At 44.2% G+C, this 72,089-nt stretch overlaps 1 protein-coding gene and 1 long non-coding RNA gene across 2 annotated transcripts; one reads left to right on the top strand and one right to left on the bottom strand.

Moving 5' to 3' along the window:
- Window positions 1-27,781: 27,781 nt before the first annotated feature.
- LOC149464682 (uncharacterized) lies at window positions 27,782-58,820 on the bottom strand. The gene is made up of 2 exons (XR_016312340.1): window positions 58,648-58,820; window positions 27,782-28,032 (listed from the first exon to the last, which is right to left on the bottom strand). It is a non-coding gene; the product is annotated as an uncharacterized LOC149464682 (long non-coding RNA).
- Window positions 58,821-58,891: 71 nt separating this feature from the next.
- On the top strand, window positions 58,892-67,734 carry MIURF (mitochondrial elongation factor 1 upstream open reading frame). Its single transcript, XM_089674284.1, has 2 exons — window positions 58,892-58,968; window positions 67,486-67,734. The coding sequence occupies exon 2, from the start codon at window positions 67,522-67,524 to the stop codon at window positions 67,732-67,734; it is 213 nt and encodes a 70-aa protein (XP_089530410.1). The 5' UTR covers window positions 58,892-58,968; window positions 67,486-67,521.
- Window positions 67,735-72,089: the final 4,355 nt, after the last annotated feature.

Raw genomic sequence — 72,089 nt, 5'->3', positions numbered from 1 at the left:
ACCTAATCACAGAGGCATCCCCCAACGGCTCATTAACACCACCCCCCCCATAAAGGAGGAGAAAGCCTGGTTGTGGAATTAAATACTACTAACAGTAAAATGGAAGGTCAAACGTAATGTATTCATCCTGTCTTCAATTCACCCAAACACGACGGTCCAAATTCACATAGCATCTGGTGTCGTTGAAAAGCCTCTCTGCGTCTACAACTGTAATCTAAAAATGGGAGGTGTACACTTCAAAGACCAAATGATGAAACCGTAGAGGTAGACACTGATTTAAGTGTCTATATGCAGTCATGGCCAAAAATATTGGCACACCTGCATTTCTGTCAGATAATGCACCACTTCGCCCAGAAAATTATTGCATTTACAAATGTTTAGGCATTCTCATGTTTATTTCTTATATTTGTTTATATTGGTATGACATAAAAAAGTGGAGAATCAAAAAGCCATGTTTGACACATTCCATGCAAAACCCCAAAAATGGACTGGACAGAATTATTAGCACCCTCAATGTAATATTTGGTAGCACACCCCTTGAAAAAAATAACTGAAATTAATTGCTTACTGTAACCATCAATGAGTTTGTTACACCTCTCTACTGGAATTTTGGACCACTCTTCTTTCGCCAACTGCTTCGGGTCTCTCAGATTGGAAGGGTTCCTTTTCCCAACTGCTCTTCTGCGATTTCTCCACAGGTGCTCTTTGGGATTGAGATCTGGACTCATTGCTGGCCAGTTTAGTTTTCTGACACTGGGCCCTACATTACACCCCAGAATTCTTTGGTAGTCTTCAGATTTCATAATGCCGTGCACACTGTCAAGACATCCAGTGCCTGAAGCAGCAAAGCAACCCCAAAACATCAGTGAACCTCCGCAATGTTTGATTATAGGCACTGTATTCTTTTCTTTACCACTTGCCCACCAGAGGATTTACCCCCCCTTCCTGACCAGACCATTTTTTGCTATTCGGCGCTGCTCTATATCAACTGGTAATTGCGTGGTCATACAATGCTGTACCCAAACAAAATGTATGTCCTTTTTTTCAAACAAATAGAGCTTTCTTTTGGTGGTATTTTATCATCTGTGAGCTTTTTAGACCGACCATTTTGAAAAAAAAAACAATATTTTTTACTTGACCCCTTTTTGGAAAGTAGACACCCCAAGGAATTTAATAATAGACATGGTGAGTATTTTTGCAGTTTCTCACTTGAACAATACAAAAAGAAAAGAAAAAATATGTTTTTGTTTTCTTTCTTCATTTTCAAAAACTTGTGGCAACAAACGAGATCTACAAAATACTCACTATGCTTCTTATCAAATTTCTTGGGGTGTCTACTTTCCAAAAGGTGGTCATTTGGGGGGATTGTACTATTCTAGCATTTCAGGCCCTCCGAAACTGTGATAGGTAGTCAGGAAGTGCAATGAGCAAATAAAGCCCTTTAAAAGCCTGAAGGTGCTTATTGGATTTTGGGGTACTGTACACGGCTACACTGCCAAAAGGTCTCTCTCATCTGGTATCACCATACTCGGGAAAAGTAACCGAATGTATTTTGGGAAGTAATTCCACATATACCCATGGCATGTGTGAGTAATAAATTATTTCAATGAAAATTTTGGGTTTTTTTTTGTCATTTTCCAAAAAGTTGTGGCAAAAAAATTAATTCTTTGGTTGCCTTCTTTCAAAAAAGTAGTCATTTGGGGGGGGGGGCATTTTATGGCCAGCATTAGAAGTTTATGCCACACATCACTCACTTTTCTAACCACCTGAAGACCAAGCCCTTCCTGACACTTTTTGTTCACATGAAAAAAATCTGTATTTTTTGCTAGAAAATTACTTTGAACCCTCAAACATTATATATTTTTTAAAGCCAATACCCTAGTGAAAAAAAATGTGGGTGCTGCAATTTTTTTTTGTCACATAGTACTCGCGCAGCGATTTTTCAAACGCAAATTTTTTGAAAAAAATACACTTTTTTTACTTTTAATGCACAAAAACACAATATATTGGCCAATTATTTGGTAAGATATGAAAAATGATGGTATGTCGAGTAAATAGATACCAAACATGACATGCTTTAACTTACGCAAGCTCCGTGCAATGGCGGCAAACTGCATACATTTGAAACATCCATAGGCAACAATTTTTAAAAACCTTTACAGGCTACCATTTTAGATTTACACAGGAGGTCTAGTGCTAGAATTACTGCCCTCGATCTGATGTTCATGGCGATACCTCACATGCATGATGCAACTGCTGTTTAAATACTGACATGGGGTCAACGCTTGCGAACGCAGGTGCACGCGCGCAGGGGGGCGAGTGTGCTTTTTTTTTTACTTATTTTGATTTTTTTTTATTATTTCTACATTGTCCCTTTCATTTTGTTTGTAATCACTTTTATTGCTATCACAGGGAATGTAAATATCCTATATGACTGCAATAGGCATTGACAGGTATTCTTTTTTGAGAAATCTGGAGTCTATTAGACTCTAGATATCTCCTCTGCCCTTACATCCTCTGATCTCACCAAAATTGGTGTGATCAAATGCATTCCCAATTTACAAATGGCTTATATCCTGAGAAACTGAAGTGATGAAATGCTCGTAGCTTCTGATTTCTTAAACTATAGAGATGATTGGCACCATTCTGGTCTCCAATCAGCTCTATGGTCAGCTGGCAGAAACACTGGCTGCATTCTCAGGTTCCCCCGATGGCACAGGACTGCCCTAGAAGGCCGTGGAAGGCAGCGGGGGGCATCTTCTCCCACTGCTTGTAAAAGCAATCCTGCAGCTAATTAGCCACTAGGATTGCATTTACATGAAAGCCGACTGCTGGCCAACAAAAACAATATCAGGATAATGCCTGCAGCATGATGTATCAGTATGTCGCTGGTCTTTGTTGGGTATACAGTTAAGTCCATATATCATTTTTTTTTTTTTTTCAGGTATTTACCAAAACATATTCAAGCTATAATTATTTATTGGATATGGGCTGAAATTTCACACTCTCAGGTTTAATTTGAGGGTATATACATCCAAATTGGAGGAATTATAGCTCATAGGAATAGCCATTCCCCCTTTTTCAAGGGACCAAAAGTAATTGGACAATTGAATCAAAAGCTGTTTCATGGCCAGGTGTGGACTACTACCTACATCATGCGTTCAAAAGAGCTGTCCATGTAAGTGAAACAGGCCATTGTAAGGCTTCAAAAATGAAACAAATCCATCAAAGAGATAGCAGCAACATTAGAAGTGGCCAAACCAACCGCTTGGTACATTCTGAGGAAAGAAGAATGCACTGGTGAGCTCAGCAACATAAAAAGGCATGGGCGCCCATGTAAGAAAACAGTGGTGAATGATCGCAGGATCCTCTCTATGGTAAAGAAAAAACAATTCTCAACATCCAGACAAGTGAAGGACACTCTCCAGAAGGTGGGTGTATCCTTGTCAAAGTCTACAATCGAGAAGACTTCACGAGAGCAAATACAGAGGGTTCACCACAAGGTGCAAACTATTCATAAGCCTGAAGAATAGAAAAGTTAGATTAGACTTTGCCAAAAAAAATCTAAAAAAGCCAGGCCAGTTGTAGAAAACTATTCTTTGGAAAGATGAAACTAAGATTAATCCTTACCAGAATGACAGGAAGAAAAAAGTCAGGAGAAAGCTTGGAACAGCTCATGATCCAAAGCACACAACGTCATCTGTAAAACATGGTGTAGGCAGTGTGATGGCATGGGCATGTATGGCTTCCAGTGGCACTGGGTCACTGGTGTTTATTGATGATGTGACAGAAGACAGAAGCAGCCGGATGAATTATGCAGTGTTTAGAGATTCAGACAGATTCAGCCAAATGCAGCAAAGTTGATTGGATGGCGCTTTACAGTACAGATGGACAATGATCCAAAACACACCACAACAGCAACCCAGGAGCTTTTGAAGGAAAAGAAGTAGAATATTCTGCAATGGCCAAGTCAGTCACCTGATCTCAACCCAATTGAGCATGCATTTCACTTGCTGAAGGCAAAACTAAAAGGCAGAAAGACCCACTGTAACGGAACTGACCCAGACTGCGCTTGAGTACTCCCGTTAGACTACCGCTTCCCCGTCCAAACACCGACAACAGACACCATAGCCGACTATGCAAGACTAGACGACACCAATCTTGAAGTAATCCAAAGGTAAACTACTTTATTTGAACCCAGATACAAGATATATACACTCAGGGGACAATCCCCCCTCCCTGCATAATGACACAGGGTGGGGCAATCTACATTCAGTAACAAGAGACATACAGGTATTCAAACTTCACACCAGCAGACAGTCCCATCAGGAGGGAGGGCTGCTGGAGACCCCCCCCCCACACACACTAAGCTAATACACATAAACACATACATCCCATAATAGTTTGCTCCCAAGCCAGACACACAATAAAACAATGGGATGCAACCACATGACATTAAACAATAAACAACCCCCACAAAATATTAGGACAGATCACCCTTTACCACTAACAGGCACAGGGTGATTTACACATAAGAGGGATATGGGGAGCGGAGACAGGGGTCTCCCCACCTCTCCAAAGTGAGCTGGGTTCCATGGGCCCCCCACTCAAAGTGACTCCCGTCACACCCACAAAGAACAACTGAAGACAGCTGCAGTTAGAGCCTGGCAAAGCATCAGGAAGGAGTAAACCCAGTCTTTGGTAATGTCCAAGGGTTCTAGACTTCAGGCAGTCATTGCCAGTAAAGGATTCTCAACAAAATATTAAAAATGAACATTTTATGTATGATTAAAAAGGAAAGGTGGTAGTTTCTGTCTCTATGTGAGAAGTGATCTCAGAGCGGGTGTGAAAGAGGACCTAGTTGATGTAGAGTGTGATGAGGCTGAAGCATTATGGGTGGAACTACACATGAAGGTGTGTACTACTACTAGTTAATCATTGGAGTTTGTTATAGGCCTCCCAGTGTTAATGAGGAGATGGAGACCCAGCTCCTTGCACAGATCGAAAAGGGCTGCAAGGGCTGGGACAGTGATAATATTGGGGGATTTTAACTATCCAGACATTGACTGGAGTAATGGTACTGCAAGAACAGTTAAAGGGCAAAAATGTATAACCTACTACAGGAAACTTTTACAATACAGTTCATAGAGGCCCCCAACTAGGAATGATGCTCTGTTGGACCTGTTAATCTCAAACCATGCAGAGGCTATTATGAATGTCCATATAAAAAACCATCTGGGTAGCAGTGACCATAACATGATTTCATTTATTGTTAAGGTAAACAACAAGTACAAGGAAAAATAAAAATGCTCAACTTTAAGAGAGCTAATTTTCCACAGCTGAGAGCTGCTCTCCAAGACATAGACTGGGAGGGAATATTGGCACAGAAATGGGAGTTCTTCAAAAAAGACTGTATGTGAACACACTGCAAAATATATTCCCATGGGCAACAAATTTAAAAGGCTAAAAATCAAACCAAAGTTAAAAAAGCTATAGATAATAAGTAAAGAGCTTTTATTAAATATAAAAATGAAGGAACGTCGTTTAAACATTACAAAGAATATAACAAAATTTGCAAAAAGGAAATAAAGACTGCAAAAATTTAAAACGAACGACAGATTGCAAAAGATAGCAGGACAAACCCCCAAAAATTCTTCAATAATATTAAGAGTAAAAAGGCAGGTCCGAGCGTGTAGGCCCTTTACAAAATAATCTAGAGTGGGTGACTGTGGACGAAGAGAAGGCAAATTTATTAAATATCTTCTTCAGCTCTGTGTATACAAAGGAGCATGGGGGAGCTCTTGTTCATAATGGGCATGGTATTGACACTGTTCCAGATGATCCACATTGGCTCACAACTGATATGATCCAGAAAAATTTAGACAGATTAAAGGTGAATAAAGCACCTGGACCAGAAGGCATACACACACGGGTCCTTACAGAATTGAGCTCTGTCATTTCAAAGCCATTGTTTCTCATTTTTAGGGACTGGCATGGTACACCTGGATTGGTGTAAGGCCAATGTGGTGCCTATATTTAAAAAGGGATCAAAATATTTACCTGTAATTATAGACCTGTTAGTTTAAAAATAGCAGACAGGTGGCGCACACACCTAGTGCATTATCGAAGATTTATTCAAAGATATCAAAGACAAAAACATACTCACAGACAAAGCATGTATAAAAAGCTATTGAGATGGCCACAACAGCGGGCAAGGTGTTCCACCAGGTTGGCCAGGACAGGAGGGACAAAAAAAGCGGGTGTCGCGTCTTATGCCGTGTCTGCTACAGACACGACATCTTTGGGGTGACCTTTGGGTTGGGGTTCTAGAGAGGACATCCAGAAAATGCCTCTCATGCAGCTAACTGCAGTTGGATTTGAGGATTGGGCCACAGCACCTTCTGGATACAAAAGGGCAGTGATGATCTCTCCTGAAATTTTCCTGATCTCTTCCTGAAATTTTAGGAAGGATGCACTTTGTCTAGTTGCTTTGTAAATTACAAAAGCGTTATATATAGCCAATTGAAATAAATAAATAGTCACCTTTTTGTACCAGTGTCAAGCTTTCCATGAAACTAAGTATGGATTCATCATTTGGTCGTTGAAGTCCGCCCCTCTCATGTTAAGGTTATAGTTGTGGGCACAGAGGGGTTTCTCATCAACACCAGATACTGTGCTAATTTGGACTGTTGCATCTGCGTGAATGGAAGACAGGACAAAAACATCCCGTTTGTCCTTCCACTTCACTGAGAGCAATTCATCATTCCTCAAGCAGGCTTTATCGACCTAAGTTGGGTATTTACAAGCTGTTGGGTGAAGCCGCGGCGAGTAGGTTGCACAGTGTCACATGAGCCAATTCCAAGATTGTACAAATGTCTAAATAGTTGCACGCAAGTATAGAAATTGTCCACGTATAAGTGGTACCCCTTACAAAGATGACACCAAGTCCCAAACTATCTTGCCACCGCTCCCCATGTAGTCTGGGCAGTAGAGAGGCTCTACTTCGCTGTGTTTTACCTTATAAACCCTAAATTTGTACGTATAGCCTGTGGCCCTGCCACAGAGCTTATACAATTTGACCCCATATCTGGCACGCTTGCTGGACATGTACTGTTTGAATGCAAGGAGGCAAGTAAAGTGAATGAGGGACTCATCCATGCAGATGTTTTGCTGGGGCGTATACACATCTGCAAATTTCTCAGTGAGGTAGTTTATGAGGGGCTGAAGTTTGTAGAGCTTGTCATGTTCAGGGTCACCCTGAGGACAACTGTTATCACTGAAATGCATGAAGCGCATTGTTGTCTCATATCTATGCCTGGCCATGGCAGCAGCGAACACAGGCATATGATGAATTGGGTCTGTGGACCAATACAACCGCAACTTAATCATTTTTGTAATGTTGAGGGTTAGGTCCAAAAAAGTTTTAAATTCGGAAACCGTAATAGGTTTCCATGCAAATGGTCTGGCAAGGTTTGAATTTGGGTTTGTGACGATATATTGTTGAGCATATTAATTGCTTTGGCCCACAATCAAATTGTACAAATCTTCTGTGAAAAACAGCTCCATAAAATCAAGGGGAGTAGTTAAATTGCTGTTTCCACCTGAATTCCGAGGTAGGCAGTGAATGGGGGAAGTAAACGTGCTGCAGAATCTGTGGGCTGCCAATCAGGATTTGCAAGCACATCCGGAAGGACACTAGGGGCTCTACAGGCCTGTGGGAGAATTCTTGGTGGCTGCGGGACACTACTTGTGCTTGCCACCGCACCAGCTTGTACTGTACTTATGGGATTCGCCATGTCACCAAGTGATAATGCAGTGCTTTCCTGACAATCCTCTCCAGGCTGCGGTCATCCTTGCTGCTTGTGCACCTTTTTCTTCCACACTTTTCCCTTCCACATAACTTTCTATTAATGTGCTTTAATACAGCACTTTGGGAACATCCAACTTCTTTTGCAATTACCTTTTGAGGCTTTCCCTCCTTATGGAGGGAGTCAATGATGGTTTTCTGCACAACTGTCAGGTCAGTAGTCTTTCCCATGATTGTGATTCCTACTGAACCAGACTGAGAGACCATTTAAAGGCTTAGGAACCCTTTGCAGATGTTATGGCTTAATTAGCTGATTAGAGTGGGACATTTTGAGCCTAGAATATTGCACCTTTTCTCAATATTCTAATTTTCTGAGCTTGTGGATTTGGGGTTTTCATGAGCTGTAAGCCATAATCATCACAATTATGACAAATCCCAGCTTGAACTTGCTTTGCATGTAATGAGTCTATCGCATATATTAGTTTCACCTTTTAAGTTGCATTGCTGAAATAAATGAACTTTTGCACAATATTCAAATTTTTTGAGTTTCACCTGTACTATGCCGCTGGTGCTCACCAGTTCACCAAAAGGTAGTGTGGCACTAGTACTGGCACTCTGCAGCATATGAGACAAGTCATGCGATCTTAGCACTTCACCTTCATAGGGTCGGGTACGCCTGATCTTAACAGGGACCTCTTCTCCATTGTCCGAGCTACCTGTCAGGGTGCCACTGTCTACAGGTTCGTATTCTGAGGCAGATTCTGTTAGAGAGGCTTCCCCTTCGCTCTCATCTAACATGCTCAGAATCCTGTATGCCTCTTCACTACTGTAGTGTACCTTTTGTTGGACATTTTGGACTCTAAATTTACTGGTACCTAGTGCGATTCGGGAAAAAGAGCGCCTGGCTATCAGGGACTGCTTGAACTGCTACCAATAAAATTCACCTGCTAGTGCTGGCAGAGATCAGACCTGATTCTGTGAACACTGCAGTTTTGTGTGCAATGTATTACAGGTGACAGTGATCAGAAATTATACTGACACTGCACTTCTTGTTAGGGGTGGGGGGGGGGGGCATTGGGGCTAAACGCTAGTGCTGGCAGCGAACGGGGCTGATCCTGCTAACACTGCTTTTTGTGGACACTGGTATAGTTTTGTTCGTGATCAATATATTGATCTGTACAAACACTATATTAGTAATGACGGTGATTAGTAATGACGGTGAGTGCCATAGTTTGCGGGCAGTCTAATGCTAGCTGATCCTAGCTGCTAGTGGTAGTGCTAGTGGCACTAATACAGTGATCAGTAAAAAATACTGTACATTGACACTGTACTAATGGCACTGGCAGAGTGGCAGGGGGCAATCAAAGGGTTAAATGTGGCAATCAAGGAGTTAAAATGTCTCTAACGTGTGTGGGTGCAGTATGCTGCTTTTACTCACATGTGATTTCTCTTTCTTCTCTCCCTGGAACAAAATGGTTCCAGGGAGAGAAGAACCAGCTAGATCCTGTGCTGTATTTACAAATGCAGGCACAGCTCTGCTTCTCTATTCGCTGTAGGAGATTGGCAGAGTCCTGCCGACATATACCTCCTACAATAAATGACAGCAGGGGCCAGCAAGGGGTGCGCGCCGGAAGAACAAAACAACGTACGGCTACATCGCTTTGTCTGCAGCTACCGCCCGTCCACAGTAAATTGCGGGTGGGCGGGCTGTCAGGAAACAGTTAAAGGCCTCATTTCTTTTCTGAAAACAGAATGATGGGCTTTACCAAAAAGCTGTAATTTAGCTTCGTCTGTCCACAGCACATTCTCCCAAAAGGAGTTTGTCTTCTTCAAGTAAGTTTTGGCAAACTCCAATCTGGCTTTTTTATGTTTCTGTGTCAGCAGTGGGGTTTTCCTGGGTCTCCTAGCGTCCCTTTTCACTCAGATGGCAACATATAGTGTGAGCTGACACAGCTGTACCCTATGCCTGAGGGTCTGCTTGAATTTGTCTGGAAGTTGATCAAGGTTCTTTATTCACCATTTGAACGATCCTTCATTGAAATCTTTGATCAAGGTTTTCTCTTTCGTCCACGTCCAGGGAGATTAGCTACAATGCCATGGATTGTAAACATCTTGACAATGTTGTGCACAGTGGACACAGGATCATTAAGTTCTGTTAATTGGGTGAGTTTAATGACAAATTACAGGAGCATCACAAACTTGGAATGCAATTATTTCTTACAATTTTGAGAAGGTGCTAATTATTTTGTCCAGTCCATTGTTGGGGTTTTGTGTGGAATGTGTCAGATTTGGTTGTTTGGTTCTCCACTTTTTTGTGTCATACCAATACAAACAAAATAAATAAACAAGATAATGCCTAAACCTTTGCAATTGCAACAGTTTTTTGGGTGAAGTGGTTCATTATCTGACAGACATGCAGGGGCGCCAATATTTTTGGCCATGACTGTATTAATTTCAATTGGCTCTGTACAATGCATTTGTTATTTACAGAGCTACTGGAAGAACTGGATCCTTCCTAAATTTCAGGAAGTGATCATCTCAGCCCTTTTGTATCCAGAAGGCACTGTGACCTAAAGCCCATATCCAGATGCAGTTAGCCGGCTACATGAGAGGCATTTTCCAGATGTCCTCCAACCTACCCCAGCACAAAAGATGTTGTGTCTGTGATAAACGCAGAATAAGGCGTGTCCCTCCTGTCCTGACCAACCTAGCCTCTGCATCAAGAACTACTTCCATCGCTACATCAGTGTCGGGTACAGCATGGCACAGTATAGGGGTCCACACAATTTTGCACAAGAAGGGTCTCTAAAGATGTTAGATAGTCAGGAAAGGGGTGTTTGGTGAGCCTGGAGTTGATCGGACTCTTTCACGCATGCGGTTACTGCTGGTGTCGGCTGACACTACTTTGTGAGTGCGGCTTATGCTTTTTAATGAATAAAAATGTTTTAATGGTTTTATGCTATGAAGCTTCCTCTTCCTTTCCTTTCATATAGTGTTACATACATATACGAAGTTTATCCACAGAATTGTAGAGGCTATCAGCATTCCTGCAGATCGTTGCTCCCAGAGCCACTGCTTATTAGCTGGTTTAAAACATTACCAGCATGGAGCTCTGCTAAGTTAATTCAATTTGTCCGGTGGTGGATTTGACACAGTGTGGTGGTGTTTAAAACCACGAATATTTATAAAGATAACAAGAAGGACTTATTTTTACACATTTATTTAAGGACGTTTAAACATAGTGATATTGCATGATGGACACATTGTCACTCATATATTATGGGTTATGGATATATGATATATATTTGATGAGATTTAAGATATAATTGTTGCACTTGCTATATATTTTATATTTTTTCACATATTAGTATTTTGGCACATTAAGATTATGTTTGGTAGATACGGTCTGCATTTTGGATGTGACATACTCGCATCCTGAAGAGCGCTTGTCTTAATATATTTGCAGTTCACTATTCTTGGTTTCCAAGTATTAGATAGCTGCTCCTCCCTTTCCTTTTATTTTTTAATAGTGTATATATGTCTATTGACACCGTCCAAAAGTAAGATACATATAGTCAGGAAATTGTCTTTCCCATTTTGAGATACCCTATAATCAAAGGCTGGAAAGGTTATTGTTCTGAAAAGTTACGTTACAAAGTTAAAGAGAAAAAGCTGTTGTTTTATTGCGTTAAAGTAGTAATACAGTCCGCATTTTAACTTGTACCTAAAGGTGAGCCTATAATAAGGCTTACCTGTAGGTACAGTGAATAGCCCCTAAACTTGCAGCGTTTAGGAGATATTCACACGGGATGCAGCTGGTGACTTCACTGGCGCTCTGAAGGAACAGCATACTCATACCATCCCTTCAGAGCTCTGTGCCCTGACCGGGAGTGACGTCATTGCAACTCAGCCATTCATAAAGACTGCGAACCTTGAAGGAAGACCAGGTGAAGATGGAAACCCTGTCAGAGCCCTGCTGGAGGGCTTCATTTTAAGTGTAAGTAGGACATAATGTGCTAGTATACGGTGTATACTAACACATTTTATCATTAACTTGCGGGTGGACTTTTGTTTTATTTTGTTTATGGACTTTACTACTGCTTTTATATTATATTGTTACTGTGTGTTATTTTTTACTGTTGTTTACTTTGCAGGAAAGCCAGTCAGCTGCAGTACTGATCTGTGTATTCTGACAGCAGCAGGGTGCTGCTCTCAGAATACAAACATCAGTGCCTGCAGCGCTGCAGGGGGAGATTTCTCCATCTGCAGTTAAAGAAATAGAACATGTATGCCCAGCATTAGGAGTGTGGGGTGGTCAGGGGGCAGTAGCTCCCATGCCCGGCATATACTTTTTTCCGGCAGAAATTTCTTCATCTACACTGACCCACAGACTGAATAAAAAAAAAGAACATTACACATATGCCCAATATTGAAAGCATGGGGTGTATGTGTGGCAGAAGCTTGCGCTGATGAGGCTGCACTGATGGGCGCTAATGAGGCTACACTGATGGGGAGGCACTGATGAGGCAGCACTGATAAGCTGCACTGATGGGGCTGCACTGATAATCAGTGCCCTGATTATCAGTGTATATAAAGTGATGACAGCCTTGCTGGGTATCAGCTGTCTCTTCCTCGCACAGACATAGCATGTGAGGAAAAGACTGCGATAACCGACAAGTCTGTTTACATGTGATCAGTTGTGATTGGACACAGTTGATCACATGGTAAAGGACTGTGTGATTGGCCCTTTACAACGATCTGTGATCAGCTGTAATTTTTTTTTTTTTTTTACAGAAAGTTGTCAGTTTACTGAGATGTTTCTCACAGATGTCATGGATATATGTGGCATTACACCACAAAACGCATTCTGCTACTTCTCCTGGGGATACCACGAGTGAGACTTTTTGGGAGCTTAGCCGTGTATGGGGGCCCAAAATACAATGAGCATCTTCAGGCTTTCAAAGAGCGTATCTTGAACAAACACCCCCAAATTACCCTTTTTGGAAAGTTGACGCTCCAAGATATTTGCTAAGAGTCTTGGCAAGTATTTTTCAGATCTCATTTGTTGCCACATATTTTTGGAAAATGAAGAAAGAAAACAAAAATGTAATTTTTAATTTAATTTTTCAAAAACCTGTGACAAAAAAAATTAGATCTGCAAAATACTTACCATTCCTCTTATCAAATACCTTGGAGTGTCTACTTTACAAAAAGGGTCGGAAAATCAAATGTGCAAGTTATGACTTTTGAAAGCCTAAAAGGTGCTTATTGTATTTTAGGCCCCCGTACACAGCTAGGTTGCCAAAAAGTCTCACACATGTGGTATCCCTATACTCACTATACTATAGGAGAAGTAGCAGAATGTGTTTTGGGGTGTATTGCCAGATATACCCATGACGTGTGTGAGAAATATCTCCAGAAAGTGACAAATTTGTGTTAAAAAATATTTTTTTTACTATTTTCTAAAACTTGTGTTAAAAAAAAAAAGATCTTCCAAAGACTCAACATGCCTCTCAACAAATACCTTGGGGAGTCTACTTTCCAAAAAAGGGTAATTTGGAAGGTATACTTTCCTAACATTTTAGGGCCTCTAAAAATGTGGTAGGTAGTGAAGGAGCCACTTAGGTAGCTAACTTTGGGTACTCTGTTCTGTGCCTTGATTCCAATGATAATCTCGTCCCCTCTGCCACACCTGGTTGACTAAAAGTCACTACAAGCATGGATATATACACAAGCATAAAATACCTTTAACCTGACTGTGAGTTACTACCAATAAACAGGCACATACCTGTTTAGTGGTAAATGCTCTTAACCTTTTGATATGAGTTATAATAAATAGATAAATTTTGCCTGAAAAAAAGAAGCTGCCTAATAATTATACACACCTTTATATAAAATGTTGATCTCCTTAGGCCATACCCTCCCTCAATACACAAATACACATCACCTGATATGCTCAAATCCAATAAGCATTCAGGTTTAAATAGTTTGGAGTTGGACAATATGTAAAAAAATTATGATTTGGTCAAAAAACTCACTTGCCTAATAATTGTGCACTATAGACTACTCCCTTGGTTTCACAATTGGCCTGAAATCTAGGCCAGAGTAATTCCCCATTGGGTAGTTGGAAACATTTTCCCATCCATACCCACGGGCAATAACTACATTTACCACAAGCAGTAACTCCCCTAGATCAGGGGTGAGCAACTGTGGCCCTCCAGCTGCTGGTGAACTACAAGTCCCATCATGCCTCTGCCTTTGGGAGTCATGCTTGTAACTGTCAGTTTTGCAATGCCTTATGGAACTTGTAGTTCTACAACAGCTGGAGGGCCACAGTTGCCCACCCCTGCCCTAGATAGAACAGTGCCCTGAGTTTCCAATGTATAATGACTAAAGGTTACTGTATCTAAAATGGACCGGGCTTTCCGAACTACAATTTCAGAGCAGTTTTTTTGTAACATTTGGTTGTTTCCAATGTACTGATCTGTTTCTGTGTTTTCACAATGTCCTCTGTACTTTTGTGTGATTGTGCTTGATAAAAAAAATCCCTGTTGGAAGCGCTCTAATTGTCTCTAATCTTTTCACCCTTGTGTCATTTTCATAACTTTTTGCCATGCTGTAGCCTATGTTCGAGTTATATTATGCTATTATGATTTATTTCTAATTTATGTCCAAGTTGTATGTTATGTTGCAGTAATAATTGTTAGGATATTATTATTGTGTTTGTCATATGCTAATAATTATGTGTGTCTGGCTCCTTTTTCTTCCTGACCTCTAGAGGCCGGACCTGTGTTTGCTCCTCCTCATCCCAGGAATTGGGGCCTTTCCTAATTGGGCCCGATGTGCGGCAGGGTGGCTGTGGTGTCCCTTGTCTTCGTGGGCGGGACTTCCGCAGCATGCTTGGGATGATTGCCGTCCCTCCTTGTGTGCCTGAGTGGGCCTTGCCTGCTGCGCCTCCCTTAGTGCATGCGTGGTGATGGCATGCCGGCATCACCACTGATGGCTGGTGACGTCACACGTCTTGGCCTGGGGTGCTATATTAGGCCGCGTCTTTGGATCCTTCTGCGCCATTCTTCCTAGGGATGTCCAGCCTTGTGGGTTATTAGGTCTATGCACCTCGTGGAGGGTTTCTAGCTGCAGTGGTTGTGTTCCTTTTCCCGCCGGACAGTCTGTGTTCACTCATTGAACATTGACACTTTTCAATATTGGTAAGAGATGTTACTCTTAACAGTATCAGGATGATCTGTTTTTCAAATTTAATCAGTTTAAATAACAATTCCTCTTCTCTTTAATTTTGTTTATGTCTTTAGACCTACTATCCAGTAGAAGACTGGATCCATCCTTTAGTACTATTGTGTACTTTTTTGATATCTTGATGGGCAGGCTAAGGTATACGTTCCCGCTATACTACTGTGATTGGGACTCATCTCTTTTACAACTTGGTAGGTTACCCAAATTTATATCATTAAATAATGGGGCATTCTGGGGAATTCCCCTCCTGAATAAATATCATGCATTAACAATATATATTATAATATAATATTTCAGGGAACATCTCTACCTTTCAAAGTTGTTTTATTGGGATATCTTCCCTGTCTTTTTTGGTATTAGGGACTGAACCCCTTCCTCCTCTGTACATCCTTTGCTCAGGCTTGGGAATAAGGCCTTCTTCTATTTGCAAGAAATCCTGATTTTTGCTACATAACATTATTTTAAGGTAATACTTAGCTAACCAGGACTACTATTACTTGCATGTCCTGGTATAAAGGAAGACCTGCAGCCCATATTTTGTGCATATTTTGGTTTGAGGTTTAGTATACATCATGACCTTTCCCCCTTTTTTCCCCCTTTAGGGCTGTTTCAGACCTGTGAGGCCCTTGGTTGTTGACCACTTTTGTGCCCCCATATCTGGCTCTTGGATGGCCCCTTACCTTGTGGGAGCGGTGGAGGTCGGCCCTCTGGGATTAGGAGGTCTTTTGTTGCTTGGTACACATTGATGTTATATGTAAGTTCTATGATATATTTATATGGATCTTTACATATTTATATGATGTAATCTGATATAAATAATATATATATGTATATCTCTTTTAGATTTTACTACTTAGCCCCTGAAGAAGCGATTGTTGTCGCAAAACATGTTGGGCCATTCTTCTAGCGACTTAATGTCCCTCACCCCCCCATAGGACCTTCCTGGTGGTTATAGTATGTCTTATCACTAGTTTTGTTCCTTCGAGTATGGTGGGATGTGTGACATTGTCCGCGGGGACATTGTACAATGGAATTTTTAACCAAAAAATTTTTTTTTTGTCATGACTTACCGTCATAATAAAGTACAAGTGATTTTACTGATATGTGTTTATGGTTTCTGTGCCTTTAAAGTCCATTTTTTTCCCTTTGCCTATTTTTTCCCCCAGTTTTTGGTCTGATGAATTAGGACGTGACACTAGTGTATCAAAAAATTGGAAGTGACCTGACACCCAAGTACACTCCAATACTTCCTTTTTTTCTTTTGGTGGTGTTTGATTGCCTTTGCGTTTTTTATTTTTTGCGCTATAAAAGAAAAAAAAGCTACAATTTTGAAAAAAAACAATATTTTTGACTTTTTGCTTATAAACATGTCCAGTAAAAAAATATAAAAAAATCTAATTTAGTCATAAATTTAGGACAAAATGTATTCTGCTATGTCTTTGCTAACAGCCATCCACAGCAGTATGCCTGAACTGACAGAGAGGAGAACTGTTATTAAACAAAACAGTTCTCCTCTCTGTTGGAGATCCTCGGAAATCACCAGGCGCCGGCGAGTAATTACCAGCCGGGGCAGGAATGGTGCATGGGTAGGGCGCCCTACCCAGAAATGCAAAATCACATATATATGCGTGATTTTGCGCACCGCTGCCGTCCTGTAGCAGCATTTCTGCTATAGGGCAGTCGGCAAGTGGCTAACAAAAAAAAACACAAGGCCTCGGGACAGCAACTGTTAGGGGCAGTCTTTAGTCGTAACTTTTCAGCCAGCTTAATGTTGGGGTTTGTTGGCAGTCAATAAGACCTGCAGGCAGTATTAGATCTATGGAGTAACTGGAAGGCAGTTCCTAATGGCTCAGTCACTAAAAGTGGTAACAAGTACCAGCCACAACACCCTCTCACCAGACCCAGCCACACAGCAGTAGTGGTCTCTCCAGTCAGGCATCTGCACACTCTGGGTTGTCTGTGACAACTCTGGTAGGTAGCTTTGTCCCTCAGTACTTGGATCCCATTATGTACCCTCTGGCTGTCTCTCACACATCTATAGGCTGCGCTGACACAGGCTCTGTCTCTCAGGGGGAGTTTCTTTGATATGATCCTGTCAAAATCACTCTGTCACACTTTGAGGAGAATCCTTTTTCCAGAAACATCTCTTGTGGTTAAACGCTGCACTGCTGACAGGAGGAGGGGGGGCAGCAGGGAGTGGTGAGAATATATGTGAGCGGGTTATTGTCAGTTTTGACCACAAAGTCTGCAAAATACAAGTAGTCTTCCAATTTATTCACCACTGCCCACTTCAGAGCCAAGAACTCCAATTTGTGTGTAGGGTAGTTCTTTTTAGTGAGTGTAAGACGTCTGCTCACATAAGCAACAGGCCGCAGGTGTCCATCTCGACTGGCATCAACATGCAATTCATACGGTTTGGTTGGGTCAGCACAGGCTAAGAAAGGTGCAGTCATTAAGCTCTACTTCAGCTGACAGAAAGCATTCTCACAAGATTCAGTCTATTGGTCTTGGATTGATTCTCAATTCTTTCTGGGTCCTCCAGTTTGTTTGACTGGTTTTCATGAATCTGGATCACATTCATCATCTTCCTTCTCCAACAACTCATTGAGGGGCCTAGCTATTTGGCAAATCTCTCAAATAACCTTCTGTAGTATGAGCAAAACCCTAGGAATGACCTTAGCTCCGCCAGGAGGTGACAGCTTCTGAGGGTCAGTAGCCACTTTTTTGGTGGAGACAACATGCCTGAGGTGAATAACTGCAGGCTGGTAGAAATTACACTTTTTTGGAGACAATTAGGGTGGGTGATAAACGGTATCTTCTCTCTGCTTTCGAGGTGCATGAGTATTTGATAGTAGCAACTTTTTAAGTCCAATACATTAAACCACTTTGCTCCTGACAGGCTCTGTAAGGCATCGTCTATCTTGGAGTAGTATATTGGTCAGGGATAGCTCTACAGTAATCGATGCACAACCTCAGGGAACCATTCTTCTTCCATACCACTGCTATGGGGGAGGCATAAGAGCTCCAAGACTCCTGAATGATGCCTTCAGCCCTGCCAGTTGCTCACGTAGATCTGCAAGGTCCCCCAATGAGATCCATCAGACTGTTTCCCTGAATGGCTTATCTTCCTGAGTGTTGGGCACTCTTTGTACAACCCACATCAAACTCACTCTTTGAAAACATATCCTGCCATTTCAGAAGCTGGGCTTCGATTCTTTCTTTCCACTTGGGTGGGAACGTAGCGTTTTGCTGGTGGAACTTGTCTATCAGAATCCCATCATTTGCTCCCCCCACCAAATCAAATGGTGAGACTGAGGTGGCTGGATTCATTTGTCCTAGCAGCATTTGGGCCTGCAATTTCACTGGTGAGTCCGTGACATTGTGGACACTGACTGGAAACTTTCCATGACTTTGTTGCAAAACCCTAGTTGATAGTACTTCTGGGATTACCTCCACTCTGTGTCCTCTCTCTGAGAGTCAGCATCAAGGACAACAAAGGGTCCTGCTTTGTCTCAACTGAACTTGATTGAAGCTCGTAGACACGCCACCTCTCCAGGTTGTAGTATCTTCTCACTGTACTGTAGAATCTTCTCACCTCATTATTGTGTTCCGATCCTGATCCTGACGACTGACCTGTCAGTGTGTAGATCGATTTGGAATGGGCTCACAGCATGAGTTTGATTGCCATATGTACAGAGTATTGTAGGCGGATTTTATTTAAAGCTCACTTTAGGAGGTGGACCGGTCACCTGGCAATGGTTGACAGCTGCTATGAGAGATTAAAACTACATTTGGTGATTCCAGTAGGTGTCCAGTAGGTAATGAATAAGAGCTGGCTTTAGTGCAAAACGAGTTCACCTGTTAGTCCTAATATCCAAAAATTATACCATGGTTATGCATGTGAAAAGAGGGCAAAGTTCCTGGAAACGTGTCATGCATGTCCCATTTCTCCACTTACCTTGAGCTGGCTGTCTCACTGTCATCCCTGGTCTCTTTGCTCAGAGATGCCTACAGCCTCACACTGATCACAGCTGCTTGGTCTCAGATTTTCCCTATCCACGCTGTTTCATGCTATCTTCAATGTAAGTGCGCTGCTTATTTTAATAAAGTGATTTTTATCTGATGCTGACCTCAGTACCCTACTGTTCATGTTCACCTGTAAGTCCTCTGCTATTTTGTACCATCTGTCATTTTGGTCTTCCACCTTCAATAAAGTGGATCATTGGTGTACAGTTGTCCGGATCGTCCTTGCTTTACATTGTGCAGCAAGCTGGGCTGGCACCCGACTGGATGATGTGTGTGGGAATGTATCGGAAGTGAACCCACCTGGAGCAGTGACAGATTACTTACATAGCTTGTCATGGAATTTGCAAGGATTAATAGGATTAGTTTGCCCTATTTTCTGTATTGACGACCCCCTTCTTGATGGGCTTCTGGTTTTGTTTCTGTCTCTATTAAGCCTTGGAGGGCTGGTGTGCACCGACTTTTCGAGGTTAGGTACCAGAGGTTGAGAAGAGCGGGTTGTCTGGTCACTCAGAAACAACAGTGAGGGCCCTCTGCAAGGCTCCACTGTGGTTTTCTTGAGTCTTTGACTTTGGAGCTAACTGCTGTAGGTGGGCAGCTGGTTGGCTCCTTCTCCGGGGCCCTCTCAACTTTCCCGCTGGTTTATGTCGATGGCTGTTAGACTTTAGTGGGCTTGGCCAATCACGTAAGTAATGTCCCACTCCTCTGCAGTTGAAGCAAATCCCTAGATTTACTTGCTTCTTGGTAGGGGCAACTGTAAGAGTCAAAGATTGGATGGGCCCTGGAGCACTTTTGCCAGAAAAACTGGTGATTTTGGCTGCTAGTAGATCCATAATTTCCATCATTTGTGACATTTGTGACTTCATGGTGGTTATCTCTGAACTGGGCTATGTCGTACTCATCAACCCAATGTCAGCTAGAGATGCTGATGTTGGCCTGACTAAAACCTTCTTGCCCTCAATATGGCTTCTTCCTCCCTCACTACTTTTATCGAGCTTGGGATACTTTAATGACATGACATCAGCTGAAGTCTTCAGCTGGATCCAGATGGGATTGGAGTGCAGAACACCTATTTGAATTTGCTTCATTCTAGCTTGATCTATGACTGAAGGTTCTATTTCTTTCTTTAACACAATTTCATTCAGCATTTAGTTTAATCGTCTGATATACTCGGACAGGCATTCACACTGGCATTGAAGAGCATGCTCAAATTGATATATCAAGTCTGCAGCCTTCTCTGTTCATCCAAACTCCTGTAACATAGCGAGGTAGTCATAGGGCTGTGCAGGTCATTTGACTGACCTTGAGATTTCTGATTGCTTCTGCAGCAGTTCCTTTCAAACTCCCACTGTTGCGCTGATTTTTTTGGGCTTCTGGCACATTCCACTCTCCCAGGGCCTGCATGGCTTGCTCCATCCAGGTTTCATATTCTCCTTCCCCAGTGGGCACTGGCTGCTTTCCCGAGAAGGCTCTCAGCTTTCAATACCCGATCCTAATGTATGTTGGGATGTTCTTTTGGAATTTTGACATAACATCCCCCAAGGCCAAATTCCAGCCTAATCATAGCTATGGGCACCGGTAAGGTAGCTTCTTCTGTCGGGGCTGCTTGAATTGAACATTATGGGCTCTTATCTGGTACATTCAACATCGGTAGTCAGCTGAAGACAGGCCCCTTGGAAGAAGGCAGGGATCCCTTTTCTCCACTCTAGTAAGATATAAGTGTGGGAGGTCCCTTGATCTGGTTGCAAACCTTCCACACACAGCTTCTGATTAGGAACTAGTGCCTGCACAGCTTGGCAAATCAGTCCAGGCTTCTCTAGAGATGTCCAACACCACACTTGACTCCTGATGGCTATTGTCCTCAAACCACTGGGTTGCAGTAGGAGGGTCTATTTTGCCAGTCGGAGCATTGTCTTGTTGACTTGGTGAATTCCATACGAGCCCCCATTTTTAGCACCACCCCTGAAGGAGCTGCTTGGTAACTTTGGGTTCTCTGTTCTGTGCCTCAACTCCAAGATCAACCTAGGCCCCTCTGACACACCTGGTTGACAAAAACCACTGCAAGCATGGATAAATACAAAAATGTAAATACCTTCAACCTGGCTGTGGGTTACTACTAGTATATAGACACTCACATTTAGTGGTAAATGTTCCTAATCTATTGATAAGGGTTAGAATAATTGGCGAATTTAATAGCAATAAGTACACAGCTAATAGATTATAACACAGTCTGCTACTCAGAGTAATAACTATGTTAAATTAACAAAAAAATTGATTTTATACCCCTAACTAAATTGAAGAGGGTTGTTTGGAAATCTGCAATAAATATTATTAGTAAACGTTAAATGCAGTAAAAATGATGATAACACTACACTAGGTTAGAGTGCACTCTGGGAGATTGGCTGGGATTCAGCATCTCTTAAGAGGTACTTCTTTAACAAAAAAAAAAAAAGCACAAAGCCTCAGGGCAGCAACTGTTAGGGGCAGTCTTTAGTCCTGACTCTTCAGTCGGCTAAATGTTGGGGCCTGTTGGCATGTGTTAAGGCAGTCAATAAGACCTGCAGGCAGTGTTAGATCTATGAAGTAACTAGAAGGTTGTTCCTTATTTCTCAGTCACTAATGGTGGTAATAAGTAGTGGCCACAAGGCCCTCTCACCAGACCCAGCTACACAGCAGCAGTGGTCTCTCTGATCAGGTATCTGATCACTCTGGGTTGCCCATGACAACTCTGGTAGGTAGCTTTATTCCTCAGTACTGGGGTCATGCTCTATGCTCTCTTGCTGTCCCTCACATGGCTGTTGGCTCTGCTGACACAGGCTCTTTCTGTCTTAGGTGGAGTTACCACTTCACGATCCTGTCACACTCTGAGGAGAATACCTTTAGTGCTGATTCACACGTGTGGTGCCACGTGAAAGTCAGGTTTCATAGCTAATTGATACAGTAGTTGTTCAGCAGTTGAAGTCAGGTTTACATCAGGTTCAGGAAAGGTTTAGATAAGGTTCAGGTCAGGATTTTCTCCTGTTCATAACTGATGACATTTGTAGTTTAGAAATGGTTCCCATAGAACTCATTAGCCCGTGATCCGCACCTGAACCGGTCCGCACTGCTCACAAATTGGACAGGACTCTCTTTCAATCCGCATCGCCAGTGCACCAGATGTATGTGAACAAGCACCATAGGAAACAATGTTATTTCACATGTTATGCAGATTGTATGTAGTTCAAACCCCAACCAATCTGCATATTTGTGAACCGGCACTTATTCGGAAACATCTGGTTCTCTCCTCCTTACTGTTCATTGGTCCATTGATGTTGCTAGGAGACAAGGGGAAGAGTCCTCTCTTGTGTTTAAACTTTGTGTTGCTGACTGGGAGGGTCGGCAGGGAGTTACACAGACAACCTGCAGCTTACCTCTCACTTGTCACAGTACAGCCAGCTGTTTACACAGTAACAGTAAAGTAACAGAGAGGGCAGGCAGAAGAGCCGGGGGGTGGAGGTGGTAAGATGGACTGCCTGGCTACAGTAGTCAGAAAATCCAATGCGCATTTAATGCCCCTTGAAAGCCTGAAGGTGCTCATTGGATTTTGGGCCCCTGTACGTGGCTAGGCTGCCAAAATGTTTCTCACATATTGTATCCCCATACTCAGGAGAAGTAGTGGAATGTGTTCTGGAGTGTAATTCCATATATACCTATGGCATGTGTAAGAAATATCTTATTAAAGTGACAACTTTGTGTAACAAAAAAAAAAATTCAACAACTTGTGGAAAAAAAACAAAAAACAAAATTACACTTATGGTAACGCCTATTCCAGGAGTCTTTCAAGACAGCACCTCGAGAGACCTAGGCTCCTTCCCACCTGAGGAAACACCTCCACCCACAATAAAAGTACAGCCTCCCCACTCTGACCTCAGTTCACAATCTAGCATCTCCGATCACATGGTGAAACACAATGCAAGACACAGAAAAAAAAAAAAGAACCGCACCGTATAACCAAATTTTACAAAGGCTGGGTAACTGGCGCTGTCCTGAAATACTCCTTGGAAAGGCGTTACCATAAGTATAACTTTGATTTTTTCCCCTCCCCGTCTTTCAGGACAGCACCTCGAAAGGATATGCGAGCACTCACCCCTAGGGTGGGACCACTGCTTGTAGAACCTTGCGTCCAAAGGCCTGCTCTTCTACCGATACCAGGTCAAGTTTGTAATGCTTAATGAAGGTGCTGTAATTGGACCAGGTAGCAGCCCTACAGATCTGTCTTGGGGTTGCACCAGCCAGCTCAGCGTACCTGGCCGCCATGGCCCGGGTGGAGTGCGCCACAATGCCCTCCAGGACTTCCAGACCCTCGGTCAGATACGCCTGTCTAATTGCCAGTCTCAGCCACCTAGCTAAAGTGCACCCAGAGGCTTTACAACCCTTGCTTGCTCCTGAAAATTAAACAAAAAGGGAATCTGACTTCCTGATCCCTTTAGTCCTATCTAAATAAAAGAGAACACATCTTCTAACATCCAACGTGTGAAATTTCCTTTCCTGGTCACACGAGGGGTTAGGACAAAAGGAAGGTAAAGTAATTTCTCGGCCTCGATAAAATCTTGAGGTTATCTTGGGTAAGAAGGCCGGGTCCGTCCTAAATGTCATCCTATCCGCAAAAATCTGGTGGAAAGGGCTCTGATTGACAGGGCTTCCAACTCACTAACTCTCCTCGCTGTAGTAACCGCTACCAGGAATACTGTCTTGAGGGTCAGGGTCCTGAGGGAACTTGAATCCAGAGGTTCAAAAGGGGGGCCTGTCAGCACATTAGGTACCATTGTCAGGATCCACTTTGGAAAGGGTCTTTCTCTTACAGGTCTCTGCTTGGTCAAGGACTTAAAGAATGTCACCACCTGCTCCTCTCTGGCTAAGGGAGACTCTAGGAAAAGAGCCGACACTTGGCCCTTCAGTGTACTCACCACTAGCCCCTTATCGGCCCCCGCCTGCAAAACTTCCAGAACTGAAACTAAGCTATATGTTTCCACACCATGTGTTAAAAAGCTTCCACACCTTAAGGTAGATAGAACGGGTCTCCTCTTTTCTACTATTTAGGAGAGTGGATACTACCCTAGCTGAGAACCCCTTGCTCCTCAGCAGCTGTTCCTCAGAAACCAGGCGGTTAGATTCCATCTGTCTACCTGGGGATACAGAACCGGACCCTGAGACAGCAAGTCCTTTCGTCACGGCAATATCCAAGAAGGGTAGATGGCTAGGGCCGCCAGGGTCGAAAACCAAGCTCATCAGGGCCAGTGCGGGGCTATCAGGATTAGGGAAAGAGACTGGTGGGAAGGTGTAACACAGGGGAAAGTCCCACCGGTTTAGAGAGAAGAAAACTGGAACTTTGGTGTTTTGGCCCGGCACCGAAAGGTCTGTGGATGGAGACCCCCCACTCCCATATGATGGCTTGGTAGATCTCCCCATTGAGCAGCCATTCTGATTCCCTCAGCAGCCTCCTCCTGAGAAAGGCTGCCACCTGGTTCAGATCCCCCTTCAGGTGGAAGGCGGATAAGGAGGCTACATTTGTCCCCGCCCAGGTGAGCAGCTCCGAAGCCAGGGACCACAGAGTCCTGCTTCAAGTCCCTCCCTGCCTGTTGACATACGCCAGGACGGATGAGTTGTCTGAGAGGATCCGCATGTGCTGGCCCCGTAGCTGCTCCTGGAAGGCCACAAGGGCCACCGCCTTGAGTTCTTTCCAGTTTGAGGATCTGTTCCTCTCTTCTGGTAGCCAAGAATCCTGCACCACGGACCCCCTTGGTGTGCTCCCCAACCCCTGGTGCTCGTGTCTGTTGCAATTTCCCTGGAGATGGGTAAGGCCCATAACAACCCCTGAGTCAGATTGGCTGACCTCCTCCACCACCAGAGGGTCCTCTTCACCCGGGGGGGTACCTGTATCAAGGAGTCTAAAGACGCCTGCCGGCAATCCCAGACATCCAAAATGAACAGCTGGTGGGGCCACAAGTGCAAACCTGCCTATTGTACCACCGGGATGGACAAGGTCAGCAGGCCCAACATTGACACGGATTCTCTTAGGGACACAGCCTGCTTCCCTAGCAGCTGCCTGATTCCTCTGCCCAACGTTAGGATTTTCTCCTGGGGCAGAAAGGTCCTCTGAAGGGTGGAATCCAGTTCGTAGCCCAGGTACACCATTTTTTGGGACCAAATTCGACCTGAATAAGTTTACTAGCCAGCCCAGATTCTCCAGGTGTTTCATCACCAAGGTTATATCCCGCAACAGCTGTTCCTCTGAGTCTGCAAACAATAGGAGATAGTCCAGGTAAGCCTTAGACAAAGAGACACCAGGGCCTCAGCTATAATCTTTGTGAAAATCCTGGCTGAGGAAGAAGGCCCAAAGGGAAGGGCTCAGAAATGCAGGTGAAGAATTTCCCTGGAGCCCCATACTGCCAACCTCAGGAATTTCTGAAAGGCTTCTGCAATAGGAATGTGTAAGTAAGCATCCTTTAGGTCTATTGAGGCCAGAAAGCAGTTGGGAGGAAGAAGAGACCTGACCGAGAAAATTGAATCCATAGGGAATTTTTGTATTTGATGGTCTTGTTCAAGGGCCTGAGGTTCAGAATCAGCCTGTACATTCCTGAGGGCTTTCTGACCACAAAGACATGGGAATAGAAACCCCTGCCAATCTCTGCTGCGAGGACCCTGACAACGACCTTCTGCTCCTCCAACTTCTGCAGAGAAGAGAGTAGGGCTGAGGCCTTCTTTGCACATCTTGGGAGCTCCATCACTAATAATCTTTGTGGCGGCGGCCTCCGAAATTCCAGGCAGTACCCCCTTCTCACTGGAAGACACTGCTTCCCACTGTGGGAGGAAGACCCCCAATCTTCCTCCCACCGGGGGAACACTGTCATTGCGATTTTTGGGGCTGCTCAGGAGGACGGAAAATCTCTCCTCCCTTACCCTTTCCTTTTTGCCCCCAGGGCCTTTTCTGTACTTCCAGCCTGATGGCTTGTACCCGCTTTTGGGGACGCATTTCCCCTCCCATGCACTTGGAAGGGCTTCCAAGTCCGTGTCTCCCTACCGGAGGAAACACGGTTACCGAGGTCAGAGTGGGGAGGCCGTACTTTTATTCTGGGTGGAGGCATTTCCTCAGGTGGGGAGCAGCCAAGGTCTTTCAAGGTGCTGTCCTGAAAGACAGGGAGGGGTAAAAAATCTTTCATGTACTCAACATGTCCCTCAGCAAATAACGTGGGTTGTCTACTTTCCAAAAAGGGGTCAGTTGGGGGGTGTTTGTACTGTCCTGGCATTTTAATGCCTCAAGAAATGTGACTCACAGCGGTTTAAATCTGTGTAAATTTCAATGTATATACATCATAGTTTGTAGACTCTATAACTTTGACAGAAACCATTTAACACACTTACTGGGATTTTTTTCCAAGGACATGTAGCAAAATTCATTTTGGCCTAAATTTCTGAAGAAATTTATTTTTATTGGATATTTTTTATAACATACATTACATATACAGAAAGTAGTATATATATTTTTTTCCAGTATTTTTGGTCTTCTTTCGTTTAACTCAGTGGCTATCAAATACCACCAAAAGAAAGCTCTATTTGTGTGAAAAAATTATATAAATTTCTTTTTTACAGTGTTAAATGACTGCACAATAGTCGGTTGTAATGCAAGGCTGGATACAAAAACCAAAACCAGCACTCACACCATAGTTTCTAAGATTGTGAGGGACATGCTACCAAGTGTAAAAATGCCCTGGCACATCAAGCAGCATTCACTCAGCACCCCAAGAATCCAACTGCAGTGTTCTTGCACTGTCAAAACCTCCACATTTATTATCACACAACACACAGGAGGATATATCTTATGGTCATCACAATCTGCATAATAACACACACCAATAGTAATGTGAGTATTTCAGCATATAACAAACACATCTTTTGACAGCGTCACAGCATAGAATTAATACATTACCAAAGCTATGGGAAGAAGGGAAGGAAGAGACCTCATCAAACCACAGTGCACAGGAGATCGTGGAGAAGCCCGGAGCATGACCAATTGATGAGTCCATGCACCTTCTGCAAAAGTCCCAGGGTCAGAGTGTCCCTCACACGCATGGGATGGCTTCTGATCGCATCATCTCCAGGCCTCTCCTAAATACCCCCGCTCAGTGCTTCGGGCCACAATCCCAGATTGAGCAGCGCCTCACCTGCTCCGAGATACTGTTTCAGATAACACTGAAAGGTTCTGTGAGGTAATAGAGTCACACCCAGTCACTTATCACTATCATGCCATCTAGCAGGCCTAATAAACACATGATCTTGTTTACATAATGCCATCTAAGTTTTCTCTAAGTTCAAGATGTTCACTTTTCACAAACAAATCTAACTGGCATAAACAAGTCTTATCTAATAAAAGCAGCTATATCTTGTGCAAGTTTCCCTTAGCCTAGGACATTACGTCATTCTCCCTGCTTCTGGCATATGGGCAGCAATACTTTATTGTAAAAATCCCCGAGGAAACCAAGGGCCCAAGGCCAGCACATTTCATAGGCATTACACCGGTTAATGTGCCAAAGTGCTGAAAAGCAAAAAATGGTAGGAGGTCATACCCAGAAATTGTCCCATTGCCACGTCCCAATTATGGATATAGACATCAAAGAAATAGCTCATGGACTTTTTAGGCACATAAACTCGGAACACAAAGGATAAAATCAAGGGTTACTTTATTAACATGTCACATCTAAAACATATCAAACGTGCATTAAAAATTGCATTGCACAATTGAAACACAGCAGGTTTCCCCCCATCCCCCACAATACAGGCTGTTCGAATGGAAGTTAAGTAAGGATGGTAGATACAATTTACTTGCTTCAGAAGGTGGGGAATGTTCAAGCTGTTTGCAAAATACCCAACATGTTTCGCGACTGGAGTCAATTCCTCAGGGATTAGCAATGCATCTAAAAGACAAACAAACTTAAACGGTAATCACTGTAAAATTAAACAAAGGAGTGTAAATACAGCATAGACATTGCCTATCAGGCACTTATAAAGGTAAATAGTGTGTGTTGTATAATAGAGAACTCCTCAATGCAGCAACCAAGGTCCCGACGACCAACCAAAGACAGGGACCCCAAATAACCGGGTATGGGGGTGCATCAGTTCAGCAATAGGCAGACAGAGAACCCCACAGGGATCACAGGCATTCAGCAAGAAAACAAAAAATCAGAAGTACAGGGCAACAATCGTCATCATCATCATAATAATCCAGCTAGCAACAATTAGTAATGGGGAACAGCATAGGCCTATAAACAACCAAAAGAAAAAGATATTGAATTAGTAGTGCAACAGGCAACCCATCTATGGATGTACATTAATCCAAAATACTCAAAAGTGGGTTACCTCTGTAAATAAAGCAACGTGTCCTCTATATAGGCCTAGAAGGCATATGTAGACAACCATTATCCATAAAACAAAGGGTTGGAAAGCTCTCAGCATATTATCTCCATTATAAGGCATGAAAATTGATTGGCATGGAAAACAAGGAATACCCCAAATTCAGAGACTCCCTCTAAACATTCAACCCCCAAGAGGCATATAACCATCATCATTACAACTGCAAAATAACTCAATATACCTGCTACATTATAGCCAAAGTGGAGACCCATATAGGAGCCACAAATTTCCCTCGTGATGTTAGAGGAATCCCAGAGGGTTTGTCTGCCAACCCGCACCGCTTAAATGCGCCCCGCTCGGGTGCGTCAATGCCAACGATGTGTGACATCATCATAGCCTGGCCAGAGGGTCTGCGCATGTGCAAGGCCCCCGCACGTGCACAGAGCATCACGTCATCCATGCAACAAGCCCAATGCCGCAACAGGAACACTGGCGCACACACAGATGAGGGGGATCCAAAAGGACCCCACCACCCCCTAACACCGCGGGTGACTGAGCGGACCCACCCAAACGCACCCCCCCCAGGGGCACCACGGACGGGCAGGAAGGCCGGCACACTGACCAGCCGCAGCCCAGCAGCCACACAACCGACCAACAAGGCCCACCGACCACAAACAGGAGTCTGATATCATAACAACACCAATCAACAAAAATGTACATGACAATAACATAAAGTAGGACTCAATAAACAAATCGGTTATAAATGTGATAGACAAGGCCATTAAATAATTCACAGACGTTGCAAGGCAACTGGATCCACCAGTGGCAAATCCACAGCAAAGCACATCAACAGCCGCTACCCAATCCAGGACCACCCACTAAAGTAGCATAACCACAGGAGGCCAGAGACACAGAAAACTCCACAAATCGGTGCATATCTATGTGTTCCATAATAAAAGATTTGGTCATAACAATTATAATGCCAAACATAACCAAGACGTGTCAATATTTGTTTACACAGATCACTTTGAAACAATAGAGAATAGTATATGGAGAAGGCCTGTATCTAGAATAAATGAGATGACTGTATATTACCTAAATGGGATAACCCCCACCAATGATGAAGATGAAAAACATAATCCATAATAAATCGGTCCCTTATCAAGAAGCCTTATGATCCCAAATCACATATGATGTCTATACCCTTTGATCAGAGAAAGGATTTAAATGATAGGATTTCATTAAGACTTGGTGGATTTACAGTGCTAAGACATTCGATCCACATTGTTTTCTTTACAGATAATTTTCTTATCCCAATTGCCTCCACGTGGGTCTCTCCTGACTACCTCCAATACAATAAACCTAGCTTGTGTGGTATCAAATTTGTGATATAACTCCAGGTGACAACTAATGGGTGTAAGCATTTTGGCATTAGATGAATAATAGATATGGTCATGTATTCTTTGGTTAAACTGACATATGGTTTTACCCACATAATAGGCTCCACAAGTACATGTCATAAGGTATATTATGACATGTACAATTAGCATGAAATTTGGGGGTCAAAATCTCTCCATTAGGTAAAGTGAATTGTTGGCTAGTCTGTACCCAAGGGCAGTATGTATATCTACCACAGGCAAAAATGCCATTAGGAAGTGTGGAAGGATTGGTTCTTGGTACAAAATGACTCAACGTTAGTTTATCTTTGATAGAGGCTGCTTTCCAGAACTCTATCTCACAGTAGTCCTTAACGTATTTATTTAATATGCAGGAGATGCCAATGATGTTGTAACATATTACATCATTCCTGGTGTTGTACAGAGTGCTGTGTAATAAATCTTACTATTTAGTGTTCGACCTTAGATTTCGATGTAGAGTATAATAGTAATGTCCTATCACTCGCCAATGCCTTATTATAGGCCTTACGTAAAATCAGTGCATAATTTGTTAGACATGCATTTCTTTTGAATTTTTTGTTGCTATTCTGTCTCTCAGTGTTACAATACACCTACCATTCGATTTGTAGACTGATCATTTCTTTGTGAGTGGGCAAACATTCAAAATCAGCAGGGGATCAAATACTTATTTCCTTCACTGTAAATATGTTTTTACATGGGGATTACGAGTGGAATATTATGATTACACATGACAAGGAACACATTGAATCAGTATATGATTTTGCAATATAGGGAAAGTTTTTATTACTATACATAGAGATTATGGGTGTAATATCAGCGTTACATATATCAAGTATCCTATTTGACCTTTTTCTGATATAAATATGGAAATAATTATTTTTATACATGGGGATTACAAGTGAAATATTATGGTTTCTGATAAGAATATGGGTATAATTATTGTTCTACATGGAGATTACAGATGGAATATCATGGCTTGAGCATGTTTAACCATGATATTCCAGTGCAAAATTAACAAGGAACATATTTGATCTTTTTTCAGATAAGAATATAGCTATACTTTTTCACCTTTGAGTTTATGTGTGGAATATCATGGTTACACAACCCACACGATCTATTTTTACCTGATTCTGACATAAATCACTTAGGAAACACTTAAAGTGGTTGAAAAGGCTGAAGTTTTTTTTTTACTTTTTGAATTCTATGCAGTAAATTGAAAAAAAAAACTATGTGCTGCTCCCCGCCACAGTCCCCTTAATACTTATCTGAGTCCCTTCTCGATTCTGCAATGTGCATGGGAGCCTTGGCTGTCCCTGTGTTTCTCTCTTCTAATTGGCTGAGACACAGTAGTGGGAACCGCTTGCTCACAGCCAGTGAGAAGAGAGCAGGGGGCAGGGCAGAGCCATGGCTCTATGTGTCTTAGGGACGAAAAGAGTAGGCTCAGGAGCAAGCACGCACCAGTGCCCCCATAGCAAGTGGCTTGCTATTGTGTGCACTGCTCAGCGGGGAGGGGCCAGGAGCTGCGGCTGGGAACCCGAAAAGAGGAGGATTGGGGTGCTCTGTGCGAAACCACTGCACAGAGTATGTAAGTATAAAATGTTTGTTATTTAAAAAAAATTAACCTTTAATATCAAAAGGAACATATCTAATTGGTTTCCGATAAGATGTTCCATGTTATGAGTGATCATCATATTTTACCCATTATCCCCATATGTAAAATCATTACTAACCCATATTCTTATCCGAAACAAATCAAATGTGTTCCTTGGCATGCGTAACCATGATAATGCACCCATAATCCCCATGTAGAAAAAAAATATTACATCCATATTCTTATCAGAAACAGATCAAATATGATACTCACATTGTGTAACCATGGTAATCCACCCACAGTCCCCATATAGAAATATAATTATAATCATACGCTTTTCAAAACAGGTTAAATATGTTCCGTGTTATGTCTAACCATGATATTCCATCCAAAATCCACAAGTAAAAAAAAATATGTTACCCATATTCTGATCAGAAACAGGTCAAAAACATTATGTAGGATGTGTAATGAGAAACAAGTTAAATGTATTCCTGGGCATGTTTAATCATGATATTCCACCTATAACCCCTATGTAGAAAAATAACTATACTCATATTCGTAGCAGAAACAGGTCAAATGTGGTCCTAGGCATCTTTAACCATGATATTCCACCCATAAACCCCATGTGAAAAAATAACTATACCAACATTCCTTTTAGAAGCAGGTAAAATATGGTCCTTGGAGTGTGTATCAACAATAATCCACCCATAATCCCCATGTAGAAAAATAAATTATTCTTATATTGTTATCAGAAATATGTCAAATGTTTTCCTAGGCATGTTGAACTATGATATTCCACCATAATATCATGTAGAAAAAAAAACTATACCCATATTCTTATCAGAAACAGGTCAAATATGGTTCTTGGCATTTGTATCTACAATAATACCCATGTAGAAAAATTACTATTCTCATATTCTTATCAGAAATATGACAAAAGTGTTCCTAGGCATATTTAGCCATGATATTCAACCTCAAAAATAACTATACCCATATTCTTATCAGAAATATGTCAAATGTTGTCCTTGGCATGTGTACCTACAATATTCCAACCATAGTCCCCATGTGAAAAAATAACTATACCCATATTCTTATCAGAAACATGTCAAATATTGTCCTTTACATGTGTATCCATAATAATCCACCCATAACCTTATGTAGAAAAATAACTTCGCATATTCTTATCAGAAACAGGTCAAATGTGTTTATAAGTGGGGCGCTCATGAGCAGCGCATGAGGATGGCCGCTTGGTAGCCACGCTTCTCCACCGCCGGGCACTTCAGCTCCTTCTCTGCCTTCAGGGGAGCCTGTTCTGTCCCCTACCCTTGCCCTCATCCTCCACTGACCCCCCGCCACCTATGGGGAAGAAATCGGCAGCCTCCTGCGCCTCCAGCGATCAATTGCCGGACCGGTCCAGTGATGCGGCCGACTTGCCTCCAGAAGCCCCGGGCCCCGATTTCAGCCACTTCCCCGTCACTACCTTCGGGTGGTCCGGACGCCCCTCCAAACCTGGAGAGCCTGCCTGACATCTCTGCAGACCTCCCACAGCCCCCCTTGCGGGACACAGACCTACTAGCCAGGTTCAAGACCATGCTGCAGCAGGAGCTTCACACCGCTACCTCCAAAACAGCGACTCATCTCACCAAGGAGGTTCGCAAATTGGGAAGCTGCACTGATGTTCTTGAAGATAAGATGGACGCCGCGGCTACGGTGATAGAAAATCATGAACAGGACCTTTCAGATCTGAGAAAAGAGCTTGACGCAGATTTTTTGCATCTGGAAGACTTTGAGAATAGGTACCGTCAGGGTAATCTTCGCCTGCGTGGCCTGCCCGAAGCCATCATTGACCTCAAGTCCACTGCTACCGTGCTTTTTCAAGAGCTGGTTTCGGTGATACTGATAGACCGTCTGGAGTTTGATCGCATTCATTGGGCCGTGGGTCCGAGGGTCCTCCCAGGGACATCATAATTAAATTCACCTAGTACCGTACGAAACAATCGCTCCTTCGCTCTGCGCAAGACAAGCAGGATCTTTGCTTTCAAGGTCATCCGTACCAGCTGTTCGCGGATCTGGCACCATCCACCATACAGAAAGGTCAACAAATGAAACCCTTCACGTCACTCCTCATGAACTGTCACATCAAGTACCAATGGGGCTTTCCATTTAAGCTTTCGTTCGTGTACCAAGGTCTGAGCCATGTTGTCCACAATCCGGAAGAGGCCAAGTCGACCCTGGACGCGCTACACCTTCTGCCCTCGCGGGATACCTCCGACAGCTAGGTGCGGCCCTCCGCTCCACATCCTCCTTCATCTCAGCTGGGGGCATATATTGGAGAACGTTGGCAGCCGTAAACGCTCCCTCCCTAGTACCCCTCCGTTGTCTGAATCCTCCCGCTCCGATCCAGGTTGAGTACGGCTGGATGGGTAAGCTTTTTCACTTTTTAGATGGCTTGACCCACTGCCGTGACTCTCCGCATTTCTGATGGGGCGGAGACCTTGACTGGCCCTTGTTGGGCGAACTTTTTGTATGTTTCATGTCTTTATTTTTACAGTTTGAAATGTTCTTCTATGCAATACTGGTTTGTACTGGTGGTGATCCTCGGTCCACGTCGGCTCCTCGCGGTCTGGCTTTGAGTTGAATTTTTTTTTTTTTTTTGGGGGGTTAGGCGAAATGTTTGTAGGCTTTGTGTCCTATCCCCTTGGTTTCTTTGTTTTGTTTCCGCCAATTTTTACTGTTATACCTGGATTTTGTTTGTTTATGCGGATCCCCGTCTCCCTGGTTTTTTTTTTTTGGGGGGGTTATTGTGCCTTTTAACATACACCGGGGGTCTTCCTGGCTCATGGTCCCATGCCTTATATGGTTGGTGCTGGCTTCTGATCTATTGGGGCCGTGACCCAGGAATGCCTCATCTCTATTATGCTTGTATGTCTGTGTACCTGCTTACATTTTCTTTGTATATTACGGTGTCATATTATGCATTCCTTAAGGTCATGTACTTGACATTGTCTTTTTGCCTGATTATGTTCCCGCCCCCCTTTTTTTTTCCACCCTTCCCCTTTTTTCTCTCATTTTCCTTCCCCTTTTCTTCCCCTCCCCATGAAGGTTCTTTTTTCTATTATACTGTTTATGACGCACCCATTTGTCCGGTGGTAGAGCTACCCCCTATGTGTGTCCTTGCGGTTGGGATGCAATTTCCACTACCTAAGAGTGTACATTTTCTTCTTCGGTCTCTTGTTTCTTGTCTGTTTTTTTTTCTCTTTTCTCACAGATCCGGGGTAGCCCAGGGTAAGGTTGCATTTGAGGATTGGACCGTAATTCTTTGCGTATTTTGGCAGCTGAATTCCCTTGACTCAGTATAGCTTTAGAACCTTTAAAGATTTTTTCTGAAAATATCCATGGTTTTAATTCTCCGATCAAGCATTCTAAAGTGTTCCATCATCTTAAGTCCCAAGACGTGGATGTAGTCTGTCTGCAGGAGACAAGGTTCTCAATCCTTACCGCCATCTCTCTCACCATTATCCAACCTTTTCCTCTGCTTTAGCCCTTGAGAAGCATAGAGGCGTGGTGATTGTTTTTAGACGCAATCTGCTGTTTACTTGCAACCTGGAAATAGCTGATCCCTTCAGCAGGTATTTGCTTCTCCGGGGTACCCTTTGGGACCAGAAGGTGACCCTGGTGGGTTATTACGTGCCAAATAGATTTCAACACAAATTTTTTCTCACTTGTTGAAGGTGATTTCGCACCATCAACGTGGTATTCTCTTATTGCTGGGCGATTTGAATGTTGCTCTTAATTCCTCTGTCGATCGCCATTACCCAACGGAAGGGACCCTTAGCCACAACCTTTCTCAGGAATCTAAATTGCGTGATACGCTGCAAGCATATGGTTTGGTATATGTCTGGCGGGAAATGCATCCTATGTCGCGGGAATACACTTTTTATTTGGCTCCACACCTGAGCTTTTGTAGAATAGATCACGTCTTCATTTCCTTCCAACATTTATCTTTAGTTCAAAAGATTGTCATCTCGACCTCACACTGGTCTGATCATGACCCATTGGTCTTTTCACTGTGTCTTTCTGGTATGGCTCGGCCCTCTTTTCTGTGGAGATTCAATGAATCCCTGCTCACCACTCAGGCTTCTTGCTCCCAGGTTCTTTTGCACATTCAATCCTATTTTACGGACAATGTGGATTCTGTATCCTCGGCCGTCTCTCTGTGGGAGGCTCACAAAGCCACCATTAGGGGTCACCTGATTCAGATTGCTTTGTCCAGGAAACGGGCCAGAGAGAAGAGGATGTAGGAATTGGCCTCGCGATTGGCTGTGGTAGACGCTACCTGGAGAGCCTGCCCGACTACGGCCAATAGGAAAGCTCGATATGTGGTGGCTGCTGAACTTGATCTTCTTTCCACTACATGGACTGAGAAGGCCTTGTGTTGGGCTGGACATAGGTTTTATACATGAGCCAATAAACCGGGGCCAATGTTGGCCAAGAAACTTAATTCGCTAGGTCGCACGCATAAACCTGTTCAACTCCGAGTGAGGGGCGGTGGCCTTACCTTGGACCCTGTGAAGATTACACATAGATTTGCGGATTTTTTGTCCTCCCTTTACCAGAAACTGAATACCTTTGTGGCGGAACACGCTGATAGTTTTTTCGCTGAGCTGCGCCTACCCTCCTTATCTATTGCATCCTGGAATGCCCTGAATACGGATATCTCCGAATCTGAACTCTACCAAGCCATCAAATCTTTGAAGGCCTCCAAGGCTCCAGGCCCAGATGGGTTTTCTGGGCTCTACTATAAAAAATTTGCCACCACTCTGGTTCCTCACTTGGCAGCCTTTTTTCAATTCTTTGAAGCAAGGTTCCCGGCTTTCTTTGGAGTCTCTTCAGGAGCATATTACTATGGTCCCTAAGAAGTCTGAAGATGCCTTTGAACCGCAAGCTTTCAGACCGATCTCGCTGCTAAATGTGGACTTGAAGATTATGGAAAAGGTTCTGAGCACACGAATTAATAAGTATCTACTCTCACTTATCCACAGAGATCAGGTTGGCTTCATTTCGAGGTGACAAGCTGCTGATAATATACGTAAAGTCATCCATCTCATTCATATCTGACATCGACGCAGGTTACCGGGGTTTCTTTTATCCGTGGACATTTATAAAGCATTCTATTTGCTTTCTTGGGAGTATTTGATATATACGCTGTCTAGATGGGGTTTTGGTGACACATTTCTGGCTTGGATCTTGGCTTTATATTCATCTCCCTCGGCCTCTGTCAAATATGCAGGCTTTTTTTTCCTCATCTTTTCCTATTTTCAGGGGCATGAGACAGGGATGCTGACTATCCCCTGCTCTTTTTGTTCTCGCTCTCGAACCTCTAGCTGCAGCCATTCTAAAATCACCTGGATATTTCTGGTGTCCCCTATGCCGGCACTCAATACAAGGCCAACTCTTATGCGGATGATGCTCTTTTGGTTTTACCCAATCCTCTCATCACTCTCCCCAATCTCCAGGTCATATTGGACCGTTTTTCGGCTATATCTGGCCTTAGCATCAAACCACAGCATTGAATATTACGCTCCCTGACGATCTGTTTGAACGGTTGCAGACACAATTTCCCTACTGTTGGTATCATGTACCTGGTGATGGAGGTCAATGGAGAAAGGGCTTCCCTTGCGGCTAAGTTCCGGACTCCCCTGAGAGTGGGACAGCGGGAGTCAGGCCCAAAGTTGCACAGGTCGCCTGTAGGACTGCTGGTTGGTGGTCCACTCAGAAGCACAGCTGGTGCACAGGGATAGGTTTGCAGACTGGAGGCGCCTGTGCGTGGTATGCAAGCCTTCCGGGATTTGGATGTTTGCTGGTTAGTCAGTTCGAGCCAAGGTCAGGTATCGGGTGGGGAACAGAACAGACGTGGTCAGGTGGGATAGCTGAGGTCATACATGGAGGAGCGAGAGAGAGAGTATCCTTTAGCCAAGCCGAGGTCAGATCAGGGGTTCAGTAGAGCAGACAGGTCCAAGTACAAGCCGGGTCGGAATCAGGAAGTCACAAGTCACAGGAAACAGGAACAAACCACGGGGAGCTAGAGATCATCCAGCAACCAGAGGAAGTGATGAGTCTCCTTATAAAGGCCGTCTGGCACCAGACTGAGTCTGATGTGTCCTTCTGCGGCCATGTAGAGTATTGGCAGAAACGCCAGAACTCCTGCTGTGGACAGGACCCTGACAGTGCCCCACCTAAAGGGCAGCCTCCGGATGCCCCCCTGGGCCATCTTTTCAGGATACTTGGAATGAAACTCTTGGAGAAGCCTGGAGGCATGTATATTCCCTTTTGGTTCCCAGGAACTTTCTTCAAGTGGGTACCCCTTCCATCTGACCAGGTACTGGATCTGTCTTCCCCGCCTTCTGCAGTCCAGAATTGCTTCAACCTCATATTCCGTCTCCTCCCCAACTGTTATCGGCGGAGGAGGTGGTTCTACTCTCCCTGAAAAAGGATCAGGAACAGATGGCTTGAGTAGGGAGACGTGGAAAACTGGGTGGATCTTATATGATTCCGGAAGAGACAGCTCAAATGCCACTGGATTTATTTCCCTCCTGATCTGGAAAGGGCCAATTTACCTAGGACCCAACTTACGTGACGGGCACGGGAGTTTTAGATTTGCAGTTGATAGCCAAACCTTGTCTCCAATCTTCAGAGGAGGGTTTCCTCTCCATTTCCTTTCATAGTGTTTCTTATAATCAGCCTGGGATTTCAGTATAGATTCTCGGAGGACTTTACAGTTGTTCTGTAGCATGGAGAGTCTGTCCTGTACTGCGGGTACCGAAGCTTCGGGAATGGTGTCAGGTATGAAGGAAGGGTGGAATCCATAATTAGCCCAAAATGGCGACTGGTTTGTGGCAGAATGGACAGAGTTATTGTAGGCAAATTCTGCCAATGAGAGTAGAGATGCCCAATTATCCTGAGAAAAGGCAGAGAAGCACCGTAAATATTGCTCCAAAGTCTGGTTCATTCGCTCCGTTTGCCCGTTACTCTGGGGATGGTAGGCGGACGATAAGCAGAGTTCCACCTTCAGGGCTTTGCAGAGGGCTCTCCAGAACCTGGACGTAAACTGCACCCCTTGGTCTGAGACGATATTACTGGGCAGACCATGTAACATGACAATCTCTTTGATGAAGGTTAGTGCAGTATCTGGTGCGGATGGCGTACCCACCATTGGTAAAAAGTGGGCCGTTTTGGATAGCCGATCCACTACTACCAGAATGGGCGGTAAATCCACAATGACGTCTATTGCGACCATCTCTGCCTTCCCGTTCTTGGATCCTGGATGGTAGGTTATGTGGTAGTTAAACCTGGAGAAGTACAAAGCCCATCTAGCCTGTCGAGGTCTTAGGAGCTTGGCGGACCTTAGATACTCCAGATTTTTGAGATCCGTGAAAATCATAATTGGGTGGCCGGCTCCTTCCAAGAGATACAGTTGCAAGAAAAAGTATGTGAACCCCTTGGGATTACGTGGAGTTTTGCATGAATTGGGCATAAAATGTGCTCTGAACGTCATCTAAGTCACAACAATAGAAGAACACAGTCTGCTGAACATAATACTACACAAACATTAGATGTTGCCATGGTTTAAGCGTGTCCTGAAGGTAGTCTTCCACTCATCGCCCTTTCTTATACAGACTAAATTGTAGGCACCCCGTAAGTCCAATTTAGTGAAGACTCGGGCCATTCAGAATCTCTAGAATAACTCGGGCACCAGAGGAAGAGGATACCGGTTTTTGATGGTGATTTTATTAAGTTCCCTGTAGTCAATGCATGGTCTAAGAGATCGATTTTTTTTTTCCACAAAGAAGATACCAGCCCCGGCAGGAGAGGAAGAGGGGCAGATGAATCCTTTAGCGAGATTCTCGTCTAGATAGTGCCAGAGGGCTTCCAGTACAAGTTTGGATAATGAAGGTAGATGAACATGGGGGATCTGATCACATCGAAGCGAATAAACTCCTGGTGGCCAGAGTCGATGGTTACAAGAATAGGAGTGGTCTCCTGGGAAACAGGTCCCGAACTCGGAGTAGTGCCATCCGCAAGTAAGACGTCAAGTCTCTGTTTCTTAGGGAGAAGAGGGATGTGCAAGTCCTTGGCCAATTGGATGTCTAAGAAACAGCTACAGGCTCCCGAGTCAACGACTGCCCGCAACTTGACGTCCCTTCCAGCCACCTGCTGGTCTTTTAAATTGCTAGAACGCTCTTTGAGCTTCCTGGCTCCAGCAAAATCATGTATGCTGGCCGGTGAGTTGAGTGATTGAGGCAATGATAGTGGAAAAGCCCTTAATAAATTTCCGGTAAAAGTTAGCGAAACCCACAAATCTTTGGACCCCTTTCCTGTCTGCAGGTGCAGGCCAATCCAGGATAGCAGATACTTTCTGAGGGTCCATGGAGATCCCCCCAGTGGAAATTATGAGCCCTAGGAACTGGATGGACTGCTTCTCAAACTCTCACTTCTCAGCCTTGGCGTACAAGCCATGCATCCTTAGAGTGTTTAGCACCTTCCTAACGTGATTCCGATGGAGTTCCAGTGAAGTAGAGAAGATTAGGATATCGTCCAGGTAGATGATCACGAAAAGGTCTAAGTATTCTCTAAAGATGTCGTTCACAAAATGTTGGAACGTAGCAGGGGCATTACATAGCCCAAACGGCATCACTAGATATCGAAATGTCCGAAGCGTGTCCTGAAGGTAGTCTTCCACTCATCGCCCTTTCTTATACAGACTAAATTGTAGGCACCCCGTAAGTCCAATTTAGTGAAGACTCGGGCCATTCAGAATCTCTAGAATAACTCGGGCACCAGAGGAAGAGGATACCGGTTTTTGATGGTGATTTTATTAAGTTCCCTGTAGTCAATGCATGGTCTAAGAGATCGATTTTTTTTTTTCCACAAAGAAGATACCAGCCCCGGCAGGAGAGGAAGAGGGGCAGATGAATCCTTTAGCGAGATTCTCGTCTAGATAGTGCCAGAGGGCTTCCAGTACAAGTTCGGATAATGAAGGTAGATGAACATGGGGGATCTGATCACATCGAAGCGAATAAACTCCTGGTGGCCAGAGTCGATGGTTACAAGAATAGGAGTGGTCTCCTGGGAAACAGGTCCCGAACTCGGAGTAGTGCCATCCGCAAGTAAGACGTCAAGTCTCTGTTTCTTAGGGAGAAGAGGGATGTGCAAGTCCTTGGCCAATTGGATGTCTAAGAAACAGCTACAGGCTCCCGAGTCAACGACTGCCCGCAACTTGACGTCCCTTCCAGCCACCTGCTGGTCTTTTAAATTGCTAGAACGCTCTTTGAGCTTCCTGGCTCCAGCAAAATCGTGTATGCTGGCGGGTGAGTTGAGTGATTGAGGCAATGATAGTGGAAAAGCCCTTAATAAATTTCCGGTGTCTTGGAAATTCGCTTTAACGAATTTCTCCTTACCGTGAGTACTCGCAGTTGGATGCGCAGAAATCCCCCATAAAGCTGTGCGAATCTCGCTTACCACGACTGCAGCTAAACTACACGATTCCTGCCCATCCAAATACTTTGGTTCTGTTGAAATGTGGGAGAATTGGAGCTCCGTTACCCTAGAATGATCAAACGACACTCTCAGGATGGTGTTGCAACTCACATAAGGGCCGTTTCAGACCCAGCTCTCTGTTTTATTAAAAATACACACATGCCCCCCACATGAATAAAGTCAATCCCCTCCCACCGAACAATGCAATGGGGAGTGCCTATACACAAGATGTACATTCCAATTGGAGCATAGCCTTTCCTATTATCTATCACTGGTCCTCCCCCATGAGCCTTCTGAGGTCAGCAGACTTCCTCCCCTTCCCATGAGCCCTCTGTGGAGAGCATATCTCCTCCCCTTCCCCCCCATGAGCCATCTGAGGTCATATTTCCTGTCCTACTAGCTTCTATTGGTATGTAAATTCTTTGTACAAGCATTCCCTAAAAATATCAGTCTGTACCTGGATGGGCCCGATACGATCTTTATTAAAACACATCCATCCAAGGTACAGTTTCAAGTTGGTAATGGGTTGTAAGATATGCATAAGCCTACACGTGGAGTTCACACCGCTTGGCGCCTTGCGTTATGAAGCCCATGTGGTACTATGCTGCTGATATGTGGATACAGGCCCGCGGTCTACTGCCAGCGACATTCGCATCGAATGCCGTGGTGGTATACACGCCGGTCTATAAGCGCAGATCTGCCATCTCATCCATTACCAAGCTGAGTACTGTAATACATACATTGTACATGCGCATGGCCCAATTGCAGCCTTCAGAGCTTTAATTAAGCCACACGAGAGACATATGAATAACACGAATATATGACACATTTAAAGTTCGACCAACAATACAAAATTTCCATGACATTCCCTCCTGTTTTATCATATTCTCCTCGTGTCCCTTCTTGATCTTCTTCAGCTTGATGGGTGTAGTCTCAAAACCTCAAAGAGTTCGTGTAGTTGTCCCTGAGAATAAAGCTCCACGGGGTACCTGAAACAACAAGACCCGACGCAGACTCGACGCAAACAGGCTTGATTGAAGCAATGATCCTCAAGAGCGTTGGAACCTTCACTACAGGAAGGCTCTTGCAAAAACCACAAACAGACTTGTGGTATGAATAAGGCTTGTGATCCCACGGTGGTCTGGGGAGATCCAGCAACAGATTCTCAAATTGCCCCTGCAGACGGGGCCACACAAGGCTGGTCTCGACCCAGACAGTTTTCCAAATCGCAGACACAAACCATGATGAGGCTTGAAGCTTGCTTGAAGGTCTTGGAGAATGGGGTCTTCAGGGAGATAAATTAGAGGGAAGCCAGGACGTAATCTGTAGAGAAGGTGGTTGGTTGGTGAGGTCTTCCTCCGATCAGTGGTTGGAGTGGGATCCCAGGAGCGGGCATGGAGATGTGGTCGTCTGCCCGAGCTTGGCTTACACGGTCGATGAGGCAACAGGAACATCTCACCGCGGCATATAAAAGGCAGATGAAAAAGAGAAGCATCAGGACATACACTCCTACTTCCTTCAACCAAGATCCGATGGAGAACAGGAAATCTCCCAATCCTCCCAAACCCTTGAACGGATTCCAACCCTCACTAGCTATAGCTCTAGCTTTTCCCTGTAGTTCACTAACTTTGTCCATATGGGCCTGGACCTTGTCATCGGTGTCTTCTATCCAAGTACAACAATCCTCTCCGATGAACTCACAGAACCCCCCTTTGGCGGCTAAAAGATAATCAAGGGCCATCTTCTCCTGAAGCACTAAAACTCCCATCTGCCGTTGTTCTTGGGCAATTTCTCTGACAGCCTCTACGGTCTCGTTAAACATACTATCCACGATGACAGAAAAATTGTTCAGGCGCTTCATAAGTTCTATTCCCCATCCTGTCCATGAGGGGAACCAAGCCCATGCCTGGTCGCCCTCAGAGAACAGCTCCCTGCGAACTCTCCCTGCCATCCTTACCTTCTTGTGGACCATCAACTCTTCATGATCCATCACTACATAGGATGCTGGGACTAGCTTTATGAGGGCACACGAACCTTTAGCGTTCTGGGGAAATGTTCTATAGGCTGCCGAACCACACAGAAAATAGTATGGACCTGTCAGAGCAGAGCAGGAAGAGTTCCTCGTTCGGCCTCTGGCACTGAGCAACAGTTGCACAGACTGGGGGATTGCTCCCTCAGTCTGCACATCACATCCGTCCTTCCAACACACGTGGTCTGGTCGGTCAGTGTGGTTACTCAGAAGGGAAGTCTGGTTAGTCAGATTGACAGTTATACCTCCCTCACAGGTGGTAGTCCCAACAAACTTGTTACCTGTGCCAAAGCTGATGTTAAAGCACACCTGAGGGCTGCCTAGCTGTCCAGTTACCCATAATGGACTGACGAGGGTCCTACAGGAGCTAGAGCTAATATTGGTGCTAAAACTGATGTTACCTGCTAAAAATGTGTCATTAAGTTCTACCGACAAATGTCTACGTGGGGGCTGACCAGGGGTCCCTTGCTTTTTCATGCCGACGCGGATGTCATATAGGGCATGAACAGCGGCCATTGCGGACATGTGATGACTGGGTGGGGGCTTAGAGCATACCCAACAGTTGGTTTTATTGGCGGTTCTGGCTAAACGCAGGTGCATTTTAAATAAAAGGTTGGGGTATCTGCCGTCTTTTCCTCCGTTCACACACATGTATGACATACAAACAAAAAGAAAAAGGAAAATGACACCCCTCATTCTCTGGTGTAGCTGAAAAGCTTCTTGCAGTGGCTTGCGTGCACCCAGTTGTCTCGTCCCTCGAGTTTGAGTGAGGTAGGTGTCGTCAGCTGGACTTGGTATGGTCCGGTGAACCGTGGCTCGAGTCCGGTTCTTTGAGGTTTCTTTAGGACGACCCAATCACCTGGCGCTACTCTCGGGGTGATATGGGGTGTGTCGCCGCTGACTCCAGTTCCACCAAAGAAATGCAGTCGTGTCCTTTGGAAGAGAGATTAGTAGTGGACAAAGAAGACATGTTAGCAGAAGAGGTGTTAGTATTGTAAGTCGTGTTGCAAAATTCAGCACTGTCATTGCTGTCCTCCCCCCCCTTCTCATCTTCCAACACAGGAAGAAGAGAAGCTGGGTTAAGAATAGTGCATCGTTTGATAGTGAGGTTAGTAGGGGTTAGGAGGGCTTTCCCCTGAGAGGGGTACCTTGCCTTGGATGTCCTGTTTTCGCAGGACCGTTCTTGCTGCACCGGTGTCGGTGAGGCAAGGGAGGGGATATTTTAATTCCTCTAGAAAAAGATGGATCTGGGCCGACACCGATTTGTCAACTTCCTATGAGAATTCATAGGAGTTACTTACCATGGTGGTCATGGGGGCGGAGGACTCATCAGGAATGAACTGCCACCGACCTTTAGGTAATTGGGGACAGCTCCTCCTCATGTGCCCCGTTTGGTGGCACTGGAAGCACCTGGGTGGGGGCCTATCCTTCCTGTGACCCAGATCCCTTGGTTTTTCGTGTGGGGTCTGGGACATAAGAACTTTGGCCTTGTCTTGTTTTCTTCTATCCATTTCCCTCTCTATTGCCGCAAGAGTGGAAAGGATAGCAGGGATAGACATCTCATTATATTCAGGTCGGGCCAGAACCAGCCTTTCCCGAATTTTAGTATTGATGCCTTCCAAAAATTTGGCCCGCAACAGAATGTGCGTCGCGGTCACCTTTACCCCTTCAGTTGGAGCATCAGGTCCAACTTCCAGATCCGCATCCAGTGCCGTCTGCTTGAGACGGCGCCAGAAGCAGGCGCTTTCCTCATTAGGACCCTGGGTGAGCTTCATCATGTCCGTAGTAGAGGTAGCACCATACATTTCTGGAAGCTTTGCCTTTAGCTGTGTACAGAACTCTTTGCCCCCTGAAGTCATCTCCTCATGCGTGGTTATAGAGCACCCTGCAATCACTGTACTGGCCACTTCCATGCCCACCTTTGCCCATAGGATCTGTGCACAATCTGACCCGCTCATACCATAGCTGAACTGGTTTTGTCCAAACATTCGAGCAAATCCTCTCGGATTGACTCGATAGTCCGGGAGCTCAGCCAGAATAGTGCGGATCTCTGCCGGGGTGAAGGGGACATGCCAAACTACCCGTTCCCCTAAAGTCCGTTCCCCCTGTGCATTGGGAGGACCTTCAAATTGCTGCACCCTGACTGGATAGGCCTCGGTCCGGGAAGAGTGCAAGGGCTGACCCAGCATCATCGGTGGGCTTAGATTAACCACCTCGCTTACTGCCCCTTCAGGTTTGAGGTCCCTCAGATCAGGGTATAGCTGGGGGGCAGGGGTCTGATCAGTGGTTCGTAGCGCTTTGATGCAATCCGCCCTGTTTCTTAACCGGGTGTCTATTCCCCTTGATTCACAGATAGTCTGCAAATCGGTTGTTGAGAAGGCTTCATAGTTGGAAACAGAAGGAGCTGGGGTGAAGCAGGGAGAAGGGAGAGGTAGAGGTAGAGGCTGAGGCATAGATACAGAAGACACGGAAGGTACATCAAGAGTGACGTCACTAACAGAAGAGACAGGTGCAGTTATACTTATCTCAGCCACTGTTGGTTGTTGGGGAACCCCAGCAGACCCTGATCCTGCCTGCCTTAGTAGAGTCAGCCCTGAAAGAGCTTCCTCCACCTCTGACACTGGATCCTCCTGTTTTATTCCCTCTGGAGGCCAGGTATACATCACCTGGTTCTTCCGGACAGACACCAGTTTATGTATGCCCTGCCTCCCTAATCAGATTGACCTGTGAAGCCATAGCTGTGCGATCTCTAGTTCTGACGCCTGCATCTGTGGTTCAAATTCAGAGATGAATTTTTCCCACCTCCATGCGTCAAATGTACCTTCCCGGGGAATTTCCCATCTGGTACCCTTCGACCATTTATTCCACCTTTTGAGGGGTTCTGTAGACTTCCCCCCCAAACTCACCTTCATCAGTTGTGCAGCTGTCCTTACCCTGAAGAGGGCTGCTTCCCCCTCTCTCTTCATGGACTGACTACTGCCCATCGTGACTAGTCACTGGTATATATCCCGCGTCCGGGTACCTGTTTACCCCCTGGAGCACTCGGTGGGATCCTACCGAGAGGCCTGATTCCACCACTTTCCCAGCACAGCGTAATTTATGTGATACTTATCGATCACCCGAAGCGCATCAAGTGGCGGTCAGACTGAGAGCACACCTCCCACTCCCACAGCGCAATTTATGTGATCCTGACCACCCAAAGTGTTTGTGGTAACCAGGACTTCCCTGGACCGCCCATTCACACAGCGTAATTTATGTGGTTCTCATCACCCGCTGTGTTTGGCAGGCCACACCGCACAATGATGAAAGTGGCTTTTCTCTCCCTGCACACAGTAGCTAACACAAGTCAAAACAAAAAGAGGGGTTCTTGGATGTTACTTAGGGGTCACTGGTTGGGCAGAAACCTACTAACTGACCTTTAGGAAATTTGTGTAAAGAAAAAAACTTTCCTAATACACACAGAAAAACCCTTTTTCAACCTGAAAAACTGTTAAAAAGGACAAAGTGGATCCTTATGAAAAACACGGGACGTTTCACAGTAAAACAATTACACAGAGGTAAACCGAAAAACTGCGCCAAAAGTAACCTTGTTGCTGACGCAAAAATCACTCATACCAGCACCGCTAAACGATCCACGTTACACACGCAATTTTCGCTGCAACCACCTAAAACCGTTTACACAAAAAGTCTGCTGGACGCGAAACACGTGACACAGCAGCTTAAAACAAACCCGCTTTACAATAAGGAACTACTTTTAACAGGAAAAACACAAGAAAAACATAATCACTATACAAGAAATCTATGTGCAAAAACCCAGACTTCACTGCGCTCACTAAATGTGGAACACGTGAAGGGAAAACTCGCTTAACACACTTTAAATTGGCTGGCAATACGCAAATTTAAAGCTAAAAGCAAACAAATGAAACTGTAAAAAATTTGGATTAAAAACACAATATGGGTCAAATGCATATAGAAAGCTGCATACACATTGCATAGAGATTACTGCACATATGGTAGTCAACAAAATGGCCACCAACAGGGAAAGCACATGGTAGCCAACAAAATGGCCACCAAACAAAAGGAGTCCATGTGGTTAGTCAAGAAGATGACCCCCCACAGGGAAGCACATGGTAGATACTAGAATTACCCCCCCACAGGGAAGCACATGGTAACACTAGAATGGCCCCCCACAGAGAAGCACATGGCAGCAGACTCTAGCCTCAAAATTGCCTCTAACTTCATAAAACAGACTTTTGGACAGAACATACACTGGACAATTACACAACAATATACAGTACACATACAACACAATTTGGCACGATCACAGAACAGACATAAAACACCAACATATCACACTAACATGCACATGTAACAGAAAGAACCCACTGCTGCATGCTTGCTGGGAGCAGTAGTACCACAAAACATTGCACAGACTACATACACACAGAGATCTTATAGCAGTTAACAATTAACCTAAACCTTTCAGCACTGTAATAATTACCTCACGTGGAGGGGGGTAGAGCAATTACCACAGTACCTACAACCCACAAATACTTACCTAACACTATGCAACAACTTTTACCCGCTAAAACATATACCCGTTTAATTTTTGGTTGGAAGATTTTTAAACTTGACCAAATCCAGCCAACCAAACCCACCCCTCTGCTGCTCTCCGCAGAGACAAACCCTTGTCTTTCACCCACAAATCAAGAGTTTAGGACAAAAAAACTAGGTCCTTGTTAAGCGGTAATTCTTGTTAGCTAACAGAGAGCGAAATCAGCCACACGAACACGCAAAAAGCGATCCTCTTAATGGCAGAGAGACCTGAAATGTGCCGGCATACTTTTTGCTAGTTCATGATAGCTCATTCCCCTCTCGTTCTTGGTTAGCTACGCAAGAATACGCGTTAGTATCCACCAGGCTCGCCAAACTGTCTTGGAAATTCGCTTTAACGAATTTCTCCTTACCGTGAGTACTCGCAGTTGGATGCGCAGAAATCCCCCATAAAGCTGTGCGAATCTCGCTTACCACGACTGCAGCTAAACTACACGATTCCTGCCCATCCAAATACTTTGGTTCTGTTGAAATGTGGGAGAATTGGAGCTCCGTTACCCTAGAATGATCAAACGACACTCTCAGGATGGTGTTGCAACTCACATAAGGGCCGTTTTCAGACCCAGCTCTCTGTTTTATTAAAAATACACACATGCCCCCCACATGAATAAAGTCAATCCCCTCCCACCGAACAATGCAATGGGGAGTGCCTATACACAAGATGTACATTCCAATTGGAGCATAGCCTTTCCTATTATCTATCACTGGTCCTCCCCCATGAGCCTTCTGAGGTCAGCAGACTTCCTCCCCTTCCCATGAGCCCTCTGTGGAGAGCATATCTCCTCCCCTTCCCCCCCATGAGCCATCTGAGGTCATATTTCCTGTCCTACTAGCTTCTATTGGTATGTAAATTCTTTGTACAAGCATTCCCTAAAAATATCAGTCTGTACCTGGATGGGCCCGATACGATCTTTATTAAAACACATCCATCCAAGGTACAGTTTCAAGTTGGTAATGGGTTGTAAGATATGCATAAGCCTACACGTGGAGTTCACACCGCTTGGCGCCTTGCGTTATGAAGCCCATGTGGTACTATGCTGCTGATATGTGGATACAGGCCCGCGGTCTACTGCCAGCGACATTCGCATCGAATGCCGTGGTGGTATACACGCTGGTCTATAAGCACAGATCTGCCATCTCATCCATTACCAAGCTGAGTACTGTAATACATACATTGTACATGCGCATGGCCCAATTGCAGCCTTCAGAGCTTTAATTAAGCCACACCAGAGACATATGAATAACACGAATATATGACACATTTAAAGTTCGACCAACAATACAAAATTTCCATGACACCGGTAAAAGTTAGCGAAACCCACAAATCTTTGGACCCCTTTCCTGTCTGCAGGTGCAGGCCAATCCAGGATAGCAGATACTTTCTGAGGGTCCATGGAGATCCCCCCAGTGGAAATTATTGGGCCAATCGATCTGTGGATTGTGGGCTTGCAACCAGGGTATTCCTAGGATGACTGGGAACATGGGGGATCTGATCACATCGAAGCGAATAAACTCCTGGTGGCCAGAGTCGATGGTTACAAGAATAGGAGTGGTCTCCTGGGAAACAGGTCCCGAACTCGGAGTAGTGCCATCCGCAAGTAAGACGTCAAGTCTCTGTTTCTTAGGGAGAAGAGGGATGTGCAAGTCCTTGGCCAATTGGATGTCTAAGAAACAGCTACAGGCTCCCGAGTCAACGACTGCCCGCAACTTGACGTCCCTTCCAGCCACCTGCAATGACATGGGGAGAATGACATGGGTGGTTAAAGTCCTGGATAGCTGAAGGTAAGAAGGATGCGGCTGGCTGGACTTACCTGGGTGCACTGGGAAGCTACGAAGGAAGTGGCCTGTGGCCCCACAGTAGAGACAGAGGTTGCCTTGCTGCCTGCATAGCCTTTCTTCCGGAGTTAGGGCAGGTTGGAGAAGGCCGATTTGCATGGGTTTGACCTCTGACTTGTTGATGGGTTGCGGAGCAAGGGCTGGAGCCGTTGGCCCTGGGACTTTTGGCAGAACCCACGTGGGCCGAAATGTCTGAGTACGCTCAGCTCATCTCTCCCGTAGATGCCGATCCAACTGGGTAGCGAGCAGGATAAGGTTCTCCATATGTGAAGTATGTATTGTGGCTCTATATGGAGAGATTCTTATCCCATACTGTCTGTCCCACATTTGGCCACTAGGTGGGGATAGTGCCGTGACTTCCATTACATCTCTATATAGAGATTCAGATCGGGTCATAATCCTATTATTTATGAACCCAGTCTTATGACTCCATTGCACCACCCCAGTAAACATTGAGAGTCGGCCACATGCCTCGATAAACCATCGGACTCTTCAAAGCACTCCCCTGTGCCTTGTGTACATTTTTTACTATTATGCTGTTTTAGTCCACAGCAAAATGGCCGCTGGATGTCTTACTGAGCATGCGCGACTGCTATTTGTCCTCTAGACATTATAGCCAAAAACATGGCCGCCGCACGCGCTAGTGCGCATGCACGGGCGGTACGCGCTAGTGCGCATGCGCGGGAAGCCCGCGATGCCGCAGAATTATCAAATGGATTCATTAGGCCTCTGCCTATTTAAGGACACACTTGGGACAGGGTTCTCTCCCTTTGAAAATGTGTTATTACACGAAACGCGTTAGAGAGATACCCTTTCTCATGGATTGCTAACTACTTTACCTACTGACTACCTCAGATGTAAGTGCTGGCTCTGTTTTTTACCTGTACCTTGATGTTACTCTAATATTATCATTAAACATACTACACTATTGGAGTTCTTTTCTCTCTGGGCTCATTTAACTGGCACCGAGAGTTCTCAACCTGAAGGATCCTTTCCCTGGTTTCCATCTGCGTGTATGATCCCCCTGATGGCTATAAAAAGGTACTGCTGGACACGGTTAAACCCGTTACGTGGAATCCTGCTTTGGATAGATGACAGCTGGTGAAGTACCTCCACCTGATGATCACATCCGCATGCTGAGTTCCCACCCCCAGAGTACCTAGGAGTAGGTCTTATTTACTCCAACGCACATTTATCTGTGCCATCTGGTTAGTGCTTAGTACACTCATTGTTTCCAGCCACAGCAGTCACGAAAGTTATCCGCTGTTTTTGTGTCACCGCAGTCACATTAATCTGCACGAACTATATCCTATCAGTTTATGACATATGGGATACTATCCAATCGGTATATAGTACTGTATGCTCGTTGCTTCTAGCCATAGAAGCTATGAATATTACTGTTCATTTATAGTCATTTTACTCCGCATGAACTATATTCAATAAGCTTTGTTGCTATTTATTCAATACCACAGTCACGAAAGTTTATTATTGCTCACTGTGTCACAGCAATCACATTGATCCGCATGTGTTATTAAGTTCTAATACTGTGAGATACTATCTGCACACTGTAACTAATATTGAGCGCCGCATTTGTACTTTTATCTTTGGCATTACTTGGAGGATCCAAGGTTGTTTCCTCTTCCATGCTGGCTGCTCCCACCTGTATTTAGCCAGTTGTCACCCAGCGCTCATATATCTTTTACTATTTACAATATTCCACCCTAGCTAACTCATCCTTGAGGGACTTGGACAGGCCTAGGTGGAACTGGTACTTCAATGCTGCATCGTTCCAACCAATGTCTGCAGACCATTTATGGAACTCCACTATGTAGTCCTCCACAGGCCGCCAACCTTGTAGTAGAGCATGGAGGGCGGACTCAGCAGTGGAGGTTTTCTGGGGATCATTGTAGAGGGCAGCCATGGCTTCAAAGAATTCAATCACTAATTTGAGTGCTGGGCTTTTTTGTTCCAGGAGACTATGTGCCCAAGACTGAGGTTCTTCAGACAAGAGGGAAATGATGAACCCGACCTTGACCGCTTCCAGAGAAAAGGTCCTGGGTTGCAGAGCAAAATATAATTTACAAGCATTCTTGAAAGCTCTGAACTTACGTCACTCCCAGAGAAAACGTTCCGGGATAGGAACTCTGGGTTCTGGATTTGGTAACACAATAGCAGGAGTGGTGGCAGGAGACTGACTGGTAGGTGCTGCAACTGGGTTGGAGCTGGCGGAGGAAACCTGGTCCGCGGAAATGGAGAGGGAGTGAAGACGTCTTTCCAGCTGGAAGTATCCCTGCTGTAAATCCTTCACTGCTTGGGTAAGTGCCGTCATCTATTGGCACAGGGCCTCTAGTGCGGAAGCGCCTCTCTCTGCCTCGGACATACTGGCTGAATGATACTATCACGTACCTGGTGATGGAGGCAAATGGAGAAAGGGCTTCCCTTGCAGCTAAGTTCCGGACTCCCCTGAGAGTGGGACAGCGGGAGTCAGGCCCAAAGTTGCACAGGTCGCCTGTAGGAGTGCTGGTTGGTGGTCCACTCAGGAGCACAGCTGGTACACGGGGATAGGTCTGCAGACTGGAGGCGCCTGTGCGTGGTATGCAAGCCTTCCGGGATTTGGATGTTTGCTGGTTAGTTCGAGCCAAGGTCAGGTACCGGGTGGGGAACAGAACAGACGTGGTCAGGTGGGATAGGCGAGGTCATACACGGAGAAGCAAGAGAGAGTATCCTTTAGCCAAGCCGAGGTCAGATCAGGGGTTCAGTAGAGCAGACAGGTCCAAGTACAAGCCGGGTCGGAAGTCACAAGTCACAGGAACAAACCACGGGGAGCTAGAGATCATCCAGCAACCAGAGGAAGTGATGAGTCTCCTTATAAAGGCCGTCTGGCACCAGACTAAGTCTGATGTGTCCTTCTGTGGCCATGTAGAGTATTGGCAGAAACACCAGAACTTCTGCTGTGGACAGGACCCTGACAGTTGGGCATCCCATTCCCTGGCTTATCTTGGCATTACACTTACTACCTCCTACTCTGCCTTATTTTTGGCAAATTATTACCCCTTACTGCACTCTGTTACTTCCCTGCTTCATTCTTGGCAGTTTCCTTCTTTATCATGGATTGGCTGGATACATGCTGTCAAGATGACTATCTTGCCGAAGATCGTGTACTTTTTTCGCACTCTCCCTATTCAGGTCCCTGCGTTTTTTCTTCGTCTACTCCATTTTATTTGGGCTCATAAACGTCCCAGAGTGCCTAGATCCACTCTGTATACTCATAGACTACAGGGAGGTTTGGGAGTTCCACATTTCTAGATACTATTTGGCAGCTCAGATCTCCCAGTTTTCCATGCTTCATGCCACGACAGATATCCCGTTATGAGTACTCTTGGAATTACCCAACTGTGTTCCGCTTTCCTTAACTACATTGCTTTGGCTCCCACCGAAGTTGCGCCCTCTGCATTTGAGCCCTATCATGCTTCACAGTTTACGAACCTGGGATTCTTTTAAATATTTGAGTAATATGATATCATCGTTTCTACCTCTATTGCCGATTACGCATAATCCTTTATTTCCACCAGGTTTAGAACAGCCCCCCTTCTTTCTCTTGGTGAACCTCCCATGCCTTTGTTATTGTACATGATTTTCTCAGCGCTCATACATTTCCATCATGGGAGTCTCTTCCAGAATCACGGGAGGTCCCGCCGCTGGAATATTATTGGTATTTGCAATTGAGCCACTGGGTCCTGTCCTTCCGTCGTACCTCTACATATCCTTACCACAAAATGCCCTTTGAACATGTCTCAACATTCCCCAGGGTCCCCTGGTCTCATTTCTGTAATTTATGCCTCTCTTAACAGTAGGTCCTCCTCACCACCCCTCTCTTATGTCTCTCAATGGGAGCGAGATCTAGGTTTCTCGATTACGACAGAGGATTGGCGAAGGGCCTGGGGGATGGTGGCGAAATGTTCCTTCAATACAGTCACTCTTGAGGCAGCCTACAAAGTTTTCCTGCAGTGGTACTGGGTCCCAGCTCGGACTGCTCACTTTAATCCGACTAGCGGAGATAGGTGTTTCCGGAACTGTGGTCTATGTGGGGACGTCTTGCAAATTTGGTGGTCGTGCCCGCAATGGATAGGCTTCTGGTCTAGGGTTTTTGGTTTTCTGCAAACGGTATTTCATATTACGGTCCGTAGGGATGCAAGGGTGACCCTCCTGCATTGCCCAATTTTGGGTCTGTCTAGGTCTCAGCAGAAATTGGCATCCTACCTATTTATTTCAGCCAAACGTGCTATAGCTCAAGCTTGGAGAACCCCTTTGTCTTCCAGGGGGTGAAGACCCGGATGAATGCTATGCTGATCAAAGAACAGATGTCTAGCGTTCTTCAAGATTTTCATCCGAGATTCCTTAAGGTTTGGGAACCTTGGATACATTATTCCCTGCCATCCCTGCCTCCTACTAGTTATGGCCTCTTATAGTCATTGCCTGTGCTAGCCCTGGATCTGTGACTCTTCTAGTCTTCTTTTCTTCCATGTTTTCTCTCTGAATCTTTCTTTCTTCCTTATTTCTTTCTATGTTTTTATATTTTCTTTTTCCTTTTTTCTAGCAGTTGTTTTTCCCGGTAATATGATGGATTGCTGCTGCTACTATTTTGTTTGGCTTTTTGCCGTCCCTCCTTGATGTCATTGGACATTCCGTTATTTGGTTAATACATCTTGCTGACTTGTATCTGTTTATGTATGTTATTTTTCTGCTCTGTCTCTACATGGGCTTATTTTGAACTTGTATTATTAAAACAAAAATTTTCTTAATAAAAGTACTGAAATAGAAATGTGTTTATAAGCGTGAGGATGATGATCCTCACGCATCACAAATCTACTAAGCGACATATTAGTATGGATGTCACACCACTCCCTTAAACTCAATTTTTCCAAAACCGAGCTTGTAATATTTTCTCCTCCCTGATCCTCCACTTATGACTTTACCATCAAGATCAACAGCACAAACATTGGTCCTTCCCCCTCATGCCAGAGTGCTAGGTGTAATCCTGGACTCTCACCTCTCCTTCGGGCCCCACAACCAATCACTGGCTAAATCCTGCCTCCTCAACCTCCGCAACATTTCCAAAATCCCCCCTTTCTGACCAATGACACTACAAAACAAATTATCCACGCCTTGGTTATATCCCGCCTTGATTACTGCAACTCCTTCCTCACTGGTCTACCGTTACACAGGTTATCCGCCCTTCAGTCTATTATGAATGCTGCTGCTAGACTCATACACCTTACCAACTGATCAGAAACTGCTGCCCCTCTCTGCCAATCCTTTCATTGGCTTCCATTAACCCACCGTATAAAATTCAAAATACTAACCGCAACATACAAAGCCATCCACAACACTGCCCCTAGCTACATCACCAACCTCATCCCCAGATATCGTCCGAATCACCCGCTCTGCTCCTCCCAAGACATCTTGCTCTCTAGCTCCCTCGCCACCTCCAGGACTCCACCAGAGCCTCTCCCATCCTCTGGAACTCCCTACGCAAGTATGTCTGGTCAGCCAACACCCTGTCTGCCTATTCAGGGAAGCCTACCCCACCTCTACCTAAGATCATCCCCTACAGCTATAACCTTTTGTACGACCTCTCCCTTCCTTTAGATTGTAAACTCCAGGAGCAGGGCCCTCCTATTCCTTCTGTACTGAAATGTATTGTAATTGTTCTGTCTCCCTTTATATTGTAATGTGCTGTGCAAACTTTTGGCAGTATATAAATCCTGTATAATAATAGTAATCATAATCATAATAATTTAACGAGAATAATACACCCATAATCCCCATGTAGAAAAAAACACTATACCATTATTCTTTTCAGGAACAGGTAAAATATGGTCCTTGCATATGTATCTACAAAAATCCACCCATAATCCCCATGTAGAAAAATAGCTATTCTCATATTCTTATCAGAAACAAGTCAAATGTATTCCTAGGCATGCTTAACCATGACATTCCACCCATAATCCCCATGTAGACAAATTACTATAACCATAATAATTTAAGAAATAGGTCAAAAATGGTCCTTGGCATGTGTATCCACAATATTCCACCCATAATCCCTTTGTAGAAAAATAACTATTCTCATATTCTTATCAGAAACAGGTCACATGTGTTCCTAGGCATGTTTAACCATGATATTCCACCCACAATCCCCATGTAGAAAAATAACTATTCTCATATTCTTATCAGAAACAGGCCAAATATGGTCCTTGGCATGTGTATCAACAATATTCCACCCATAATCCCCATGTAGAAAATAGCTATTCTCATATTCTTATCAGAAACAAGTCAACTGTGTTCCTAGACTTGTTTAACCATGATATTCCTCCAATAATCCCCTTGTTGAAAAAGAACTATACCCATCATTTTTTCAAAAATTGGTCAATTATGGCCCTTGGCATGTGTATCCACAATAACCTCCCTATAATCCCCATGTAGAAATATAACTATTCTCATATTCTTATCAGAAACAGGTCAATTATGGTCCTTGCCATGTGTATCCACAATATTTTTGCGTATGATCACCATTTGGAAAAATAATTATGTGCATTTGCTTATTTTATTTACAGTCAGTTCAATAAATATTGGGACATCGACACAATTCTAACATTTTTGCCTCTATACACCACCACAATGGATTTGAAATGAAACAAGATGTGCTTTAACTGCAGACTGTCAGCTTTAATTTGAGGGTATTTACATCCAAATCAGGTGAATGGTGTAGGAATTACAACAGTTTGCATATGTGCCTCCCACTTGTTAAGGGACCAAAAGAAATGGGACAATTGGCTTCTCAGCTGTTCCATGGCCAGGTGTGTGTTATTCCCTCATTATCCCAATTACAATGAGCAGATAAAAAGGTCCAGAGTTAATTTCAAGTGTGCTATTTGCATTTGGAATCTGTTGCTGTCAACTCTCAAGATGAGATTCAAAGAGCTGTCACTATCAGTGAAGCAAGCCATCATTAGGCTGAAAAAACAAAACAAACCCATCAGAGAGATAGCAAAAACATTAGGCATGGCCAAAACAACTGTTTGGAACATTCTTATAAAGAAGGAACGCACCGGTGAGCTCAGCAAACATCAAAAGACCCGGAAGACCACGGAAAACAACTGTGGTGGATGACCGAAGAATTCTTTCCCTGGTGAAGAAAACACCCTTCACAACAGTTGGCCAGATCAAGAACACTCTCCAGGAGGTAGATGTATGTGTGTCAAAGTCAACAATCAAGAGAAGGCTTCACCAGACTGAATACAGAGGGTTCACCACAAGATGTAAACCATTGGTGAGCCTCAAAAACAAGAAGGCCAGATTAGAGTTTGCCAAACGACATCTAAAAAAGCCTTCACAGTTCTGGAACAACATCCTATGGACAGATGAGACCAAGATCAACTTGTACCAGAGTGATGGGAAGAGAAGAATATGGAGAAGGAAAGGAACTGCTCATGATTCTAAGCATACCACCTCATCAGTGAAGCATGGTGGTGGTAGTGTCATGGCGTGGGCATGTATGGCTGCCAATGGAACTGGTTCTCTTGTATTTATTGATGATGTGACTGCTGACAAAAGCAGCAGGATGAATTGTGAAGTGTTTCGGGCAATATTATCTGCTCATATTCAGCCAAATGCTTCAAAACTCATTGGACGCCACTTCACAGTGCAGATGGACAATGACCCAAAGCATACTGCAAAAGCAACCAAAGAGTTTAAGGAAAAGAAGTGGAATGTTATGCAATGGCCAAGTCAATCACCTGACCTGAATCCGATTGAGCATGCATTTCACTTGCTGAAGACAAAACTGAAGGGAAAATGCCCCAAGAACAAGCAGGAACTGAAGACAGTTGCAGTAGAGGCCTGGCAGAGCATCACCAGGGATGAAACCCAGCGTCTGGTGATGTCTATGCGTTCCAGACTTCAGGCTGTAATTGACTGCAAAGGATTTGCAACCAAGTATTAAAAAGTGAAAGTTGGATTTATGATTATTATTCTGTCCCATTACTTTTGGTCCCTTAACAAGTGAGAGGCACATATGCACACTGTTGTAATTCCTACACCGTTCACCTGATTTGAATGTAAATACCCTCAAATTAAAGCGGACAGTCTGCAGTTAAAGCACATCTTGTTCGTTTCATTTCAAATCCATTGTGGTGGTGGTGGTGTATACAGCCAAAAATGTTAGAATTGTGTCAATGTCCCAGTATTTATGGACCTGACTGTAGATAAAATATGTTCATTGTTAAATGTAACCATGATATTTTCCCCATAATCCCCATATATAAAAGCACTTTTCTCCATATTCTTATCTAAAAAAGGTGAAATGTATTATGTGGGATGTGTAACCATTTTATTTCATCCATAATCCCAATGCACATCAAAAATAACCACATTGTCAATTTCTTTCCTTGGCGTTTGTAAATTATAATCTTCATTTTTGAAACATCTTTTTTCAAGGTTCCTAATAAAACAGTTCAAAATGTAGTGCAAATAAATGTACAGTATATCATCAGTAAATCTATTCCTGGAAATATATTGAGTAATGTTTCCATTATTTCTGTATAATTAACACTCTGGTCACATCAAACACTACTTACAGTGAAGTCGCACAATTTCAAAGTCGGATGACTTGCCGATTTCAGGTGCGATTTACAAGACATCTGATACAGATGTCTATACAAATCGCACCAAAAGTAGTGCATGTACTACTTTAGAAATTGGTGAAGCTCTGATCAAGTCGGAACTGCACCGATATGACCGCCTAATTGCGGACAATAGGCTGCGATTTGCAAATCGCGTGCCAATCCAGTGTGATAGGGGTCTTACTGATTCCATTGCATGATATTGTATATATTGCATGTATATCAGCAAGTGAAGAGTTAAATATTAGCCACTACTTCTTGCAACATAGTATCAAGCAGTGCAGAAAAGAAAAACATATTTTGAGTAAAAGAATCATTACCTTATATGTGTGTAAAAATATACTGACACCTAACGAGAGTGTTGAGCATTGCAGCCAATAATCCCATCATCCCAATATGGAGAAGTAAACTGGTAAACAAACCTAATAGCTATAAAGAAGGTAAACATTGCAATAACTCAAATACACACTCACTGGTATTATTATATATAATGAAGAAATGCCTTTTCATCCCCACAGCATTGACGATAACTGAAATGATAATATGACCACCAGATTTATAATTAGCTCGTCAGAGACGCCCACACTGACTGCACATTACTGACACTTCTCAGCCCTATACTTCGTTCACCACCTCGTCTTCTATCCCGGCATGCACAGCGCACGGGGTGCTCTCTCCTCACCTCTATGGTTTTGTGAGTCTTCTTGTCCCCTCTATGGTTTGCTTATTCCGGAAATCGGTTCACACCCCCTGTGAAGGCGGAAGTTCCGACATCGTACCGGCGACCCTGAGAGGTAATAGGGGCGGTGAGTGGTGTGCAGGAAGAGAAGGGGAATGTCTAGGGGTAGGCTGTACCGACACAGGCTTGTGTGTCCAACCGAAGGAGCTATTCTGTTGTGTGGGACTACACAGCGCTCCATGATCCTGATCTAACCTCTGCTGGCCTCCCCAGCACTAGTAGTATTGGCTGGAATAGCACACTTCGTGTTTCCACATCTCTCAGGTGTATGAGTTGGGAAAGAGCGGGCTCGTATTAGTGTACGAATAAAGGAACACACAAACTGATTGGAGACTCCTGACCACACAATTCCTATATAGGGACACAGTTGTCATCAGAACACTTTTTTTGCCATCATTAAGTAAACTCATGAAAATTGAAAACCTCTAAAATGTTAAGCAGGTCTGCTATTTGAATGGAATCCCAGATATATTAAAGTGGAACTATAGTCTCGATACGTACCTTTCCTTTAACGGCTCGACATCCTGTGCTGGTATCTTTTACCCGGCTGTTTCTGCATCCTGGATTGTGGCCATACAGGATACCACTGCTGTACATGTTCTGTCATCTTGGCACACAGACACAGGGCCACAATGTAAATTGCACATGTCTTCTGCAATGAAGAGCCTGCCTGCTCACAGTCTTTAACCTCTTCCTGCCCAGCCCATGTACATAAACGGCTGGATGGGAATGGGCATGCCATTGCGGGTGGACATTTCTGAATGGCCAATCGCATCAGAGGATCGTGCACGGCTCCCAGAGCGAGCACCTGTGAGCCCAGTGATCACTGTGACCCCAGTGATCACTGTGACCCGCGGACACAGCAGATCACACGTCAATGGTACAAGACCAATGAAATCGTTCCTATACCATGTGACCAACAAAAGTTGTGTGCTGTGGCTTCCAGCTCCTCCTCACATGGAGTTCTGTTTGTGAGAGGAGAAGGAGCTGTTAGCAACACCAGAGCTTGTAAGCACACTGCCCTCCACCTCAGTGTCCCTGATCACCATACTGTATGCCCTGATCACTGCAACACTACCAGGTCCTGATCACCGCCCAGCCACACCAGCGGGTCCTGATCACCGCCCAGCCACACCAGCGGGTCCTGATCACCGCCCAGCCACACCAGCGGGTCCTGATCACCGCCATACCAGCTCTCCAGAATGGGGTCATTTTGTGAGTGTTTCCATTGTCCTGGTGCTCCAGGACCTGCAAAACTGTGACAAGTAGCCAAGAAATTAGATGTGTAATTTTTGCCCCTAGAACGCTTATTGGATGTGGAGCCCCTCTATGTGGCTAGGCTGTGAAAAAGTGTCACATGTGGTATCGCCATACTCAGGAGGAGTTAGAGAATGTGTTTTGGAGTGTAATTGCAAGTATGCCTAAGCCATGTGAGAGAAATAACTTGAACATGGAAATAAAATGACAACTTTGTGAAAAAAAAAATAAACATTTTTTACTTTTATAATTTTCCAAAACAATTTGGCAAAAAATTACAACTTCAAAAAACTCACCATGCCGTTTATTAAATACCTCAGACTACTACTTTTCCAAAAAGGGGTCATTAGGGTATTTGTATTGTCCAGGCATTTCAGGGCCCCAAGAAATTATATAGGTAGTCAGTACATCAGAATTGATCAATTTTCAAATATTTATACCATGGTTTGTGAACTCTATAATTTTCACACAGACTAAATAATATACACTGATTTGGGTTATTTCTACCAAAAAAAGGTAGCGCAATACATTTTGGCCTAATTTTATGAAGAACATATGTATATTTGCAAAATTTAATACCAAAATCTAAGAAACGTGTTTTTTTTTTTTTTGTCTTTTTTGGTTGTTTAGCAAAAAATATGAAACCCAGTGGTGATTAACTGCCTCCCGCCCGCCATATAAGGAAATGATGGACGGGCAGCGACTCTCTCGTTCTGACGTCCTCGCACTCTAACCACGTGTGTGCCCCCCAAGGGCACGCAGCGCGGCAATCGTAGGTGCGCTGTGTCCCTGGGACACAGAGGATCACCGGAAAGAGCTGATGACCTCGGCTCTGTCGTGATCATCTGTGTCCAATCACAGCTGATCAAATGTAAATAAGGAGCTGACAGGGTGTGAGGAGAGCAGAGCCAGCAATCGGCATTCCTCAGAGGGGATATCTACACTGATGATCAGTGTAGCCCCATCAATGCCACCTGTCAGTGCCAATCTGAGCTGCCTTTCAGTGCCCACCAGTGATGCCTTTCAGTGCCTCCTCATCAATGCCCATCACTGCAGCCTCATTAGCGCACATAAGTGAAGGGTAAAAATTACTCCTTTACAAAATTTTATAACAGAAACGAAGAAAAAAACTTTTTTTTTCAAAATTTTCAGGTTTTTGGTTTGTTAAGCAAAAAAAAAAAAACCCAGAGGTAATTAAATACCACTAAAAGAAAGCTCTATCTATAAAAATTTCATGAGTACAGTGTTGCATGACCGTGCAATTGACATTCAAAGTGTGACAGCGCTGAAAGCTGAAAAGTGGCCTGGGCAGGAAGGGGGTGAAAGTGTCCGGTAGGCAGGTGGTTAAATGCCATCAAGAAGAAAGCTCTATTTGTGTGAAAAAAATTGGATATGGTGTTGTATGCCTGAGTAATTGTCATTCAAACTGTGATGGTGCTGAAAGTTGGCCTGGAATGGAGTGAAAGTGTTGACTTGAAGTGGTTAAAATTATATTAAAGCGGGGTTCCGTCTGAAAAGATAAAAGTCAGCAGCTACAAAAACTATAGCTGTTGACTTTTAAAATACAGACACTTACCTGTCCCTCGGTCCAGCTGTGTCCTCACCAACGCTGGTTTCACGGCCGTCTCCCCTCCCTGGTGCCGGCATATTCAATGTGAGCACCTGGCTGTGACAGCGAGAAGTGCTAGGCGATTGCAGCGGAAGTGGGAGCAGGTACCTGTCAAATTCGGTGGGGGACACTGCTAGTCCCCGGGTGCAGTGCTGGAGAGAGGCAGGGAGGGGAGGAGGAGATAAACGGTTCAATGTTAAAAAATATTACATGTTTACGTCGCCATAAAGCCCCAGATATTCCTAATATCACCTCCGGTTTAAATACAGTTTTGGTTAAAATTTATTTATTTTTTTATCTGGACAAGTAGATTGTCATGAGGGACAAGTAGATTGGGGCACCGATTTAGTCCCTGGGCAAGTAGTTTTTTAAAAAATTTCCACACATCTGACTATGTACACTTTTTTCCCCAAACAATGCCAAGTTCACAGTTTCAATTTTCTTCATGCAAGAAACATTTTCCATGCTGCTCCTTCAAATGCTGTCTTCATTATGGTAAAAAAAAACTAATCAAGCAACCGTTCTACAAAGAAAAAAAAATTGTGAATAAAATTTTAACTGGTGTATGACCAGCTTTGGCCCTTTTAGTTGTTAAAGGGTAAGTTCACCTTTATAAAAAAAATTGTCAATGTAGGTAAAGGATGTTTGTAGATAAAAACAAACTGTGCAGCTGTGATTAAGTTGAATAATACCCTTGTTAAGGTGCTGACCATTTACATAGCTCATGAAGCCTGACTGGAATGCTCTCAGGACATTGCTAAGTGAAGCCTAGTCTCATCTTCACCATCACAGGAGCGAGTTTTTTTTTCTTTCATTCAAACCCCTTACATGCTCTTTCATTCCCCTGAAGCAGTAGCTCTGAGTTCAGTGTTTGGGAACTCATTCCTGTGATGGTGGAGGTGAATGGTAATGACTAGGCCTCGCCTAGCAATGTCCTAGGAGTATTCCAGTTCAGCTTCATGAGGTATGTAAATGGCCTACACCTATAGCAAGGACATTATTCAACTTTATCAGAGCTGCCCAGTTTGTTTTTATCTACAGACACCCCTTATCTGCATAGGCAGTTTTTTGGTAAAGGCAAGTAACCCTTTAAGTAGCAGATTTTCATAGGAACCTGAACACCAGACCAAAAGAAAAGGAACAACGTAAGAAGAAAGAGGGACAGATGGAATTGTTTTCAAATTAGGGACAGTTTAGAATCATGCAATTGTTTAAAGTTTTCATAGATGTTATGAGTAATAACCAGTCCATACTTTTGGCCTTTTGGAAGGTCTTCTCGTGCCTGGGACATGTCTAGGTCACCAGGCCGCTTCAAGTACATTATGTACTTTGATGTGCCTTTTTGCTGATATTGTTTCTGAGTATACATCTGTTCTGTTAAAACAAAGCTTTCACAAAGGTAATGCGCTAGGTTGGTGCGTCCTGTGTTCCTTCTCTTTGCAATGATCAGCTGATACCAATGAGAATGGGATTATAGAAAGCATATTAGACACATCTGTGCCTTGTTTTCTTCAGTGCTTACTAGCATATGGAAATAAGCAATGTTATTATTCCTAAGGTACATTTGTAGTATTCCTCTACATAAACACCTATGTTACCTGATTAGTACATGTATTTATGTTGATTAGTATACTAGACGTCATTGGGAACACTGGAGGTACTGCGGAATCGGTTTCAGGTGGTTTTAACCAGGCTTCCATTAGTTGGCCTGAACACGTCATCACTTGTCATAGTGCTGTCACACTGAAATGTGTGTTGATGCATTTAACTTCTGTATGAATGGCCTAGAGACAATCTGCTACTCTTTGTATTGGAGTTACAAGTCTCAACATGGATTCATAGACTTCACTGTTCGGTGAGATAGGTAGTTCTGTATTAGATATACAGCCTCTTCCTGACATCCATGTGGGTGTTTAATAAATGTTACTGTTTGATAACAGTTGGGAGATGTCTTCTGTGGGTATAAAAGCCTTGTTCACACCTCCCATGTTTTAATGCATGTGTTGGAACTTAAAGCAATTCTAAAGGTTAATATTTTTTTTTTTTTTTGGAAAATAACAAACATGTCTATACTTACCTACTGTGTGCAGTGGTTTTGCACAGAGCAGCCTGGATCCTCCTCTTCTCGGGTCCCCCACAGGCTCTCCTGGCTCCTCCTGTCTGTTGGGTGCCCCCACAGCAAGCAGCTTGCTATGGGGGCACCCACTGTTCCATGTGTTCATTCACACGTGGAGCCATGGCTTGCCCCCCTCCTCGTTGGCTGACTGGCTGTGATTGACAGCAGTGGGAGCCAAGGGCTCTCGTTTGCTGTCTCAGCTAATGAGGAGGCAGAGACCCGGGGCAGCCGAGGCTGTCATTCACATCGCTGGATCGCGATGAGGCTCAAGTAAGTATTAAGGGGGCTGGGGGCACTGCTGCACACAGAAGGCTTTTTTTACCTTCATGCATAGAATAGATGACGGTAAAAAAACTACACCCTTATCCAAAGAGTTCACATTTACATGTTGCAATGCATTTTGGAATGGAGGCATTTTTGATTTTCTGCACTTGATTAGCTGCTTCCACAGTAGCTGGAGAATGAATAAACTGGAACCAGAAGTATAGAAATCCTTGTCGCTTTTGTGTTCATCACAGACTAGATCAGGGATCACAGACTAGATCAGGGAATGGGTAATCCTTGATCTCCTCCCGTTTGTCATCCTAAAGTGAGTTACCATCCATGATTCTGGGCTCCTCGGAGGCAGCAGGCCCTTCCCATCACCAAACTGATCACTTTAAAGGTTAAGTCAACCTTTTGCAAAAAAAAAATTATATATGTAAATGTACCCATATTTGCAGAAAAAAAAATGTGCATTTACTGTTTGTTTTGCATTGGATTGTGGGTGCAATGCTAGGCTCTTGCAGACTCTTTCTCTAGCTTCTTGTCCATACAGAGCCTATGGTGTTATTAACTGGCAGTATTTTCTTGTGAGTCAGCAAACTAAAGGCAAGTGTGCAGGGTGGAAATCCAGACATGGATAGCTGCATGTTTGTTCTAGGTGAATGAGTCACTAGATTAGTAACATCACCAGAGGCCACACATAATATTCAGTAAATGTAATGCTACAGAAAATAGCCACACACTGCAGACATGCTACAGAAGATATTGTAGACAGGGAATAAGCTTCATGAGACCATCATAGGCTGCAGACACATCCAGGAAACAGCTAGAGATCACTACCATTACAGCCCCATTACAACTCCGTTCTTCTATATTTGTATTTCCAACAGCCTCCTTAAAAATGACTTGTGCCACTACTGACATTTCTCTAAGCAGAATACATTCTAAAAAACCCAACCATTTAATGACTAGAAGTCAGACTGAAGAATATTGAGCGGAATTTTTCAAAACTGGAACAGACAGAATCTGGAGCAGCTCTGCATGATGACCAATCTGCTTCCACATTAGCTTGTTCAGTTAAGCTTTGAAAATTAAAGATTGAAGCTGATTAATTGCTATGCACAGCTGCACCAGATTCTGCTCCCCCTTTTGTCAATTCCCCCCACTGTTCTTTCACTGGATTGAGTAAGCATCAAAACCCCTGAGGACCGTGCAGGAAGTGTTAGTGTTACTAAATCCAGGACCCTGCATTCACTATATCTGGTCTTCCACAGTACAAAGTACATGGAAATGCAATTATTTTAGTAAATATATTGTAAAAATACCTTTTTTTTCATCAGCAGTTAAAGCAGACTTGTAACTTCTATCAGTGTCCAGCTGAGCACAGGATAAAGCTTGTAGGAGGACTTTTCATTCTCCTCTTACTGCCCTATGAGACTGCATAATGTCACAACGTACTGCTGTCACAACGTGAGGAAATTACTGGTGATAACCAGCAAATGTGACGGGATATCTGCACTAATAATCAGTGCCGCCCGTCAGTGCCTCCAGTTGGTGCTATCAGTCAGTGCTGCCTATCCGTTTCTATCATTGCTGCATATCAGTGAAGGAGAAAAATGACCTGCTATATAATATTTATTTTATAACAGAAACAAAGAACACATTTTATTTTTTTTATCTTTTTTTTTCAATCACAGTGCAAAAAATAAAAACCCCAGTGGCAATTAAATACCACCAAAAGAAAACTCTATTTGTGAGAAAAAAAATGATAAAAATTTCATATGGGTACAATGTTGCATGACCGCACAATTGTCATTCAAAGTGCAACAGCGCTGAAAGCTGAAAATTGGCCTGGGCAGGAAGGGGGTAAAAGTGCCTGATAGGCAAGTGGTTAAAGGACCACACGTTGGTCACCAGAGCAACAGATCATGATACCAGGTTCAGGATGACGGTCCCAGAGTCTGAATCTTTGAAAACCAATTCACTAATAGAAGTCTCCTTGTTTTTATATTTATGAATTATGCTGAGTCACATTTAGCTTTATTCTTAATTGTTCAGTATTCAAATTTTCTTTTGAAATGAGATATCTCGTATATGTTTTCACTATCATTAAAACCATTTTAACTTCAGCCATCATTTTTTTTTTTTAATGGTGGCTAAAATAGTTAGGACAACACCCTTCTACTATACAGTATAAAACATGCTATTTTGTTGTAGCTTGCTTTTACATCTGGGAAGAGCATATTCCTGTTGATTTTGAAGTGTTTTTTTTTTTCCTTCAGGTATTTTTGCATATGCAATAATCTTTGGGCATTTCTACCTGGGCTGGGAGCAATTCTAGAGGAGGAGAGGAGTCTATGTGGCCAAAAACACCTAAATCTGCTAAAAATAAAATGTGTACTTTTTGGGTGTAGAGTGACTGAATGTACAAGTGTGACCAGGAAAAATTAGAAAGAATGGGATTATGCACTGAAGTGTAAATGGGGGTTTGAAGTGAATTCTGTGCATGAAGGTAAAAAACCTGTGTGCAGCATCTCCCCCCCCCCCCATACTTACCTGAGCCTCATCTCGATCCAGCAATGTGGACAATGTCCTCAGCTCCCCCGGGTCTCTCCCTCCTCATTGGCTGAGACAGCAGCAGTCAGTCGGTAGCCATTGTCTCCCACTACTTTCAGTCACAGCCAATGAGGAGAGAGCGGGGACGAGTTGCACTCTGTATGTGAATGGACACACAGCGCAGTGGCTCGGGAGCCCCCACAGGAAGTGGCAGGAGGGAGAGGCCTAAAACACTCGCGGGGGACCTGAGAAGAGGAGGATCAGGGATGCTCTGTGCAAAACCATTGCACAGTGCAGGTAAGTATAACATGTTAATTATAAAAAAAAAAACAACTTTTAATATCACTTTAAAATTCTTATTCCAGTTCATGTTGTGATTCAGGAAAAGTTTGTAAACATGGTGAATATTTCTGCTTGAGTTAAAGTACAAATATTATGGCATTAATACATGGGCTGCCATTTCTGTTCTCCTCAAAATACCTGTTACCTGTAGTACCAATTACCCATCAAGCTGATCCAAGTTGATGCTCAGGGAACAATATTTTGTGAGCGTCTGATCTGGATCATGCATGTTGTAGTTGAAGTCAAAATTCCTGATATTCTGATCTAAATAGTTATTCTGGGTTAGTAGCTTTAGTAGCTCAGAAAGTGCTAAAGCTAGTGAGTCATCATGACAGCGAGGCTGCTAGTGTTTGCAGAAGGAGATCTGCATTATAATCTCCAATATTTCACTTATGCAATACTTCTAACACTTCTGTCTTTGTCTGCAGACTGGCAGGACCAGCTCTTTTCTCTTCACACCTGCCATGGCAGGCTGGTCCCGGGAGGCAGTCCTAAAGCTGTACCGTGCCCTTTTGCGAGAGGGACGCAAACTCCAGTTTACTGACCGCGACTACTATTCATCTTATATACGTCGAGAATTTCGGAAAAATCAGTGTCTCTCAAATCTGGAGGACAGAGAGAAGCAGTTGGCAAAAGGACAGTTTTTCCTCCAGACCAAGCTAGGAGGACTAGTGTGAAAGGTGCTCTACATCCAACATCAGCTGTTTTCTTTAACAAAAGGTAAAAAGCTTGTTTGATAAAAATGGTAAAATATAGTGCTCACTGCTATTGTGGTAAAATATAGTGCTCACTGCTATTGTGTTTATATTATTTGGTGATACATTCATGATACCCTGACCGAGTGGTTATGCTTGAAGCAACCTAAGTGTATCTATAGTGTAACATTTTAGTTTTGAATGGTGTGGGTAAGGATTAGACCTCCTGTCAGGTCTTACTACTGTACAGGGTTCCTTCAAAGAGATTATTATAATACAGGATTTATATAGCGCCGACAGTTTGTGCAGCACTTTACAATATAAAGGGAGACCGTACAATTACAATACATTTCAGTACAGAAGGAATAGGAGGGCCTGCTCGTGGAGCTTACAATCTAAAGGAAGGGGGAGGTGGTACAAAAGGTGATAGCTGCAGGGGATAATCTGATGGAGGTGGCTTAAGTACAGTTCTTAGGTGGAGGTGGGATAGGCTTCCCTTTTCAAAGATCGCCTAAAGGTAGACAGGGTGGGGGCTGATCGGACATACTGCGGTAGGGAGTTCCAGGGGATGGGAGAGGCTCTGGAGAAGTCCTGGAGGTGAGCATGGGAGGAGGTGACAAAGGAGCTAGAGAGCAAGATGTCTTGGGAGGAGCGGAGCGGGCAATTTGGGCGTTATTTGCGGATGAGGTTGGTGATGTAGCTAGAGGCAGTGCTGTGGATGGTTTTGTATGTTGTGGTTAGTATTTTGAATTTTATACGTTGGGTTAGTGGAAGCCAATGAAGGGATTGGCAGAGAGGGGCAGAAGTCACTGATCGGTTGGTAAGGTGTATGAGTCTAGCAACAGCATTCATAATAGACTGAAGGGGGGATGACCTGTGTAACGGTAGACCAGTGAGGAGGGAGTTGCAGTAATCAATGTGGGATATAACCAAGGAGCGGATTAATTGTTTTGTGGTGTCATAGGTCAGAAAGGGGGGATTTTGGAAATGTTGTGGAGGCTGAGGAGGCAGGATTTAGTCAGTGATTGGATGTGGGGCCCAAAGGTCAGAGTCTAGGGTTACGCTGAGCACCCTGGCATGAGGGGAAGGACCAATGGTTGTGCTGTTGATCTTAATGGTAAAGTCATGAGTGGGGGATCGGGGAGGAGGAATGAGTTTGGGGGACCGAGAGGAGCAATGATTGAGTTTGAGGGAGTGGTATGACATCTATACTGATATGTCGCTTATTAGATTTGTGATATGTGAGGAGATTGAGGGTGTGGGCTGGGGAGTGGAGAAATAGATCTGGGTGTCATCAGCATAGAGGTAGTATTGTAAGCCATGGGAGATTATCAGTTGGCCCAGGGAGGAGGTGCAGAGAGAGAAAAGGAGGGGCCTAAGCATAGAACCTTGGGGTACCCCAACAGGAAGAGGAGCGAAGGAGTTGTTGTATGTGACGCTGAAAGTGCGCTGAGAAAGGTAAGAGGAGAACCAGGAGGGAGCAGAGTCAAGGAGGCCAGTGGAGTGGAGTTTACTAAGGAGGAGCGAGTGCTCGACCGTGTCAAAGGCAGCAGAAAGGTCTAGGAGTATGAGTATGGAGTAATGGCCATTGGTTTTAGAAGTTAGTAGGTCGTTAGTGAGTTTTAGTAGGGCAGTTTCAGTGGAATGTTGTGGGTGGAAGTCAGACTGTAGAGGATCGAGAAGGTTGTTGTCGGTGAGATAGCAATTCACACGGTTGTGAACAAGGCGCTTGAGAAGCTTGGAGGCAAACGGGAGCAGGGAGATGGGTCTTAAGTTATTCAAACAGATGAGGTCCAGCGAGAGATTTTTAAGTATGGGGATAACTAGTGCATGTTTGAGCATGAAGGGAAAGGTGCCTGTGGAGAATGAGAGATTGAAGATGTGGGTTAGAGTGTTTAGGATAGAGCAGGAAGGAGGCTGCAATAATCGTGAGGGGATATTGCCCAGGGGACAGGTGGTGAGGTGAGCCTTGGAAAGGAGTTTGGTAACTTCCTAGGTGGTAACAGGATCAATGGAGGAGAGTATTAAGCGTGGTGTTGGGCCTGGTATGTTGGTTGGAGGAGGAAGCTTGACACTGGAGATTTCATCACAAATTGTTTTGATCTTGTTCTTGAAATGACTGGCAATCTCCTGTGTAGTAAGTAAGTTGGTGGGGGGGGGTGTAGTAAGGAATTAAGGGTAGAAAAGAGTTGATGAGGATTGGATTAGAGGGTTTTGATGAATGTCTTGTAGTAGGTTTGTTTAGCAGCATGGAGGCCGGAGTTGTATTTGAGAAGGGCGGATTTGTATAGGGTAAAGTCTTGCAGGGATTTAGTTTCAAGCCATGCTCGCTCATGAGCATGGCTGCATCTCTTGAGACTTCTGGTGTCATCTGTTTTCCAGGGTTGTGACAGGCGAGGCCTGGCTCTGCATGTAGAGGAGCAAGTGCGTCCAGGGAGGATGATAGTAAGTTGTTGTAGGCAGCTGTGGCCAGGTTTGGGCAGGACAGGGGCGCAATTTTATCATAAAGGCACTCTGTAGCAGAGTGAAGAAGATCAGTGCTGAAGTGGTGGAGTTTTCTACGGGGAACTGTTTGCTGGTTGGAGGCATGAGAGGTAGGAGACAGGGAGTGTGTGAAGCTGATAAAGTTGTGATTAGAGGGAGGAAAAGGGGTGTTTGAGAGGTTACAAGGAGTCCATAGGTGGGAGAACGCAAGGTAGAGGGTGTTGCCGTTAGAGTGGATGATGGTTTGTGTCCATTGTGTTAGATTAAAAGAGGAGGTTGGGTTGAGTAGTTGAGAAGCAGCTTAGGTGCTAACATTGACTGGGATGTTAGTCACTGAGGATGATGGCAGGCACCTCCAGAGGAGAGAAAGTACAGTAGCCATGCCAAGAAGTCATCAAGAAAGCGTGAAACTGAGCCAGGCCAGTAGATGACTGTGGTCCTCAGACAAACAGGAGAAAAGAGTCAAATACAGTGCACTTCAAAAGAGCAGAGGGACAGGGAGGAAGGTGTAGGAAGAACCTGGATCGTGCTTTGTGGAGAAAGAAAAAGTCCAACTCTGCCCCCTTTTTCGTCCACTGGGTCTGGGTGAGTGAGTCCAGGGGAGGCCACCATGGGGAGAGTGCAGCTGAGGAGACAGTCGGATTCCTGGAGCCAGGTTTCGGTAATAGCAAGTGGGTTGTGGGAGAGGAAGAGGTCATTGATAGTAAAGGGCCAGGGTTTGGGGCAATGTCTCCAGAAGTTTTACAGTAATAGGAAGGTGAGGGAGGTGAGGTGGGATTTTATATGAGGGCAAATGCCTCAGTGATTTTGGAGCGGTGACATTATGTGGGCTAAGAGAGAGCAGGAGATGGTAAGTGCAATGATATTGAGAGGGCAGACGTGCGGGTGATATTTACAGGTTGTGGGGTGGGGAGGAGGAGTAAAGAAGAGAGAGTCTGAGGAGAGAGGGCATTATAGCAAAAAAGATAGTTAGTAAGAGCATGTTGGAGAGTGTGGAGAAATAATAAAGGAAGGCTGAGGGAAAGAGATGATAGAGGAATGAGCATGCGCAGACTACTTGTTAACCTTAGTTAAAGTGCCGTGTTCAAAGTTTCATGCACTTAGTGCCGGAATGGCCAGCCTGTCCCCTCGCCAGCCATTCAAAGGACTGTATTTACCCTCACTTCCTGTTTTGGTGGTAAATGCCCCAATTAGCAGTAAAACCTGACAGCCATTCTAGCTTTTCTCACTCCATCCAAACTTTGCTATAGGTACACTTTAAAGTAGTTGTAAAGGCTGAAGTTTTTTTACCTTTATGCATGAAGGTAAAAAAACCTGTATGCTGCTCCCACTAATACCTACCGGAGCCCCATCTCGATCCAGTGCTGTGCATGAGAGCAGCATAAATCCCGGGTCTCTGTCTCCTCATTGGCTGAGAGACAGCAGCGGGAGCCATTGGCACAGAGCGGGGCTCAGGAGCAAGCATGCACGAGTACCCCCAGAGCACTCCGCAGGAGGTAGGGGCCAGGAGCACCTGCAGGGACACGAGAAGAGGAGGATCGAGGCTGCTCTGTGTAAAACCATTGCACAGAGCAAGCAAGTATGACATGTTTTGTTATTTTAAAAAAAAAAACAGAACCTTTTATACCTTAATTTTTGCAAGTGTTTATTAGTGTCATGTAAGTCGCAGTTTTCCCGCTCCCTCATCTTTTCTTAGGAACATTCAGTAGCATGGATGCTCGAGCGATGGAGTAAAACACATTGTAATATTATATAATGTTCGCATCTTCAGGATTTGGTGCTTTTGTATTATTCTGTATACAATCTTTGTTGAAACTTGGCCATAGCAAGATTGTTTATCATAATTAGAGATG

Source organism: Staurois parvus, unplaced genomic scaffold (genome assembly GCF_062004578.1).
Source record: "Staurois parvus isolate SC_StPar_1 unplaced genomic scaffold, SC_StPar_1.0 ptg000149l, whole genome shotgun sequence".
Taxonomy (NCBI): Eukaryota; Metazoa; Chordata; class Amphibia; order Anura; family Ranidae; genus Staurois; species Staurois parvus.
This window is presented reverse-complemented; position numbering and strand designations above follow the sequence as displayed.

Coding starts and splice junctions, on each gene's coding strand:
- MIURF (XM_089674284.1), top strand. CDS start 67,522: ATGGCAGGCTGGTCCCGGGAGGCAGTCCTAAAGCTGTACCGTGCCCTT.